At 31.4% G+C, this 72,089-nt stretch overlaps 5 protein-coding genes across 6 annotated transcripts; 3 read left to right on the top strand and 2 right to left on the bottom strand.

Annotated features, from left to right (window-relative positions):
• Positions 1–15,747: 15,747 nt before the first annotated feature.
• Positions 15,748–16,696, bottom strand: LOC11407277 (EPIDERMAL PATTERNING FACTOR-like protein 2). The gene is made up of 3 exons (XM_003608526.3): positions 16,374–16,696; positions 16,238–16,272; positions 15,748–16,157 (listed from the first exon to the last, which is right to left on the bottom strand). The coding sequence occupies exons 1-3, from the start codon at positions 16,456–16,458 to the stop codon at positions 15,912–15,914; spliced, it is 366 nt and encodes a 121-aa protein (XP_003608574.1). The 5' UTR covers positions 16,459–16,696; the 3' UTR covers positions 15,748–15,911.
• Positions 16,697–27,533: 10,837 nt separating this feature from the next.
• Positions 27,534–29,987, top strand: LOC11406870 (probable xyloglucan endotransglucosylase/hydrolase protein 6). Its single transcript, XM_024781621.2, has 4 exons — positions 27,534–27,839; positions 27,954–28,054; positions 28,144–28,340; positions 29,304–29,987. Exons 1-4 carry the CDS (start codon positions 27,647–27,649, stop codon positions 29,692–29,694), a joined length of 882 nt encoding a protein of 293 aa, XP_024637389.2. The 5' UTR covers positions 27,534–27,646; the 3' UTR covers positions 29,695–29,987.
• Positions 29,988–37,056: 7,069 nt separating this feature from the next.
• On the top strand, positions 37,057–39,941 carry LOC11415453 (probable xyloglucan endotransglucosylase/hydrolase protein 7). The gene is made up of 4 exons (XM_039832616.1): positions 37,057–37,312; positions 37,427–37,527; positions 37,617–37,813; positions 39,386–39,941. Exons 1-4 carry the CDS (start codon positions 37,126–37,128, stop codon positions 39,774–39,776), a joined length of 876 nt encoding a protein of 291 aa, XP_039688550.1. The 5' UTR covers positions 37,057–37,125; the 3' UTR covers positions 39,777–39,941.
• A 7,771-nt stretch (positions 39,942–47,712) lies between these two features.
• LOC25493543 (homeobox-leucine zipper protein HAT22) lies at positions 47,713–49,377 on the bottom strand. Its single transcript, XM_013602061.3, has 3 exons — positions 48,819–49,377; positions 48,644–48,723; positions 47,713–48,232 (listed from the first exon to the last, which is right to left on the bottom strand). Exons 1-3 carry the CDS (start codon positions 49,269–49,271, stop codon positions 47,950–47,952), a joined length of 816 nt encoding a protein of 271 aa, XP_013457515.1. The 5' UTR covers positions 49,272–49,377; the 3' UTR covers positions 47,713–47,949.
• Positions 49,378–63,785: 14,408 nt separating this feature from the next.
• Positions 63,786–70,818, top strand: LOC25493542 (lysosomal Pro-X carboxypeptidase). 2 transcript variants are annotated; one of them, XM_039833739.1, is made up of 11 exons: positions 63,786–64,253; positions 65,296–65,482; positions 66,751–66,884; positions 66,992–67,104; positions 67,217–67,340; positions 68,480–68,501; positions 68,568–68,695; positions 68,803–68,958; positions 69,060–69,139; positions 70,398–70,447; positions 70,529–70,818. In XM_039833739.1, exons 1-11 carry the CDS (start codon positions 63,870–63,872, stop codon positions 70,666–70,668), a joined length of 1,518 nt encoding a protein of 505 aa, XP_039689673.1. In that variant the 5' UTR covers positions 63,786–63,869; the 3' UTR covers positions 70,669–70,818. The 2 variants fall into 2 exon arrangements, with proteins under 2 accessions (XP_039689673.1, XP_013457514.1); XM_013602060.3 differs by having other exon boundaries at positions 68,480–68,695.
• The last annotated feature ends 1,271 nt before the right edge of the window (positions 70,819–72,089 follow it).

Here is a 72,089-nt window from a genome sequence, read left to right as displayed (position 1 = left end):
GTTTTATACTTTGCACACCAAGTGTTTGATAAAATGTCTCAATGACAATTTTATTGATTATTTAGTTAGTTTAGTTATGGAAATGATAGAAATGATGTTAATTATAGTTTGGTTAAGTGTATTTTGATTTTTTAGTTAGTTTAAGTTACGAGAATTATGATGGACACAAATGATTTAGTTGTATAGAAATGATTAAGTGTATGTTAATTATTGAATGATGTTTAGGTTATTATGAAAATGATGGACATAAATTTTATTGTAATGATGATTATATTAAATGATTTTAGGTTATCGAAATGATGTTCGTTGTTGTACTTTTAATGAGTTTAATTTTGTTTATGTTTAGTTTAGGTTTAATGTGTTTGATTAGGTTATTGAAATGATGTTAATTTTATTATTTTTTTTGTAGATATGGCCGATCAGGACCCCATTGATCCATCTAAGATGATTGGTGGTAGGCGTGCGATGGCTCAGGGCCACTGCAGGGAGAGGCAGAGCGGCCACATCCCAAAGAGGGGTAGAGGTCGGAGGGCAGATGGCTCAGGAAGCTCTCAGGCTACACAGCCTGAGGAGTCACAGGTTGTTGACCCGTCACAGCCTGTTGACCAGACTGGGGTTGAGTACCTGAACTATCAGGATCAGGTACAGTATGATGTGACGGATGGTGGATATGACCAGGATCATATACCACAGCAGCAGGATGCAGGAGACGAGGATGACATTGCAGCAGCTGCTGCACCGGAGGTGTTACCTACGGACCCTCCCTTTCCTGGTGGACCGGCTGACTTGTCCTTGCTCCACTCTTATGCCGGTCATGTGGCGTTGCCACTCTGGTATAATTCAAATAATGTAAGTGTATTTTTTTTAATTGTTTTTCTTTATGTTAAAATATTTTCTTTAATTTAAATGTGTGTTTGTTTAATTATTATATCCACTTTTATATGTGTTTTTTTTTAATTCTTTTTCTTTATGTTTAATTATTTTCTTTAAATGTGTGTTTGTTTTAATTATTATATCCACTTTTATATATGTTTTTTTTAATTCTTTTTCTTTATGTTTAATTATTTTCTTTAAATGTGTGTTTGTTTTAATTATTATATACACTTTTATATGTTTTTTTTTAATTCTATTTTTTATGTTTAATTGTTTTCTTTATATGTGTTTTTGTTTTAACCATATTTATTTTTCTATTATTTCAAGTTCGTAAGCTCCGTGTGCTTAAACCGATTAATCATGGGGCCAAGATTCTCACTCTCGGACGCCCTAACGGGAATGAGAATTGGTTTTGGGATCCGCTTAAGCAGAGCGGGCTACATGATTTGGTTTACTTGGGGTACTCTACCGTGCCTCATGCCCTGCTGATGACTTTATACGAGAGGTGGCATCCGGAGACCAGCACCTTTCACATGCCCATGGGGGAGATGTCTATGACATTGGATGATGTCGCATGTCTCACGCATCTTCCTATTGAGGGGCGGATGTTGGATCATGGGAAGAAGATGCCAAGGCATGAGGGAGCGACACTGCTGATGAGGTATCTGGGTGTGTCCCAGCATGAGGCTGAAAAGATCTGCAACCAGGAGTACGGTGGGTACATTAGCTACCCGAGGCTGAGGGACTTCTATACCACGTACCTTGGTAGGGCCAACTTTTTGGCGGGTACAGAGGATCCTGAAGAGCTTGAGGAGCTGGCGAGGGTTAGGACTTATTGCGTCCGATGTTACCTTCTCTACTTGGTCGGATGCTTGTTGTTTGGCGATAGAAGCAACAAGCGCATCGAGCTGATATATTTGACGACCATGGAGGACGGCTACGCAGGGATGCGTAATTATTCCTAGGGAGGTATGACCCTCGCCTACCTATACGGCGAGATGGCTGATGCATCTAGGCCTGGAGACAGAGCTCTTGGGGGGAGCGTGACACTGCTCACTGTAAGAAAACTTAAATTTTATATTTTTGTTAACTTTTATTTTTTTGTTATATTTTTCCGTGCGTAATAATTTATAAATGTTATTTGTTTGGTTTGTGCAAGCATGGTTTTTGGCGCATTTTTCAGGGTTTTACAGTGTTGATCCCAACACTGACTACGTGGAAAACTATCCAGTTGCAGCGAGGTGGAAGCTCCATAAGGGTCATGGGGTGGGGATCACGTATCGGTCACTGCTTGATCGTATACAGTTAGATGATGTATGCTGGAGGCCGTACGAGGAGCACAGAGAGATCCAGGACTTCGAGGAGGTTTTATGGTATTCTGGGTGGATTATGTGTAGTGTCCGTAGGGTGTACCGTCACTTGCCCGAGAGGGTTTTGAGGCAGTACGGATACGTCCAGACCATCCCTAGACATCCGACTGCTGTTAGGGACCTCCCACCGTCTTCCATTGTGCAGGTGTTCGTCGACTTCCGCACTCACACGATTAAGGCGGACGATCGGGGTGAGCAGGCAGGAGAGGATACATGGCGGGTGGCGAATGGCAATGTCATATGGTACACTAGGGTGTCTAACCCTCAGATCTTGCCACCTATTCCAGGAGATCTTCCGAGACCTGCAAATGAAGAGCAGATCATTGCAGACCAGTGGGAGCGGTATGAGGCGAGAAGCTCGCCTGACACCTATGACATGGTTAGTGGCGTTGTTGCCTACGCTGATGCGCAGTTAGGCCAGGAGGAGGTCATGAGCATGACCCCTCAGCAGTGGTTTGAGGCCATGACCCATATGAGGAGCAGATCGCGCCGATTTTGACCAGGAGGAGAGCCCATAGGCCGAGGAGGAGGCACCATCAGCAGGATCAGGACCAGTAGTACTATTTTCCTTTTTTAGGACTTATTTTTTAGTTTTAGTCTTTTGATGACATTGATTTGTATATTTGTATATTTCTACCTTGACGACATTATTTTTAATTTCATGGGCTTGTTTTACTTTGTTTAATGTACAAAAATGTTGGTTTAATTAAGTTGTGCATTTGCACCAATATTTTTTTGTTATTTGAACCGTTATGATGAATTTTAAACATTTGTGTAAAAATCTGGCTTTCAAAATATTTTAGAATGATGAAGATTTCCTCGGCATGAAAATTAAAGTTTGTTCTTGTAACTTCATGTATTGATAATAAGCAATTTTCAATGAGACGTGATCGTTACTTTTTTTTCTAGAGTGTAGTAGTAGTATTTTATTACTAATGACAAAGTTTTAGTTGTCTAGTCAAACCTGAACACTACTATATAATATAAGTGTGCCGTTGATTTGCTTGCAATTCGTGAAAGAAGATTTGGCGAAGATTGGAGAGAAATTGAGAATTTTTTGAAGTTTTGGATGTTCAGTTTTGCTCGGCAGTTAACTACCGAGGTTTTCTTCGGCAGTTAACTGCCGAAATTTTGAAAATCCGGCTGCAGTTAATTGCCGAGGATCTTATGCTCTACAAAATCTGGCAGAATCTCCTCTCATCCATTATTCATCTTATCTTCCAAATAATTTCTTCAAATTTCTCTCAAAATCTCTCTAAAAAACACAATCAAATCCAACCAACTTTATTCAACAAAATCACAAGTAAGTAATTATAATGCTATTAACTTACATTTTAGTTGTTATAAATGTTATTATTTTTTAGTTTTTGAGTACATTTATTATTTTTTAGTAGATTTACATGTTATAATTAATTTTTAGGGTATATGTTAGTTGATTAATGTTGTTAAAATATTTGCATGATGTTTATGTTATATGGTTAATTTTTTTTTTTTTAGTAAGAGTATATGATTTAAAATTTTAGGGTTATTTTTATGAATTTTAGACTCTATGTATAATGTGCACATCAAGTGCTCCATGAAATGTTTGAATGAGTTTTTCATTGATTGTTTTTAGTTTCTTATTGTGTAGATTTAAAAGAATGGCCGGGTGGATCGACGTTCATGCGCAATTCAACGGCGGAGAACCTCAGAGGTTGAAGGTTTGGTGCCTTGGTGTAACGTTAAGAGGTCTCAAGGATAAACTGACTGAATTCAACCAAAGAGTCAACCCCAGAGACACAAGGATGGTGGAACACGTTTGGTATAAACGTCCAACGCTCGACGAGGGGAGAGTATCATTCACTTGGGTGGAATTAACGAACGACGAAAACGTGACGACCATGTTTTGGGAGCACAACATGTTCCAGTGGATCGATATGCGGGTGAAGTTGCTTAGATCAACTGAAGATATCATCAAAAGTTTGATTCCGCCAGAAGATTGTCATTAGTTAGGGTAAGGTGCATTCCAACTACAACAATTGTCTTCCTTTGAATGGGGTAATTCAAACCTGTCAAACAACAGGACTCGAGCATTTCGCGAGCACCTCATGTTTCTCCTTTAAAAATATTAAATTCTTGTTATGCTGGTTTTGATGAAGGTATTAAGTGTCAAGGATTGAACCTCAATTCTGTGGCACTTGAATACCATAATCTAAACCAAGCCTCACAAAAATTTATTCTTTTCAAAGGGAAAACATGAAGTGCTTAGCGTAATGCTTGAGCCCTGTTGTTTTGCAGGTTTGAATTTATCCCATTCAAAGGTAACACAATTGTTGTGGTTGGAATGCACATTCCAACTGCAAAAATTGTCTTACCCTGGATGGGGAAATTCAAACTTGTTAATCGGCAGGACTCCAGTATTCGATAAGCCTCTTGAACACTGGTATTCAAGTGTCAAGGAATGCACCTCATTCTTTTGACACTTGAATACCAGCGTTCAAGATGCTGATCGAATACTGGAGTCCTGCTGCTTAGCAAGTTTGAATTTGCCCCATTCAGTGGTAAGATGATTGTTGCAGCTGGAAGGTAAATTTCGAAATCTAATGTGTAATGCAATGTAATGTCATAACATATATTTTGTTTTGAATGGAACAATAATTATCTTATTTTGTTTTCAAATTTATTTATTCCAAATGCAATTTTATTCTAAATACCATAATGTCAAACAAAATGTGCGCGACACAAAAATAAAACATAAAAAAATCCAAAACAATTAGGCATTAAAAGCCATTACATTCATTCTTCCTCGTCACACAAATCAATCGGCTTGTCCGCTACAGTCGCTGCGGTACCTTGTTTTGGTTGAGGACCGAAATAGCATGTCCTCCCGCTCCTCCTCAACCTCGACTGATTGTACACTGGCACCTTCGAACCCTTCTTTTTTTTTCGGAACCATCGCAAACAATTCCATGCCACGTCATAGGTGATTTTTCTTTTTTCTTCTCATCACCCTGAACGTTACCCTGATTCTGATTCTGAGACATATCTACATTAAAAAAAAAATGGCGATCAATTCAACCTATACTAAGCTAAACTATCCTAACAGTTCTAACCATTCTAACCTAAACTATCCTAAGATATCATAAAATCAACAAATCAATATAATCGAACCTATATAATCAAAATTTAACAAAAAATAACATACAATTCGACCACAAAGCAATAATGCAATAGAATTCAAAAAACTTACTTGTTTTTGTGATTGAAATTGGCTTGTAATGGCTTCAAATGACTCAAAATCGCACCTTGGATAATTCAAAACGCAACAATGGAGTTTTGGAAACTCCTATGCAGTTCTGTTCTTATAACATTTTCCTCGGCAATTGCTGCCGGTTTCCTAAAAACTTCGGCAGTTTACTACCGAAGAGCATTTTCGTATTTTACTCGTGTGGCACAACCATACTATATGTGGGAACAACAATTCTCAGTTTTCCAATAGGATGGAACTCCAGTAACATCTTACTCCAATAAAACCAATAACAAACTACAAGTGCAACAACACCACCTTGAGTAGATGTAAGAAAAGTCAGACACAAGTTACAATACAACGAACAATTTGAAGAATTCACCGACGCAAGCGAACAAGATGATAAAATTCTGCAGAGGTAATGAGCTCTTAGAACTGCAATCTCACCAACATCAACCGCCATCGTAGAAATCAAATCTCAAACCATATCAACAAGAATGAAAATTCTGTTACAAATCAAGCGATTCCGATCAAATTGAGAACGCATCACCTAAATCAGTCATGACAACTGAACCAGAAGCAAGATCAAAAGCGAAGGCGAAAAACATGACTGATAGTTGAATTTTCTCAGGAAAATTACAGCAGAATTGTGCTTCAAGGGATATAAAGCGCTTTTGAAATCATGTTTGTGATGATTCAAGGGATTCACAAGCAGATTGGAATGGTGCAGCTCCTCTAAAAGTCTCAGTACTGTTGTGAAGAATTAATGTTGAAAAATAAGATTTTGACAAAAGACAACTTAGTTACAAGAGGCATCTTGAACAAATTTCAATACTCATGTTCGTTTGGTCGTGGAAGAGAGGAACATGTTTCACACTTACACTTCAAATGTATGCTAGCAGTAGAGGTGTGACCAGAAATCCTAAGATGGTTAAATTTATATTTTGCTATGCATATCACAACGTAGACGAATTTCGTCTAGTTTACAAGTTTGATGGACCAGTGTTGTTTGGTTTGCTTGTGTATCGGTATTATAGAGAGATCGTGATGAGAAAATATGTAAAGAAAAATATTTGTCTGAACTTGGCTAGAATGTATAAAAGGGGTGTCATGAAAATGGTAAAATAGTAAAGTATATGGGTTCAATTATTCTCTCAATAAATGAATTTTAAGCTCATTGAAATTTCTTAGAGTAGGCACTTTCCGGTTGACATAAAAAGAGGGTGTGGTGAGCTAATATGAGGGAGGGAGAGAGTTCGGGAATAAGATAGAGAGGGAAAGATCGAAAAAAAATGAATAAAAAGAAAAATGAGAAATTGAATGTTAAATAACAAAAGAGAAGTGTAATCCACATCAAGTGTCACATACATGTCGGATATTACTCCTTTGACTTAATTGCACTTTTGGACCCTTATTTTTTTAAAAGTTGCGGTTATAGACCCCTAACTAATTTAAATACAAAACAGCCCCCTATGTTTTGATTCTTTGGCAGTTTTGGACCTCCAAGACAAAAAAAAATAAAAAAATTGACACGTGGCACCTCACTTAGGGTGCCACGTCAGCGTTGACCGAGTCAACAATGGACTAGGGGTTCAAAACTGCCAAAGAATCAAAACATAGGGGACTGTTTTGTATTTAAATTAGTTAGGGGTCCATAACCGCAACTTTTGAAAAAATAGGAATCCAAAAGTGCAGTTAAGTCTACTCCTTTACAACACAATTTAATAGAAGGACTAAATTTATCGAGATCATTAAATTTCATAGACTATTTTGTCTATTCACAAATTTCAAAGAAAAATAAACAACCGCTACAATTACAAGTGTTGAAATGACTATTTACACTTATAAAATCATATGGCTAGCTTTACCATGCGAAAATGAGAAGTCTCACATACAACGAGAACAAAAAAAAAAAAACTAAAGTGTTTATAAGCAGTGAAAAATTTAAATTTATTGATCAAAACTTTTGAACTATGTACTTGTTTGGTTTGGCAGTGGGAAAGCCAAACCCACGTTTCAAAGAGCAATTTTCATAGAAATGGAGAAGCTCGCTTTCCTAACTTTCACGACAACGTGATTTTTTGCCGCAGTTTTGAGAAATACAACGTCATTCCAAAACAGACACTACGAATCCCTACGATTAAGCACACAAACTAATTAACTACTATGCTACACTCCAATTAGGCCATTGTCATTGTCATATTCCAACATTTATCACTCACTCACTCAGGCGGTCAGGCTCATCAGCATCAGATTGGAACTAGAGTATGCTTCATGATTGTGAGTACTTCATAGGGATAGGGCAACTTAAAAAATGTAAACCTTTACAGCACAAAAATCTCCAAGTAAAAGGCAATGAGAAAAGGGAATCAGAATCCCTTTTTTGTTAGTGTGTGTGGTCCTTCACACTCAGCTTTTCAGTTGAATCTGTCAAGCGTTTTTCACCAACATTCTCTCTGAGTTAATAGATAGTAACATGATAATGGGGGGCTACCACTCCTATTTGTTTTTCTCTCAGTCTCACGTGACCACTTCTGCAAGACCACACCACACCCACCTTGTGTACTATGTACTCTCATATTCTTCTTCCCCTTGGTTTGATCTAAGCTTTGTGACCATACATCATGGTTACTCAAATATGATGATATATGATACAAAAAATATGTTGTTTCTATCTGCATTTTCACTTTCTTTGTCGATTCTTGTGGACCTTACTCCTAATTAATAAGGTTGATATATAAAAAATTAGCAAATATAGATTTACATTCAATGGCTTTATAATCGATATTCAAGTTATTATATGTTGTAATCAATTGAGTCTCTATTTCAAAAAACAAAAAATAAGTCTCTAAATCAAATTCCGTAAAATAAAAAATAAAATAAAAAAGTGTTCAATCAAATCAGACCTATTTATAGTTACAGAAATATAGCATTGACCTGTGTTGGTGTTCCATGTTTTTTCTGACTTATTATTTTGTTACGTTATCTCAGTGAAAAATTTAGGGTTAATTAAGTTTTTGGTCCCTATAAATATCTGCAGTTTTGTTTTTAGTCCCTATAAAAATAAATCACATTTTTTAGTTCCTACAAAATTTTCTGTTAGTGTTTTTAGTCCCTGTTAAACTAAAATTTGTTTAATTATGCTTAAACTTCTAAATTTTTAAAAGATTTTTTACATGCATGTTCATAACATCGTAAGACACTCTTTTATAATTTTTTTTAGTTTTTTAACATGTAATGAATTAAATATGAATTTTTCTAAAAGCCAAATTTTCAAAATTATATTAATGAAAATTTGGACCTAATGATAAAATTTTAAGTTACTTTTTTGCGGAGGAACTTTGTATAATATTCTAAGTAAGTGTGTGAAAAATATGCGACAAATTTAAAATTTTAAGCATAATTAAACAAATTTTAATTTAACAGGGACTAAAAACACTAACGGAAAATTTTGTAGGGATTAAAAAGTATGATTTATTTTTATAGGGACTAAAAACAAAACTGCAGATATTTATAGGGACCAAAAATTTAATAAGGTATTGTGATTCTACTCAACTTCATGACAAGAGTTGTGTTATTTGAACATTCAGTGACAACTTTTGTGACAATCAAAATTTTTTAAAGAAAATGAGATAGTGACACAAAAACCAAAGCAATAGAGAGAGAAAGTAAAAAGATAATGTGAGTATGAGAGAGAAAATTGTCACAAAAATTATAAAAAATGATTGTTCAAATATCATTTCTCTCGTGACAAATAGATTTTCCAAGGTCAATAATACTGTTGTAGCTCGTATTCGTGCAAAAAACAAAAGATTCCTGCACAAAGCAATAATCTTATATCAATATCAATGATAATTAATATTATTTTCATCAAACCATTTTGATTGAATTTTTGCAAACAAATGTCCCTGCTTATAAACTTCTCAATAGTTAATAATAAAAAATAAGCTTGTCAAAAAATTTAACTTCAAAAAAGTTCTAGCTTAAGCGTATTCAAGTTTATAAAATATAATTTCATCCAAAAACTCCCTAAAAAATAAAAAACTAAAGCTTAGCTTAATAAACCAAAATGAGATATATTAACTAAACTACTCGAGGCACAAGTTGTGTCAAGGATATAAAATACAACTATAAATCACAATGCAAAAACTTAATACCAACACAAAATTTACTATAAAAAACAAAGCATATCACCCAAGTCAATAACCTCACCTCAAGCACATAATGAGATGTGTCCACCTTTTATTAAGTACCTTGAATCCTTGGACATTAATTTTGAGTAACCTCCATGCAATAGTTTAATAGAATCTAAAGCATTATAAAAAATAAAAGAGATATATGAGACATGATCCGTTGACACCAGGTGTCAATGAATTCGTTAATACCAAATCTCAACCGTTTATATTTTTAATCCAAAGGTCCATAATTAATCTACATTTCCATTTCTTGAGATCCTTTTTTTGAGCTGCATACTTGTAAAACTCAAATTGAAAGCATGGCCTCCTGATATTCATCGTTTTCTTCTGGACAGCTTGTAGATTAATTATCCCCACACTGATACAATTCTTGTATGTATCTCCTTCCCCTCTTGCATAATTTCTTGTATGGATTGTAGTGAATTAAAACAATTTATTCAAAATTTATGATAAAGATCTCAATTGAAGATGAAGATAGTGATATAAGAATAATTTGGATTGGATGAGTTTGCTGGAATTTTATATGTTTAACCATAAATCCACGATTGAATAGTTTTGCTGCCGATTCTCCTTACAGAAGAAATTTTGTTGTGATTGTTGATTGAGATCGGTGAGGAGTAGAATACACATCCCTTCGTTCTTGGCAGAATTAAAATGAGTGGGAATCAAGTGAGAAAAGATCAGGTGAGTAAATTTAACAAACAATTATGAACCTTTGGATTAAAAATATAGATGGTTGAGATTTGGTGTAAACGGATTCGTTGACACCTGGTGTCAATGGATCCTGTCTCAAAATAAAAATAAACTTTTGTTTTTCCAAATAACTTATACAGTAGACACCCAAATCGCATGCAATACAACATCTCACATCGCACTTTACAATTCAAGCGTTAACCAAACCACGAAATAATTGAGTATGGTCCAACTCCAACGTACTATTTTTTTTTGTTTTTGGTCGGATTTAAACCCCGAACATTACATATATAATACATTGTTCGTACCAACTGTATTAAGCTCACGGGATCATCCAACATACTATTTGACATTGCACTAATATTAATACTCGGTCAATCTATGATCAAATTCCAAACATTATAATAATACTCACAAATTTTTTTTTTAGAATTTTCAAGTAAACCGCATCTAATAGCACAATGTAAAGTTTAGTTGTGTTTGTCCATCACTAGCTTAATAATTGATAACTCTCTGTAGCGGGATCAAAGTATTATAGATTATTGTATCCACGGGGACTTTGATAACTGCTTAACAATTCATAAATTTTTGTATTATAAGATTAAGGTTGGGTTGAAAACTTGTTTGTGAAGATCAATTGCAAAGATTAATGAATATATTAAGTTTGTATTGATCATAAGTCGTTAGCTATTCCTCTAATGTATCCTCTTAATTGATTATATATTTTAATTTTTCAATTATATTTTCACTTGTCGTTCATTATATATTTTTGTGTTCGACAAACGTCGAGAGATCCATTGTATCTCTTAATTTTCGTTGTATGATTTAACTCTGTTTGGTGGAATAATTTGATTAATATTAAAAATGGGGCCGGTGTGGGAATTGGTCGGTGGTTTGATGCTAATGTTGGGCGAGAGGTAGGAGATGGTACACAAACTTTATTTTGGTGGGATCTTTGGATTGATGGCATGGTTTTGAAAAATAGCTTTAGTCGCCTTTTTGATCTTGCTACTAATAAAATGGCAACGGTGGTTGAAATGTATTCACTTGGGTGGGAGGAGGAGGGTGAAGCTTGGAAGTGGCGGCGTCGGTTGTTAGCTTGGGAGGAGGGGAAGGTGCGGGAGTGTTGTGATTCATCCAACAAATATAACGTCACAAGTGCTTATAATTACTTGTTGTCTTCAACAAATAACAATTTGGCAGCTGATCACATAACTGAAATTTGGAATAAGGAAGTGCCTTTAAAATGCTTGGCGTCTGCTTCTTAATAGATTACCAACAACAGACAATTTAGTTAAAAGACAAATTATACAACCAAATGCTCAAGTTTGTGTGGGCGGATGTGGCATTTTAGAAGACGCAGAGCACTTATTCTTCTCTTGTGATTTTTTTGATAAACTGTGGTATGATATTTCTCACTGGCTTAGGTTCCATATAGTGTTTCCTAAACATGTGTCAGATCATTTGTATCAATTTGGCACCTTAGGCGGGTTTTCCAAAAGCAACCGCTCAGCTTTTAATCTCATATGGCTTTCTTGTGTGTGGGTGATTTGGATAGAAAGAAACACTCGGGTCTTTCATCAAAAAGAGGCCTCGTTCATTCAATTACTAGATAAAATTAAACTTCAATCATACTGGTGGCTGAAAGCGAACTGTCATACCTTTGCTTTTTCCTACCATTTGTGGTGGTTGAACCATTTACCTTGTCTGGGTATTTATCTGTAATGGGGTGATTTTGTCATTTGATCTTTTATTTTTATTTTTATTTTTTGTTACCCTTTGTTCTGTGGTTGTAATTTGATACTCTTTCAGCTGGGGTTTTTGCACTTCTTATACTAAAATTTCCAGACTTCAGTATTATATTCTATTTTAGCTTCTTAAATTTTTTTTGATACAATGACATTAAGATTCAACATTGTATGAGACTGCAAAGATATACCAATGTATAGCAACTAGCATATGCGTATAAATTTATTCTAGATTCTTTAGATAAAAAACTTATATTTTACATTTTCTCAATCAAATAATTAGTTACAGAGTTTAACATCAGAAAAACATTACGTGCAAGAATAAATCATCGATATAGTCAAATAAAGATTATACTCCATCCGTTTCAAATTGAATGTCGTTTTAGTCAAAAAAATTGTTTCAAAATGAATGTCACTTTCAGTTTCCAATGCAATAATAATTTTTTCTTTTCAATTGTACCCTTCAATTAATACTATGTTACACTACTTCCAAAGTATTGTATTTTCTTTAATAAAAAACAAACCAATAGTTGATTAGGATAATTTGGTAAAATTGATATGACATTTGACTACTTTATTTCATTCATTAATTTGTGTGCAATTGGCTAAAGCGACATTCATTTTAAAACGGAGGGAGTATATAATAAGCGAGAATAAGAGTTTACATAAGTATCCTAGATAAGTAGGTGTGTGTTCACATGGGAAAGGTTAATCTTTTCCCACAATGGGAAAGTTAGATTCAATGATTAGATTAAGTGAAGAACATATTTTTAATATGGTCTCTCAACACTAGATTTTTCTTCACACTATCTTCCAACAATTTAAAAATTCTGAAAATTAATTTTAAAAAAAATTCAGATAATTTTTTTTAAAATTCTGTAATTCATTTATTGAATGTCAGAATTTTTTTTTTTTGATTTTTTTTTATTTCAATAAAAATAAAATTTTGAAAACTAAGATAAGTTTTTATTTTTCTAAAAAGAATATATTTTTTAATTTTATAATAAAATAAGATATTCTGAAAAAATAAAATAAAAATCCTAAAAAAAATATTTTGAAATTAAAGTTTTTTATTTTTCTAAGAAAATAAAATTCTGGAAAATAAGGTTTTTGAAATAAAATTCTGGAATTTCTTTTTCCATTTTTTTTTAAAAAAATAAAAATTCTAACATTCAATAAATGAATTACAGAATTTAAAAAAAAATTATCTGAATTTTTTTACGATTTTTTTAATTTCTGAAAATTAATTTTCAGAATTTTTAAATTGTTGGAAGATAGTGTGAAGAAAAATCTAGTGTTAAGAGAACATGTTAAGAATATGTTCTTCACTTAATCTAATAATTTAATCCAACTTTCTCATGATGAGAAAGGATTAAACTTTCCCATATGAAATATCACCTGATAAGTAAACCTAATCTCAATATAGAAAGAGAAATAAGTTACACATACTCATTGTAACTAACAGAGGAGTAGAAGTTGGATAGAGTCAAACACTTTAATTTATAAACAAGACCCAATACACACCAATTGAAATTTACATTCTCTTTATGTTCTTGCAATCTCTCTTCCTCACACTGACTCTTAAATAAAAATATAACAAAAAATGAGACAACGGGCCTTTATTTATAGAGTTCGTAAAAGTAGATTTTCACTAAGTCAAAATCATGCTCGCTTAGCGAATGGTCATTCCTTCACTTGGAAGGAAATGATAGTTCATTCATTTTGGTCACAAATGCCACCATATTTGCTAAGAGAAGTGAAACTCACTTAGCAATTTGTCTTGTCCCTAAAACTTCCAACTTTCTGACTTGGCTAGCTTCCATATTTTGCTTAGCGAATTGTCTTTTAAATTTGGTTTATTTAGAGACAATTTCACTTATTTACATCTCAAATTGTAGCATATACATCTCCACTAAATTCTCACATCATCTTCTCACCTTTTCTTTTTATATTTCATCTTTCCTGTAATGCATATATATGAACTGAAATATCATCTAAGTATTTTGAGTGTATTTGTATAGTATCCTATAAATATTGGATAATTTTTTTTTTAAATTAAAAAAATAATTATAATATTTCGTAAATACCTAATCACAAATATTCGCAAACAATCAGTATTTGATACGTATGTAATACTTATACATCACCATTTTTTGAGTATATGATGCTTAGTCCGTTTCTGTTTATACCAGTCCAAACGGACTAGACAAGACCGAATTGATGTAACTTGTAAAGTATGCTTTTGGATAAATAAAATATGAAAATATTTCGTATATGAGTTGCATTAATGTAAACTACTTCTGTTGAGTCATGTCTAAAATAATGAATATGTGATGTGATTCGGTATTTGGTATGATGTAAGAACTAGGAAGATGGGACGATGTTGTTTCCCATCCAATTTCTTTTCCAATCTTTTATTTTCATTTGAAAACTAACCAAAAAATATTCACATAATAAAAAGTGGCCCGTTCTCTTCCATCATTTCAATTCAACCCCAAAATGTGAAATAAAAACCTTTGGTTATTTTAACCTTACACTCAAAAATAGGACTTGATCTCATTCTTTCTTACGATTGATGCACAAATCAACGGCATGCAAGATGGCAAGTATGTTACATCATGTGACATGTTATTGTCTTGTCATTTTTTTTTTATTAGTAGAAATCACCAACTTTTTTTCGAAATCACCAACTTGGGTTAAGTTCCAATACCCATCATTTAAATTAACGCTCACACAAGTTCAGTAGCACTTTATTGGAAAAAACTGCAAGCAATTTTCAATGTGATTCAAAAAAATCAGCCAAAAATATCCACCTGTCTCACATCATCTGCTTCATCTAAGTAACTAGTGATTTTTTGGTGCCCGTAATGTAAACCAAGTCTCAGATAGCGATTGACATGTTATGCATCTCCCTATAGTGTCAAATTGAAATCAAATGGTGTCATTGCTGAAGGACATATTTATATAATGGAAATGCTAGATAGTACAGTAACAATTAGTGTATGTTTAGATTGATACTTACTATTGAGTATGACAAAATCATGGTGTAGCTTACCGGCCATTTTTTTTTATTGACGGGAGGGCCGAAACCTTAAAAGAGAGAAATTACATCTTAATCAAACGCAAAAAAGAAATCCCTTCTTAATCAGCAGTTAACAAATGACTAATTTGAGTCGGATAAGAGTCATAAAACATCGTTCCATGACCCATTCTAATTTCATGTTACTACTATTAATTTAATTTCATACTACTATTATGATATTCCAATTCAAGGGTATGAAGTAGTGCAATATCAATATGTACTCTGGTCAGAACAAGTAGTAATGAGTCTCTTTCACATTTTGGAGGGAAGTATAAAAGAAGAAAATACAGGACAATCAAAAGTTAGCGTGTCCATTGTTTTTTAGCTGTTGCTTCCTCTCATTGCATATTGCAGGCCATAAAGTACTGACTACAAACTATTTTTATCAATCATGAATAATTTAATAGGTGAAATCACTTTCATCTTATAATAATAATAATAATAATAATAATAATAATAATAATAATATATTGCATAAAATTAGAAGCTATATGAAGGATAACATGTAGGGACAATGAATTGATTAGTAGTACTTCATAATACAATTAATAAGGCTTAACTCACACATTGAGGAGATTAAAAGGTAAAACAAAAATGGCTATCCCCCACACAAAAATTAAGGTGTATAATCAATTAATCATATACAAAATTGACAAATTGCTATACTTGATTATATATATATATATAGAAGAACTAAAGTGCTATAAAATAAAATAATTATTTTCAGGGGTTGAAAATGAGGTTCCCACATTTGCATTTCCAACTCATGGGCTTGTAATTGGAATTATAATTTCCTCTAGAATAAGCAATTGAAGAGAACTTTGAAGAGTTTATCTTTACATTCTGCACTTGAGGATTTGTAGGCACCTGAATAGCCTCACAGTGTCCACATGACCTACACCTTCTATCACATTTTGGAGGTCTTGACCCTATTTGTGCCCTCAATATCATCTTCTCCTCACTTACTGTCTGCAATAATCATCATCATTCATGTTAAAATTAGTACTTTTAATTCTTAACAAAAATTTAACATGGAAGAGATAATTTACCTGTTGAAAACCACTTTGTTTGTGAATCTTTCTACCTGTTAGAACATAGACATAATATAACATTATGAGTTCAATTTGAATTCTTCTTGGTTAATAACACTTAGCAGTAATAAAAAAAAAAAAAATAGTGATTTACCTTCAGTAACTAACCCTTGCAGGATCCAGCTTGAAATTACCAAAAAGAAAAGAGAAATGCAAATGACATGATGATCAAACCCCATTTTTTGGAGGAGAAAATTTGTAATAGTGGTGAGAAACTGAATCAAAAGAATATGAAATTTTTTTGTTCCAATTATAAGGATTAAAAAATGAAGGGTTAAAGGAAGAGAGTAGATATATAAAGACAAAGTGGATTTAGTAACTGAAGGAGTAATAAACAAAATCTGAATGAATGACAAGAGTATAAGAACTCTAGAAGAAGCAATATAGTAAATATTATTATTGAGTTGAGATGAGATATGTGAATGTTGAAGTGATGGAACATATAAAAGACAAATGAGAAAAATATGGAGCACTGAAAAGGAAAACACTTGTACTTCGGGAACTGAGCCCTAAGTAAATATTTTTTTATTTAATATTAAATATTAATAATTGCTTGAAAGAAAAAGAAGAATAATAAGAACCCTGAGAAGGACCAAGTAGATAAAATGAAAGACAAAGAGAACCAGAAACAGCAAAACGACACAAATGAAAGGGACAAGTTCACCACTAACGGACATGCATGTATTTTCACTTCTTCATTTCTTGTATTTTTTTGGGTCAAGTTTATTTCTTGTATTATATTTTTTTTGAAAGAACTTCTTGCATTTATATACACACGTTATTATATTTTTTACTAGTATGTATACACACACACATTATTACACAGACATTAAAATATTATTTTGGGTTTTATGTTATATAGCTGGAATTGGAATGGGTTGTACCCATTTTCTGTTTCTTGTATAAAGATTTTATTTGAGTGATCCTTCCACCTTATCACGGCACCTTCTTCTCTCTTTTTGTTTGATGTAATTTGTCTAAAGAATTTATTTTCATCGAATTTTCGTCTAACTGATTATTTTATTGCGTTAATGTTATAAATTACAAACATTAATTTTTAAAATTTCTGTTTATAATTATCGATATAAATATTAGATATTTTTCACTTTCATGTAGCTATTGCTACCGACTAAGGATCAATTTTGAGTAAATGGTAACATTTTTTAGTACTCGAAAATAAAATATAAAAAGTTTAATTATTGTGTTATTTCTCTGGATTGTTTGCCCACGTTTTGATTGCCATGTGATGTGATCACAATTTCAGAAAAGAAAAAAAAAAAACAAAAACTACAAGTATATTATTCAAAAGATCTCCACCTATCTTTAATATGTTTTAAAACTCACCTTGTTGTCCTTCAATGCCTACAAAATCATTTTCTGTCGTAGATATTCGGTTAATATAATTCCTCATGAAATATTCATCAATGCTTGATATATAGTTTTATTTATAGGTGAGGATAATGAAAAATAACAATTGTCAACCTCCCCCTCAAAAAAAAAAAAAAAAAAAATTGTCAACCTTTAGATTACAATGAATGGTTAAGATTAAAAGATTTTCTCAAACAACATGTTTGTATCTCTTATTATACCCACCGCCTGAAGCAAATTGTTCTCGTAAGTTGAATTCAACTTAAGTTTATTTGTTAAATTTAAATTTCCTCATTTGATTATTAATAATTTAACCACAAAAATCCTTTTAATGATGTGAAGTCCCTATTTACTAAACTAGCCTCGCAAGGCACATTATATCAAATTGTTGTTATATTATGATAACATAAACTCAAATATAAGTGATAATAAATGTTTCTCGCGCGCCCTAATTTCTTTTATGAAATTACCCTTGTTTATTTAAACTGTTTTCGGCTTGTGTAATCTGAACAGTGTAAAAATTGAATGCAAGTCAGTAGCAAATACAATTAGACTAATCTTGCTCATACTTGACTAGACCTACAGTAAAACCTTTCAAAATATACAATCTAAAACTTGTTAAACTTTTTCTGGACATATAATACGAAAGGTTAGTTTTGGGCCTACTTATGTGTTATGGAAACCTAGCTTTTAAAAGGTAGGAAATGTTTTGGAATTTAGAATCTGAAACCTCCCTATGTATAAAGTTGATTGTTGCTTTTCTAATATCCAATATATCTTGGAAATACAAGTAAATGACTAAAAAACTCAGCGGTAGTTAACTGTTGTCGGGTTTTCTAGTTATAAGTCAGCAATAGTTAACTACCGCTGGAGGTATGTTAGTATTTTACTTGTGTTTTTAGGAAGTTTATGATTTTAAAAAAGCAATTGTCTATAAAGTTTGACCAAAACCTGACAAAAGCGCATTACCTTTATCACCAAACACTTTCTACACCTCTAAAAACACACCATTTTAGGCGAAATGCAATTTGGAGTAGCAGTCTGGTCATCAAGGTGCGTCAACAACATCATTTTCTTATGAATAAAGGTAATGTTGCTACAAAACCTTCCTCGTTCGATTTCTAAGCGCTTTCCTTTCAATCATGTCGCCACATATGTGCTGGCTTTGTTCGGATTTTGAAGTCCAAAATTTTAACAATGTAATTCGAATTATATATTCTGAACCATGCCAGTGTAGAAAACTATCCAATTTCCATGAACATGATTTTACACTGTTTCAATTATGGATGCTTCCATTGGTGCCCTCCTTACTTTGGCACCTAACATTGAACCTCGTGTTATGTTGCCGACTGTTTCACCTGAAGTTTTGGATGATTCCGGCAATGCCAAAGTGTAGGATCCCCCATCGAAAGTTAATATTCCTTTTCGACGATGTGGAAGTGTTGGATGCTCCTCAACTTGTTGTACATCCCCGGTTGATGCTCCTCTAGTTGTTGCACCTGTAATTGTTTCGATTGATCATTAGAAACAATTTACGACTAAAAGAAAAAGTTTCCAACACGGAGCAATTTCTTGGAGTGGGCTTAAGTAGAAGCAAGGAAGCTGGAATTTTCAACCGTTATCGGGCCTTTTCCTTCTTCTTTCATTTGTGGGCTTAAGCCTTTTTATTTCCTTTCCATTTTGAATATTGTTGTTCACACTTCAATGTTTGCTAAGAAACACCAGTATTTTACGAAAATAACCCCATCCGCAGTTAATTACCGACGGACCCCATCATGTTGCATAATTTATGTGCATCGATAGTTAATTGCTGATGGGGTTATTTTCGTAAAAGACTGGTGTTTCTTAGCAAACATTGAAGTGTGAACAGCAATATTCTTCCTTTGTTGGGTTTATTACTTCCTTTGCTTTAAGAAATTCCAAGTTAAAATAAACTGGTTGCTGCTTTCTCGTAGTAGTAAAATCTCAATAAAATTGAAAAGGGAGAGGCAAGGGGATTGATTTCTTCTTCTTCACCGTATCTCGGTTGTGAGAAAGAAAAGTGGAAAAATTAGACTGTGTTTGGATGAGGGAATGTTTTGATGGAATTCAAATACTTTGAGGTGAATTTCATTGTTTGGATAATAATTTACAGAATTTTCAAAATGATGGAAATTTATGAAGTATTTTATTCAAGTTAAATTTAGAAAATTTCAAATGACACCTAAAAGTTAAGTATTTCATTGTATTTTTTAAAGAATTATGTAGTTTTATTATAAGTATAATTATTCATTATATTTTTTAATTTTACATTGAGAAATTTCAGTTATCCTCTAAAATTACATTCCCTAAAAAATTATCTTATCCAAACATACTTATAATGTTTAATTCAGGCAGACCTCAAAAGTCCAAAGAAAAACATGTCTTCATGATGTTATAAAAGTGGCCAAAAATATTAACCACTTTATAGCAAAAATTAGGGCACAAAACTAAAATAGCTCTTCAATCTTTCTCAAAGATTGAAAAAAAACATTGATGAGAAAACGATATCCCAATTCCAGCCATATAAGCTGGTTGGTTTGGTGTTGCTTTCAATTGAAGTGAACAAAACAAACAAACATGAATTTGGTATAGTTGATAAAGAATGAGAGGATCATATTATTTTATTATTAATTCACCCTCTTTTATTCCTTTGGAAGACATAGATTTATGTTGAGACTTTAGATAGAAAAACAAAATGGATACTGTGTGACACATATTTATACAGTTTGGAATCCCTTTTGTGTCAATGTCAGAAAAGTGAGCCATATTTGTTTAAATTTTATATTGTATTCTTTTTATTATTTTCTTATCCGATTAACACAATTTTTTCTTCTCTTGTTTCATCTTCAAAAAAGGAATTTAACCAAAAAAAGTGTCTTCATTGGGTTGTATCTATAAATCTTTTCCTATCGGTAAAAAAATACATGCCTATTAGGTGATCTTACGTATTATCTTTTTCCAATTCCATTGCTAATGTGTCATTGGTGAGCTTTTGTATAAAATTTGGATCATCTGAAATGAATGAAGTGAGAAAGTTAAAAGGCTATTATTTTAACAAACACATAACTTATTATGATATCTATAATAATAATATCTATTTTAATCTATTATGAGAAAGTTGAAAGGCTATTAGTTTAGCTTTCAATAGTACGGTGGTCGGAACTCAGCGCGACGGAGGAGGGTTGAGGAAGAAGGTTGTGAAGGAGAGATGTGGTAGAGGAAAGGGAGAAACAATCAATTGCAGAGGGAGTATTAGTAGTGTGAGGATTATATGAATTCAATGGTGAAAAATATGGCTTTATGTTGGACCAATCTATTTCGTGGTGCAAACTAAAATCACTCATTTGTTAGTAAGTAAAAGTCAATTTTGAACTATTTTTCTACAACTTGGTTGTCTCTCCTAATAAAATTTATGTTGGCTCGTGGGTTCTATGCACTCCAAAATTATCAATAAACAGACAAGAGTGTTAACATCGTTTTAGAAGAAAATCATGGACATGATATTTCTTTATTGAATATTGAAGATTTTTCTTGAGCTAGAAGATAATGAAGTTTGGAATCCACACAACAAAGGCAAATAAACCACATACACGGGAAAATTGAAGGGAAAAGATTCAAAATGGATAAACCAAGTCGGTCCAAGATTCAACTTTTCATTTGCATTTTTCAATGTTATCGTATCTCTTCATCTCTCCATTTTTTTAACAAAATATTCCAACAAACAAAGTTTATGTTTATAAAAAAGGAATTTTAAGTGCTAGTGAATTTATCTTAGTTGATAAGGCCATTTTAAAATATTGCATAGATCGAAGTTCGAACCTCAAATATTCATTTATTCACTTTAAAAAAAATGAATTTTTGACCCCTAAACTATTAACTAAAAAAAATGAATTTTAATGATAAATTTTTGTGTTATGGCTAGGGATGTTCAAATCCAGATCAGACCAAAATAAAACTGCAAATCGGTCCAAAAATATTGAAAAATCGCAAAAAATCAAATATTTTTGGAAGCGTTAGGATGTTGTTGTAAAAATTGCTAGGATCGGATCAAATTTTATATCACTTTCTCAAAATCAAACTAAACCGAACTGCAAAAGTAAATATTATTTATACTTATTTATTCTTTTATTTGTATTATATATTGCATTATTTTATTTTTTTTGAAAGGATATGTTGCATTATTATGTTGCTTGTTGGTTTTCAATCTTATATATTGCACTAATTTAATTTATACTATTATTACTTCATATATTTAAAAAATAATCAATAATTTTCTTACTGTAATTTTAATTCTTAATATATTTTGCATCAAACTTATTATTTACCTTATCCGTGTAAAGTGTATAACCAAAAGAAACCTACCGATAGTAACCATAAAAAATGAGTAGTGATATATGTACAATTTGAGACAACTTTGATGACAACTTTCATTTTCTCTCTCCTCATTGGTCTAAAACAATAGAGAGAGAGATAATAAGAAAATAATGTGAGCATGAGAGAGAAAGTTGTCAAAAAATTGTAATAAAATGATTGTACAAATATCATTTCTCATAAAAAGTTACGTCTAAAGTGTCTAGCTGTTGGATAAAATCATGTCCTCTATTGCTTATGTTGTAAAATTTTAGTGTGTGTTAGAATTGATTTTGATAAAATTAATTTTGGTTAAAAGTGAATTAAATTTAAAGTGATTTATGTTTGTATACCTTCAAAACAGACGTGATTTTTATGAAAACTAGAGTTTGGATATTTTGTATTAGAATAGACCAAAATGGATTTTGACATGTGTCTGAAAAGAAGAGCTAACATGTATGTGAAAGATAATAATGAAATTAAAGGGCAAAAAAGAGAATTTGATGGAAGCCAAACCCACAGTGAGAGAATTGATTTCAAGAAGCTATGAAATGGAGCTTCATCCAAAATTGATTCTCAAAAGCAAAATGTATGCTTGCTGCAAAAAGGTGAAGAGAACCAAACACAATAAAATTGATTTTGAAGAAATAAACTCACGTTTTGCTATCTCACCGGACAATCAAACATTGACTTAACCATATATGTTAAAACCTAGAAAATTGTTGTATACACATGTTGTTTGGCTGAGAAACACATGTAAAAGACGAAAATACCCTTCAATAGTTAACTGCTGAGGAAAAATAAAACCGGCTGTAGTTAACTGCCGAGGAAAACAAAAAAGGAAATAATTGACTCAATTTTAATAGGGAAAATGATATGGTATCATTTATCTGAGGACCATGAATTTTGATATTTAATGGCACTTAAGACAAAATTGAGTGTATCAATTGTGTGTATCAATATATTTTATTTCGAATTCCGTCAACGCTGGTATATCAGTTTTTTTAAGTTAATCAAAGCAAGCTAAAAGATATATTTTTGAAACAAGCAAGCTAAAAAATGTTAAAATAACTAAAAATAACTTTGCATACTAGTCGAAATATCATTTTCTCTTAAAATATTTTCATACTTACATTGTAATTATACATTTTAATATAATATTATCATACAAATTAACGTCAATTTTAGTAAATAGTACTAGTTTTCCAAGAGAGATATCCTTGTCCTACCCACATTTTTCCTCAAATTTTTTGGTTACAAGCAAGTAAAGCTACACCAATCAACAAGAATACAGTGAAAAAGATGAAAACACGAAATAAAATAAAATCATATGTAACAGTGTTAACAATTGATACACACAATTTTGTCTTACGTGCCATTAAATATCAAAATTCATGGTCATCAGATAAATGATACCATATCATTTTCGCCATTAAAATTGAGTCAATTATTTCCTTATTTGTTTTTTTCGGTAGTTAACTGCAGCCGGTTTTATTTTTCCTCGACAGTTAACTGTCGATGGATACTTTGATATTTTACATGTATATCTCAGCCAAACAACATCTGTCATCAGCAATTTTCTAAAACCTATGTTAGGTTTCCTTGATTAATCAAATATATATTATTAATTTTATATTTTAATAACGCTTAACCAAACAACGATATCTATAACAAAACTATGTGATAACACAAACATTTACCTAGTATTAAAATATACAAATACTTGATAAAGTAGTTAGAGTATTTTGAAAAATAGATTATATAAAACTAAGATTTTGAAAAGGATAATTAAACAAAAACAATTTTTCTCATAAAATTGCTATAAAAAGGTACCAGGGAGAATATGCATTATTAGTGGTGGTGTGCAATTGCAAGAGCAACACTGTACTTAAGAGAACCTAAATTTTGTCGGCACAACACTTCCCTATCGTCCATATAAATAAATAAATAAAATATGCATCTTATCTTTTTGAATTATTTGTTTTATGTTTATTCAATCTAGTCACACCATGCAGATATCTTGAGAGCCAACTATATATTTCTTTTGAAAGATGAGAACTGAGAACCAACTTAAAAAAAGGGCATCATAATGCATTTTGAAATTTGATTGAATGAATGTACATTATCAATGAATATAAATTAAATCTAAAAAAAAAATCGAGTTAAATATTTTTTTAATTGCCACAAAATAAATTTCTATTTCTATTTTTTTTTACTTTATTTATATTGTTGAATACCCAAGCTAAAACTTCAAAGCCACTGCACTACAAAATTCTTAGAATGAGTATGCTTATTTGGTGAAAAATAAACAATACAAGAAGTAACTAAATGAGATTATACTTTTATCTTTTAATTAAATAGTTTGTTCATGGACACTTTTTTTCTTTCTCTTGAGGTATAAAGTTTTAGTTTTTATTTCCACTCGAAACTGCGAGCTATCAATGGGTTATTTCATTAGAGATCATTTTAGACTATGTCGTTAAAATTTATTCTGACTAGTCTTTTCCCTTGGTTCTGATCAGGGAGAGGCGATGCGATGAACTTGTTGGCGTTGAAGTGGTGTGGTAGCATGTCTTTCGAACGTCATTTTTGGAGATGTATACAAAATGCTAAAATACACGACAAAATTTGTCGTCATATTTACACAACAAGTTTGTAATTACCACTTCCTATTTTTTTCCTAATTTTGATTTGACACAAATGACAAATTTTGCCTCCTCTGTATATTTCTTATGAGAAAACACTTCATTCAAGGTCCAAATCAACTTCTGTACATGTTATACCCACCATTCCTTTGGTAGCATTGTTTTTTAATATATACTATTGCTTTTGTATATATAGTTCATTGGAACGTCGGTTCTATATGTTATTGCTTTGATAACATTGTTTTTTAATATATACTATAAACAAATTGTATGTTCGTGTGGCTCTCGTGTGCTGACTTTGTCGTGCTGTATAGCAGTGCTATCTTTGTATTTCACACTTTTTTAACAATGAAATAATATGATTATGTTTAAAAAGTGAATATGATGGCATTCCATGAACCTTTTTAATCCAAATGGTAAATAATTTACTCTCCCACTGAAATACATACATGAAAATTCCAGTAAGAAACTTAATTAGCATTACTGGGAGTCAAATCAAATTATTCAATAATCAATAGTAGTTATTTTTGTTACTACTTTCTTGATTCTGACTTGGACCAATTAGTAGGTCCCACTGTTGGATGTAGTTGCTAATTCAACCCCGTTCGTGATCAATCAACCTCCCTCAGCTGTCCACAGTACATGGCTCATCAAATAATTATGAATTAATGGTCTCCCCTTAAACTACAGGACCCTCAATTTAGGTAAAGGAAAACTAAAGATAACAGCAAAGATCGTTCGTAGCATTGTTAGGCCTCTCAGCTGAAATGTACGTACGATTGTCGTAAATCAATGTACCCACTAATATAATTACACAGTACATTTACACTTCCAAATATTATTCAGAATTTGAAGTTTACATGTGAAAGTATCAAAATGTAACACCAAAAAAGAAAAGAAAACTGGGAAAAATTAATTTAAGAAATGATCAGTGGAATAAGTAATCCAAAGTGTCAAAGGGTTTCAACATGAAAGTGAAACAAATTACAATGAAAATTAAAATTAAACAATTTAAGCAACAATATATTCAACCAAGAACAAATTTTAGAACTTATGTGTAATGCAAATCTAAAGAAAGTATGCACAAGGAACCAATACATCTAAATTGTTTACTGAATTCGGGCAAAATTTACTTACGCCGGATGGAAAATAGCTCTTCAATCTATAATCAACGAGTTTTACAATAGATACAAGAAATTAACTTCAAAATTTCTCTAAGAACAAACCATAATTTCTACCATTTTCCTTTCTTTTTAAAAAACAAGTTAGTTACAAAAGTGAACTTGAAATTATCTCCAATTGGCCATTGTTTTCCAAGAGCAATCCCTCACTTGATAACCCCTAAAAAAAACAAAGAGAAAGGTTTTGATCCTCCCTCCAATAAAATATCACTACTCAAGATGTTTAGAATATGTTTCTTAACTCTAGAATCTCACATAAAAGACACAAACTCTTGAGCTAAGAGTCGTCCCTTTTGGTCCTCACTATAGATTAAAAAAACATACAAAAAAAAATACCTAATGTTTTATACACCAGACTTACGAAATCACACCAGGCTCTCTATAGTGGGCATACGACGCAAAATGGAAGTCTGGGGAAATGTCTACTTCTGTGACTGGCTGGCGCCTAGCACAAAGCGGCAGAATACCGAAAACTTGGTTTATATGACACAGTTCAAAATTCTCTATCTTCCTTTCAAATAAGTGGTGATGACAATTTACGCATCAACCAATATGCTGCTCTCTCCATCTTGAAACTACTTTTCAGGAGACAAGTCAAGTCCAACCCCCACTTGAACCTTGATCTAGGTACTAATCTCCATTTGCATCCAACTACTATTGATAACTCCCGCAAGTTTTTAGGTCTGGTTATTCTTCTCTAGTCATTTGTGACTATACTTGCATCAAACTATAGTTTGTAACCCCATAAGATTTATCTTTAAATCTTCAACCCCCCTAATATCATTCGACTCCTTAATATTTCACTTGAAACCAATTACATTAGAATTTTTAGGCAGCTCCACAAGCTGTACCATTACGTCATCAACCTCCAAAATAAATCTTTCAACCCTATTCAAGATCAACTTTCATTGTTTAGGTAGCTTCACATGTTTCAAAATTAAACTTTTTAGCAACAATTAACTCCCATTACAAAATTTGCAACGATTAACTAAGTTGCAACAATTAAACATAAACAAAAGGTCATCCAAGTATAGCCTAACTTCAAAAATAAATAAGCATAAAGATTCAACTCCAAATCAAATAGAGGTAGAAAGACTATGGAAGAGAGACGGTCGAGTTGGAGGAGAGGCGGTCTTCAAGATACAAATTAGTTTTTTTTTTTTTTTTAAATGAATTGAAAAAGATTACATAAAGTTAATTGGAAAAAGTAGAAGAAGAAAGTTTGTTGAGTTGAATGAGCAGTTGAGTGAAAAGCGCCTCAAACACAACCAAACCAAACACGTTTTTTTTGGGTTGTCGATTTGAGTTGGTTCGGTTTATGATTTTTATTGTGCCGATTCGATTTTGAACATCTCTAAATGAATTTTATTCGACTCAACTTTTCGTTGGTCATAGTGTTTAGCAATATGTGTCACATTCCTCACATTAAATACTTTTCATATTTACTCAAATTATTTTATATAAATAAATATAATTATATATAGGAAGCACACGCCCAGAAAATGATTGGGCAAACAGAGGATGATAAAAATAAAAGGGGCCAAGCAGAGGACAAGACAAACTGTTTAGGTAGGTCCAAATGACGGCAAACCCTTAGCTGTATAGAAAGCAATGTTATATGTTTTAACATCTTCCATTTTAATTGGACAATGAACTGATTTATTATTCTCTTCTTTTTCCTTTCCCTTAATTTTCTTTCCAAAACTTCATGTATATATATAGACCCTACTCTCATTTCCATTCCACAATCAAATATTTTCTTCATCAAACACATTCATATAATACACAATATTATACAATCCATGGCCATATTTTCCCCTTTTAAACACAATAGTGTCTTTTTTATATTGTTGATGTGGATTCTCTTATCATGTGTTTTTGTTTGGGGAAGACCAGCAACTTTTAATCAAGATTTTCATGTCACGTGGTCAGAACCCCATATCAAGCAAATTGATCAAGGCAGAACTATCCAACTTACCCTAGACCAAGGCTCTGGTAAGTAACTTATGTTATTATATACTATAAATAACAAATACTATACTAATATAATTTGGATAAGTCATGTTACCTATTTATCTATCAAAAATACTTAATTTAATTTTTGCACAGGTTGCGGGTTTGCATCAAAGGTGAAGTATTTGTTTGGTCGTGTAAGCATGAAGATCAAACTTGTCCCTGGAGATTCTGCTGGTACTGTTACTGCATTTTATGTAAGTTCATATTAATTTCCCTACTCTTTGTTAAAAATATAATTAAGCGAGTCAAAAACTGAAATCATTGAATATATTTTTTGTGGTAGATGAACTCTGACACTGACAGTGTACGTGATGAGTTGGATTTTGAGTTCTTGGGAAACCGTACTGGACAACCTTACACAGTTCAAACAAACATTTATGCTCATGGAAAGGGTGATAGAGAACAAAGAGTTAATCTTTGGTTTGATCCTTCTGCTGATTTCCACACTTACTCCATTCTTTGGAATCATCACCATATTGTGTAAGTAAATAAAGACAAGCAAGAACAAAAAGTGTGATAAAATGAACCAAAAAAAAAGTTAAGCATAATGGTTTAAATCACAAAGTTGCACTCCTATATTTTATTTTGCAGCGTTGTTATTTAAACATTGATTGTAAACAACTTTAGCAATAACCTTTTTAAGTAATTGATGTTGTTCAAAATTCAAATAGATGGATGATTTGGTTCGATAGAAATAGTTATGGATATAACATATGTCAAAACCTATTAATCATAACTTCATTGACTACAATTTGAGTGTGATTAACCACAACTTTCAAGTGTTCAAACCTACATGCAGTTAAATACTTGAAAATTATGGTAACCATCTCCAAATTTGAGGTTAGATTATGGTAACTATGTCCAAATTTGAGGTTAGTAGAGTTATATTGATAGTTAATAAATTTAGACATCTAATGTATTTACTAAACATATACTGAAGGTAGTTAGCCACTATTTGAACCGAGTTAGTTGTCAAAGTTGTTTGAATTTAATTGTTAAAAAAACATTTCTCTTGATAATGCAAAACCATAAAAAAAAAAAAAAAATAGCGATGACAGAAATTTATACATTAGAAATATGTAAAATCCGAATATCTTTAATTTAAAAAAAAAAAAAAATCTAATTTTGGTGACTTACTATATTTTTAATACAAGACATGACAACAATTACCTTTTTTTGATGGAGACTACAATTACTTACATAGATTGTGATATATGTCCATGTGGTTCTTAAATATACAAAAAACTCGCATTTATTGTCTTTCACATGGGGATGGTACAATGTGTGTATGAAGAAAAGGGTATCTATGAAACATTATCCATTATTTATAGTCACAATATTGTCACAGAATCATAAAAAATATAAAAAATAAAAAACTTTGATTTTGTGGCCAAAATTGCATTCTAAGACGTGAGACTAACGTAAGACCTTACACACATGCAGCTTCTATGTTGATGAAGTTCCTATTAGAGTATACAAGAACAATGAAGCAAAAGGGATACCATACCCAAAAATGCAAGCCATGGGAGTATTTTCAACATTATGGGAAGCTGATAATTGGGCAACAAGAGGTGGATTAGAGAAAATTAATTGGAGTAAAGCACCTTTCTATGCTTATTACAAGGATTTTGATATTGAAGGATGTGCAATTCCAGGACCAACTACATGTTCCACTAACCCAAAAAATTGGTGGGAAGGAGTTGAATATCAAGCTCTTAGTGCCATTGAAGCTAGAAGATATAGGTGGGTTCGTATGAACCATGTGATCTATGATTATTGTCAAGATAAATCAAGGTACCCAATGACCCCACATGAGTGTCTTTCAGGCATTTAAATGTCCAAAACCAAACTATACATATATTTATAAACATTAATTCAATTCGTCGGCAAAATTAGTGGTTCATAACGTTTGTGCCACATACTTTTATGTGCATATGATATTCATTTATAATGTGTGTATATAGTACTATATGTCCCAATTATTAAGCCAAAAATTAGAAGGGGTATAGGTAAGTTGTATAAGTCAAAGCCTCTTCTAGCTCTGTTGGCATTGTATGTGATTTTACGAAAGCCATTATTGTGATCAATTGATGAATAATAAACAATTTATTTGTGTTTTTAGGTAAATAAATAATTTACTGTAATATAGCAAGTATCAATATATATGGAATAAAGTTTTCCTATGTTTTTCACCCAACTAATAGTCATTTTGATCCATGAATGTGTAATGAATTGTCACAATAGTTCATCAATGTATAAAATTTTTAAAATAGTCCTTGATTGTACACTTTGTTAATCAAAATAGTCTCTGACGTTAAAATAATCTCTCAATACTCACAATAACTTTTTTCATATAGACAGTGTTCCACAGATCGAATGTTAACTCGTAAACTCACATGTGATTACATTTTTAAACTCGGTTTTTGATGAAATCAGAACGTTTGACTAGTTTGATCTAGTTAACACATGTTAAACTTGACCGAGTTTACGTTTAAAAAAGCACTTTTTTTTTTTTTTTTGTTATTTTGGGCCATTTTTTGGAGTCCATTTTCTTCCAAAATCCATTTTTTTTCAAGCTCAAGGTACTGAAATTAATGTTGAATTGAGTTCAAGTCATGTATTTGGTTCTAATATTGAAAACTCTTTATTATCTGGAGAAGAAAACACCGATGATAATGATGTTGTGGAACTTTAGAAGGATTGATCTTTTGAAGAAATTAACTAGTTCATTTTTTGAATAGATTTATTAATAACTTTAGAAACTTCTGAAACTTGGTTTTTCGGATGGTTCTTTGGATGGTTTAAAGTCTAATGAAACTTATGATTTTGCAAGTTAATTTTGTATTTTGATTCTAAGTTGAACATAACTATTTATTATAGTGGTTATGTATGCTTTGTTTTATAATTAAGTTATATTTTGCACTATTGACCTATTTGCAATATTATATTAGCTTACATATGTCATGTATATAATCAAGGCTTTAATATGTGTTTCGTCCCTGCAGTTAGGGCTTATTTAAAAATTGGCCTCTGTAATCGTTAATCCTGGAAAATTACCCTTTCAAAGTTTAATCCTTTAAAATTCCGTCCCTACACCTACTTAATTACTACCACATCATCAAATTAGCAAAATGACATGGGAATGGACAAAAATACCCTCATCATCCCTTGTCTTCTTCTTTTCTCACAAAAACACAAAACCAGTTCTCTCCACCACCACCACCAACCTCCTTTTAACCTACTTCCTCTTCCAATCCAGATTAAAAAAAAAAGTGTTTGTAGCCTCTACAACCGTAGTTGCTTCCTTCCCCATTCATTTCCCCAAAACCCCTTCTAATTCACTATTCAACAAGAACCAATTCCCCAACCACACATCATAAGCCTCCGAATGTCTCACAACAAAAGCTCCACCGTTTTCAATAGCATAATCCACCCTCCCAAGCCCATCAACAGCATGGTAACCTAGCCTCGACCGCCGCATCGTCGTCATCGCCCCGTCGTCTTGTTCCGACTCCGAGGTAAAGATTCCGACGAGGTTACAAATTCTGATCAATCTATTGTTTCGAAATTATCCATTGGTGATGCTCCTCGATCTAATTGACAGCATCTCTGTTGATCACTAACGCTGTTGTTGTTTTTCCGACGAGTGGGAACCGTCGTCGCTGACGGAGTAGATGCCGACACCGATGATGAAAGCTCACATGATTCTCGATATGAATTATTTATCGTTCTGAACAAATTTTCTAAAATCCAGAATATCATTATCTTATGTTTGAAACAAAGTCTCCTTCCGATGAGCATCAGACTTCCGGTGAGCGTCATACGTCGAAACTGAGCATGGAAAATCACTCTGCAATGATGGAGTTACTCGTCGGGGCGAGTTGCTCTATGACAGCACATCCTGCCTTATTTATATGACACAATTCAAAATTATCTATCCTGCCTTCAAATAAGTGGTGATTACAATTTACTCATCAACCACTATGCTGCTCTCTCCATCTTGGAACTTCTCTTCAGGAAACAGGTCAAGTCCAAGCCCCACTTGAACCTTGATCTAGGTACTAATCTCCATTTGCATCCAACTATCATTGATAACTCCCGCAAGTTTTTAGGTCTGATTATTCTTCTCTAGTCATCTATGACTATACTTGCATCCCACTACACTTTGTAACCCCATAAGATTTTCCTTTAATTCTTCAACCCTTTGAATGTCATTTGACTCCTTAAAATTTCACTTGCAACCAATTAGACTAAAAATTTTAGGTAGCTCCACAAGTTGTGCCATTACGTTTTCAACCCCCAAAATGAACCTTTCAACCCTATTGAAGATCAACTTTCATCCTTCTATCCCTGACTTGGTAGCTTCACAAGTTACAAAATTCAACTTTTTAGCAACAACTAACTCCCATTACAAAATTTGCAACAATTAAACATAAACAAAAGGTTATCCAAGTATAGCCTAACTCCAAAAAAAAAAAAAAAATGCATCAAAATTGAACTCCAAAGCAAATAGAGGGAGAGAGACCATGGAGGAGAGACAACCGAGTTGGAGGAGAGATGGTCTTCATGTTACAAATTAGTTTTTTTTTTTTTTTTAAATGAATCGAAAAAGATTACATATTTGTATATAGGGATAATATGTCTTTACCCCCCTGTAATTTGGGCGAGTTCCGGTTTTCCCCCCTGTAAAAAAAAAAATTTAGATTCCAACCTTATAATATAAATATTCTCCACAAAACACCCCTGTAATATGAAGATTCTCCACAAAACACCCTTGACCTCATTTAGACGCTGATGTGGCACGCCACTGTGTAATTATTTTTATTTTTATTTTTTTAAATTTGACATGTGTGTAATGGTTTAATAAATTATTTTTAAAAAGATAAAAAAAAAAACTGAAAATTAATTTTCAAAAATTTAAAATCAAGAAAAAAAAACAATTTTTTTAAAAAACGAAAAAAAAGATTGGATTTTTTTTCAAAAAAAAAAATATTAATTTTTTTACCAAAACATTCAAAAATTAGCTTATATTATTTTTTTCGAATATTTTTAAAATTTTAATTTAATTTGGATTTTTTTTTTAATTTTTTGAAAGTTTCAAAATATAGTAAGTGTATGAATTTTTTATATATAATATTTTTGGAAATATATATAAAGAAAACAACCCCTTTCAGCTTTTGGGTTGGCTGTTTCTTTTCAAAAATGCCCACAATTTTCAATACAAATAACACATATAACAAATAGATAAGAATAAATTTAAATATTAAAAAAATTTCCAGATTTTTTTTATCCTCAATTTTTAAATATTAAAAAATATTCTCAAATCTGTAACACATCGTAATAAAAATCTAAATTTTCCTAAATTTTTAAATAAATTTGTATCCAGATTTTTTTTTTTGTTGAGAAAATTTTAAAAACTTATTTTTCGAAAAAAAATCTGTTTTAAACTTCAAAAAATATATATTCCAAATTTTCGAAAATAATTTTGAATTTTTTTTTTGAAATATATATTTCAACATTTTCAAAAATAATTTTAAAAAATTTTGAAATATATTTTTTTTGTAAATTATAAATTTTGGAATTTTCGAAAAATAAATATTTCAGAAAATATTTTTCGTAATAAAGAAAATCCTGATTTTTTTTTAATTTTTATATATTTTTTTAAATAAAAAAAAAAAAATTATACAGTCAGCACGTCAGCATGCCACTCAGCCCGCCACGTCAGCAATTATGCACAGTCACATGGGTCAGGGGCTAAAATCAAAGAATCTTATTTTACAGGGTTGGAATCTAAACTTTTTTTTTTACAGGGGGGAAAACCGGAACTCGCCCAAATTACAGGAGGTAAAGACATATTAACCCTTGTATATATAATGTTAATTGGAAAAAGAAGAAGGTTTGTTGAGCTTAATGAGGAGTTGAGTGAAAAGTGCCCCGAACACAACCAAACCAAACACGGGTTTTTTGTGGTTATCGATTTTAGTTGGTTCGGTTTATGATTTTTATTGGACTGATTTGGTTTTGAACATCTCTAAACGAATTTGATTCCACTCAAATTTTCGTTGGTCATGGTATTTAGGTAGGTCCTAAGGTCGGCAAGCACTTAGCTGTATAGAAAGCAATATATGTTATATGTTTTAACATCTTCCATTTCAATGAGACAATGAACTGATTGATTATTCTCTTCGTTTTCCTTTCCAAATTCTCATGTATAAATATAGGACACTATGCTCATTTACATTGCACAATCAAATATTTTCTTCCTATATATTACATTACGTAATACACAACCATGACCATATTTTACCCTTTTAAAAACAATGGTATCTTTTTTATGTTGTTATTGTGGATTGTCGTATCATCTGTTTGGGGAAGACCAGCAACTTTTAATCAAGACTTTCATGTCACGTGGTCAGAACCCCATATCAAGCAAATTGATCAAGGCAGAACTATCCAACTTACCCTAGACCAAGGCTCTTGTAAGCAACATATATACATGTCCTAATGTCCAAAACTTTATGATACAATAAAAAAAAATCATTGTCCTTATATTTTCTAACTTAAACGATCAATTTGTAACAAAAAAATTTAAATGACTACATTGTTATAAACATCGAACTTAAAGAACCATAGATGATATTTGACCCAAATATTATTACAATTAGTTACTTTTAGAATGTCTTTTAGATTATAATATAAAAAATATAGCTAATACAAACTAACATATTGAAAAGGATAAATAAACAAAAATAAATTTTCTCAACAAAATATGCAATCATAAAACCGAGAGAGGATGTATGTACTTAATTAAGAGAAACCAAAGTTCTTGTCGGCACAAGTGAAGTCCAGCAAATTCCTATTAGTTCCATATTTCCCAATCAGCCATATAAATAAGCATGCATTTAATAAACGTAGACGAAACTATGGTCACCATCTCTATTTTCTCCTTGCCTTAGTTTAGGTAACTTATAATGAAAAAAAATTGGAAAATAAAAAACGAGTAAACAAAAAAAAACGGAAGATAGAAGTAAAAAAATGAAGGGAGAAAACGAGAAGTGAAAATAAAAAGTTGAATAATGATTCCAAGAACCTTTTTAATCCAAACGGTAAGGTTGATTCGAATGATTTTCTCTCCCACTGAAATACACGAAAATCACAGTTGGAAACTTAATTAGCATTATTGGGGTCAAACCAAATTATTCAATGATTTCTGCTCATTACCCAAATGATTTCGCTCATTTCCAAAGTAAAAGTCTAAAATACTCTTACGTATGTTAACATGCGCTAGTGTAATAGTATGTACTTATGTTAGGTCACGCTACGTGACTTAACATGCGCTAGTATATTTTGTACCTAAGTTAAGTCACGCTAGAACAAAAAGTCATTCATCTCTTCTTCATCTTTGCCGTTGTCTTCTTCACCTTTTTTTTTTTTTTTAAAGAATGACTTTTTCGGTTCCTGGTGGACTTGAATTGGACTTCAATCCACGTTTTTCCCTTCCTTCAATTTAAGAACATCACGATTTTTTTCCCAAAAGAAAGTGGCTTTATAGCAAAGTCATTGATTCAGAATAAATAACTATGGAGGTTTCACGATTGATACATAATTCCTTGACGAGATCACCATGACTTTTGTTGCTTATTGCATATGGATTAGGTTTTCCTCAAAACTCTTGTGCTGCTTTTGTTTCAACGTGACTGTGAGATTTTGTTTGTTTTTTAGCGTGACTTAAGTCACGCTGCGTGAGTTAACTTACGCAGCAATTTTTTGGTGATTTACTTTGGGAATGATCAAAACTGTTTGGGTAAAGATTCTTATTCAATAATCAATAGCAGCAGTTTTTGATTCTGGCTTGGACCAATGAGTAGGTTCCACGTTGGATGTAGTTGCTGATTCAACCCGTTCGTGATCAATCAACCTCCCTCAGCTGTCCACAGTACATGGCTCATCAAATAATTATGGATTAATGGCCTCACCTTAAAGGCTTAAGCTACGTGGACCTCAAATTAGATAAAGGAAAATTAAAGATAACAGCAAAGCTCATAATTAGCAACATTGTTAGGCCTCTCAGCTGAAATGTACGTATGAATAAGTTCATCTCAAACCAATTTTTCTACTAATAGTAGTACATTGTGTATAATTTCAATTTCCACATATCATTCAAAATTTGAAGTTTGGCTGTGAAAGTTTCAAAATGTCAAAGCAAAAATGAAAAGAAAACTGAGATGAACTAATTTAAGAAGGCAAATGCTAACTTGAGTACATGTTAAGAAATTCATTATAATAATATACGTATCAAAAGTCGTGTAGTCAATTTCTTAAAAATTAAAATATTATGTTTTCCAATACAAAGTAGCTCTTTTTGGGATACTTAACATGTGTCTTTAAGATACAAGTTAATCTGACCTATTTAAAAAATAATTAATCCAAAGATAAAAGTTGGGACGCTGAAACAATATTATGTCTATATGAGGTTTAAGATTTTTTTTTAGTCAAGTAGTTTAATGACTAGACTCACACTAATCTGAAGTTCAAATTTCGGTCTCTCCATATCAATCCTTTCAACTACCAATTAAAATGTGTTTTCGCGAGAGATTCAAGATATTTAATGCTAACAAACTCTTCCCTTACCATATTAATCAACTTTTGTTTTATTAAATTATGAATAGTTCTCGATTGATAGCGACGTTATAATATGTAGGGGTTGAAATTCGAACTCGAAATTCTTCAAACCATAAAATTATGGTCACTAAACTACTTGGTCAAAAGAAATTGAGAATGATGAAATTATTTATTAATTAAAATGACATTACTGACTATTTTATAATTGTTTCTAAAAGAATTTTAACTTTGTTTCTTGAAATTAAAGGTTAAACGCTAACAAATTAATCATTGATAGTTCATCTAAAAAATACTTATCCCATCAACACATTAAATGTTGTTCATTTTTGCTCAAATTATTATTTTTTATTTATAAATACATATGAAGCACACGCCAAGAAAATGATTGGGCAAACAAAGGATTAAAGGGGCCAAGCAGAGGACAAACTGCTTAGGTAGGTCCTAATGACTTCAAGCCCTTAGCTGTATAGAAAGCAATGTTATATGTTTTAACATCTTCCATTTCAATGAGACAATGAACTGATTGATTATTCTTTTCTTTTTCCTTTCCAAATTCTCATGTATAAATATTGGACACTACTCTCGTTTACATTGCACAATCAAATATTTTCTTCCTATATATTACATTACGTAATACACATCCATGGCCATATTTTACCCCTTTAAAAACAATGGTGTCTTTTTTATGTTGTTATTGTGGATTGTCGTATCATCTGTTTGGGGAAGACCAGCAACTTTTAATCAAGATTTTCATGTCACGTGGTCAGAACCCCATATCAAGCAAATTGATCAAGGCAGAACTATCCAACTTACCCTAGACCAAGGCTCTGGTAAGTAACTTATGTTATTATATACTATAAATAACAAATACTATACTAATATAATTTGGATAAGTCATGTTACCTATTTATCTATCAAAAATACTTAATTTAATTTTTGCACAGGTTGCGGGTTTGCATCAAAGGTGAAGTATTTGTTTGGTCGTGTAAGCATGAAGATCAAACTTGTCCCTGGAGATTCTGCTGGTACTGTTACTGCATTTTATGTAAGTTCATATTAATTTCCCTACTCTTTGTTAAAAATATAATTAAGCGAGTCAAAAACTGAAATCATTGAATATATTTTTTGTGGTAGATGAACTCTGACACTGACAGTGTACGTGATGAGTTGGATTTTGAGTTCTTGGGAAACCGTACTGGACAACCTTACACAGTTCAAACAAACATTTATGCTCATGGAAAGGGTGATAGAGAACAAAGAGTTAATCTTTGGTTTGATCCTTCTGCTGATTTCCACACTTACTCCATTCTTTGGAATCATCACCATATTGTGTAAGTACTAAGTAAATAAATATAAGCATAATGATGTGATTCTGTTAATAAAAATAACGGAAATGTTAACCAATGCCCACCGTTGATAATTAAAAATAAGGGAAATGTTAACCCGTGCTTCGGGGGCATAGGTTAAGAAAGCAAATATAATAATTTTTGCATTGAAATTTGTGTAATCAATTCTTTAAAAGTCAAAAAAGTATCATTTTTAATTCAACTTTATTTTTTGGATTTCTTAACTCGTGTCTTTGGGATACCAGTTAACATGATCCCAAAAATAAATATAATTGCATAATGTAAATCACAAAGTTGTAGTGAGATATTTAATGTTTGAGTTGTGTTATTTGATACTCTAATTGTGTTATTTGTACAATCAAATTTAGCAACTTTTTTTAGAAAACGTTTGAGACAATTTTTTACTTCAAATAGATGGTTTGTTATCTTCACTATATATGGTTCAAATTATGTATTTTTTTTTTAGCAAATCATGTAGTTGTAAACTTAAATTATGAAAATGTTAACATGTATCCTAATTATATCGTAATGACATAAGATAAGAAGTAAATCTAAAAGTATAATATTGAAAATTGTGTATTTATTATTTTTTAAATGTAATATTTTTTTTCTTCACTTTTAGGTCCTTAACTTGTACCTCGAAGGTACAAGTTTGCATAACTCTGTTATGGTTAACCACGTTTAAATTCATGGTAAATGAAGTTAAATTGATCATTAATGAATCTCAACTCTCAATATATGTGATTACATAATATGGAGTGTCGGGGTTTGAATTAGAGAGTTTCTATGGTACACCCTTAAATTAAAGTGTACCGGTACACCTATTTCATAAATCAATAAGTTATCGATCATTTTTCTGTAATAAAGAGATATTTATCAACTTTTATATTTTAGAAAATATTATTTTATAAGAAAAAACGTCATTTCGTCCTTTATAAGAATCATACTAATATTTTAACATTTTATCTAAAAAAAATAATCAATATTCACTATTATGGGTATTAAAAAATTTTAAAAAAAATTGAATTTTGATTTGTCGACACTTTTGAGAAATAAAATATAATTATTCTAATTGTAACCAATAAAAAATATATTTTTTCTAAAAAAAAATAACTCATTAAACTATTCATTTAATATATGGGTGTACCAGTACACTCAATTTTATTGAATGTACCATAGAAATTGCCTTTGAATTATGTACACATGGCGCATCCACCTTAAATTTATAGCTACTAAACTACAGGTAAAAGTAAAAGAAATGTATAGTAGAAACATGTAACATCCAATCCAACCATCTTTAATTTCTTAACTAAATTTAGCAAATATTTTGACCTAATTAGTTATAGTCACGCTTTTGTCGCAAAATCATAACGTAAAGATGCAAGCCATGGGAGTATTTTCAACATTATGGGAAGTTTTCAAATGGTCATGAGTGTAATTTTGATTAATGATAGCTTCCACCTTTCGTTTTAAAAAAAATAAATCATAAAAATAACTTTGATGTTGTGCCTAAAATTGCATTCTATGACTTATTTAAAACCTTGAATACACATGCAGGTTCTACGTTGATGAAGTTCCCATTAGAGTATACAAGAACAATGAAGCAAAAGGGATACCATACCCAAAAATGCAAGCCATGGGAGTATTTTCAACATTATGGGAAGCTGATAATTGGGCAACAAGAGGTGGATTAGAGAAAATTAATTGGAGTAAAGCACCTTTCTATGCTTATTACAAGGATTTTGATATTGAAGGATGTGCAATTCCAGGACCAACTACATGTTCCACTAACCCAAAAAATTGGTGGGAAGGGGTTGAATATCAAGCTCTTAGTGCCATTGAAGCTAGAAGGTATAGGTGGGTTCGTATGAACCATGTGATCTATGATTATTGTCAAGATAAATCAAGGTACCCAATGACCCCACATGAGTGTCTTTCAGGCATTTAAATGTCCAAAACCAAACTATACATATATTTTATAAACATTAATTCAACTCGTCGGCAAAATCAGTGGTTCATAACGTTTGTGCCACATACTTTTAAGTACATGTCAATGTTATATCCATTTACCCTACTTTGTTAGTGTTATAATAAAGTTACTTATATATTTATATATGTACAATCTTGTGACAATTTTGATGACAACTTTCATGTTCTCTCTTTTTATTGGTCCAAAACAATAGATAGAAAGAAAAAAAAAAAGAATATAATGTGAGTATGAAAGAGAAAGTTGTCAAAAAATTATTATAAAATGATTGTACAAATATCATTTTTCTATAAAAAATGTGTGTATATATATATATAGCAATATTTAAACAACATATTAGAAGGGGTGTAGGTAAGCTGTATAAGCGAAAGTCCCTTAGATCTGGCTATTTGTGAGCATTGTTTTTTGTTATAAAAAAACTTGTATGCATTATTGTGATCGATCGATGAGTGATGAATAATAAATAATTTATTGAATTGATGGTATATAGCAGTGTCAATTTATGTGGAATAAAGTTCTCCTTTGTTTCTGGCTAAGCAAAGAGACAAAAAAAAAAGTGGTTTGGTCTATTTCAGGGGTGCTCTTGGCCTGTTTGACTTGTTGCCAGCTATTTCGTTTCTTTTCAAACAAAAAGTTTAGCTAATTATTGAACTATTCTTTTGCTTTCAAGAATAAAATAAAAATAAAGTAGTATTATTTTGATTTTGTACTCACACAAAAAAAAATTCTGATTGAACTCAATAATACTTTTGATTTTGTACACACAAAAATTAATTAAGTGTGTGTAATTGATTTTTTATTTCATATAAAATATAAGTGTATTCTCAAAAATATCTTACAATAAGAACTTGTTCTATGTTAACAAAATGATCATTAAACAATAAAACTAAATTATTTTCAATAAATAAGGTTTTCTAAAACAATTATTTTCAATAGAATTAATTAAAACGAGTTAATAACAAACATATGTTATACTCTTTTTTTTTATTTAAAAAACTTGGTATCTGATCTAAGGACCAACTAATTCGAGGGGATCAATTCCACCGTCCACTAGTGGGGCAGCGTTCTAAACCAGAGCAAATATCAGTATGGACTTGCCACCGAAATTGGCACCAAAGGAATCAAATATGAGACCTTGAGAGGAGCACACTCCAAAATCCCAAACCAAACACTAGGTCAATTCCAAATGGGTTAACATATGTTATATTATTAATTAATTATTAAGTAAAAATAATAATTTTGGTTCCCCTAAAAAAATTGTGTCCTAATAATAATTTTGCTCTCAAAGAAAAATAAAATATTCTTTCAGATTGGTCTCATAATATCCATATATGGTTCATTCGGCTGAACTAGAGATACACAATCCAAAGGTGACAAAAGGTTTGTTAAGGTTGACACACTGTAGCAGCTGCCCCTTCACCTCATTTGAGGAGGTGGTGTAGCTTCAAACACTCCGACAATCAAGTAATAATGTATAACGACAACACCTCAACAGAGATCTTCCCTTCCCTCAGGTCCTCCATGTCGTGTAACGGTTCACCAACTACTAACACATTCCACCGTCCTTTGGATTCAAACATTGATGGAATTCGTTCGTAACGACCTCTCTATCAGTGGTGGAGGCAAAAAAAAAAATTGCATGAGCCATAGAAATAAACTATAATATATAAACACAAATTTTGTTTGTAATTAGCATTAAACATAAATTTGGTCATAAAAGAAATAAACTACATACCTTAAAAAACAATGTAACCTAAAAAAGTGAGAGATTGCTCTTTATACATTTAACCTAAAACACTTTAAACGGTAGTGAATTGCCGTTTTAACACTTTTTAAATAGGTCAAACCGATTTAGAAAGTGATTCAACTGTTTAAAAAATGTCTGAATGGCAATTAGCACCTTTCAGTCGTTTTTAAGGGTGTCTAAAGAGCAATTGCCCTAATTGTATCTCTACCATAGAGTTCATATGGGCCGAATCGTTTTCAACTAACCAACGAGTATGTTGGCTAAAAGAGGAATGACTTTTTGCACCACATTTATTCTATTACATTTTAGTCTTTTTTTTTTCTTTCGATATTTCCCTTGTTCAAATAATACAATTATAAGTTTCAAGACAAAAACTAAGAGCAAAATCATATCAAATACTCAATGCCAACACAAAACCATCTACCAGTATAACTGGTGCAAAACACTCAATTCAATGCCAAGCATATGGATATGTATAACATTATAGTACTTAACTCATCAAATTTGAATCCATTAATATTTGATTTAAATTTTAAACCACCCTCGGCCATATTATCAAATAAACATATTCTTTCGACCCAAAAAAAATCAATTTAACATATTCTAAAAACATTAAGTCATTAACTATGACATATTATGAAAAGTGGGGGCCTTGTCCTTTTCGTATGTTGAAATGTTGGACAAACCTTATGGGATATCATCAATTTTTCTGAGAGTATTGGAATTTTTTTTCCGTTGGATGGGTGAGGAGGTTATGTGCTGAAGGAAAAATTAAAATTAATCAAAAGATGCCTGAAAACTTGGCATCAAAATCACACTCAAAAATTAAAAGGAAAAATCAATACGGTAAAAGATCACATTTCTTCTCCTGATATTAAGGGGGAGGCGTGAATTCTGGAGGAGGAAGAGTTGGAGGAGATTCATTCTCTATCAAGTAATTTGTTTTCTTTGTCCCATCCGAATTCTAGTATGCAATGGAAAAAATCAAGGTTGAATTGGTTGAAAAAGGGAAATACAAATTCTGATTTTTTTTTCTTTGGAAAATGTTTGCCAAGCCCGGTCAAACGCTACTATTACTTTTAATGTGAACAGTTCTATGGTGAAGCGTGTTGATAATATTCATGGAGCAGTGTTCAATCACTTTGAATCCCACTTCCAATCAAGTAATATCCAGCACCCTAGTGTAGGAAATTTAAATTTTAAAATATTGAGTTGGATGAATAGAGGGGGTTTGATCAAACCTTCTTGTAGCGAATGAGGTTTTTGATGATGTGTGTCACCTTAAAAAAAGACTTATTAATATTTAATGTGGACTATGTAAAAGCTTATGATTTTATGGACTAGAAGTATTTGGAAACTGTTATGGAAAAGCCTATGATGTGTGTCTTATCCTCTGACCTCTAGTCCATTGTATTTCCTTCTTCAAGGAGGAGGGTGGGTGGTTATGTTATAGTCGGGGAGTAAGGTCAGTTTCGTGGCAAAAATTTAATTTGATTTGTGACGATGTAGGATTGGGAAATGGGAGCTAGTTGGTTGATAATTTAGGTTAGGTGGTGGCTCATGACTCCTCTATGTTTTTTTTGACGTGACCCTTGGATGGTCGGATGCTCGTTTAATGTAAGATTTAGAAGGTTGTACGAGTTAGTTGCGATCAAATTGGTGAGATGGCAGGTATGTTCTCTTTGGGTTGGGGTGTGGGTGTGGGTGGTGAGGCGTGGAAGTTGAGGAGGAGACTATTGGCGTGGGAGGAAGAACAGGTGGAGGGGGTGTAGTGAACTACTAACTTCTATTTTTTTATAGGATGGTATGGAGGATAGGTTGGTTTGGCAATTATATTCAGCCAAATCTTATACCGTTAGATGCGCTTATCAATTCTCGACTTCAGAGAACGACGACAATCTTCCTGTTGATTCTCACAAATTATGGATCAAATCGGTTATTCTTAAAGTTAACCTCTTCACTTGGAGTTTATTTCTTAATCAAATCCCTACTAAAGTTAATTTGTTTAAGGGAGGTGTGTAGCAAGTTAATGATTAAACTTGTACAAAGGGATGTGGAATGAATGAAGATGTTGATCATCTTTTTACCATATGCGATTTTTTTTGTAGAATTTGGTAATTGGTTACACAATGGTTAGGCTTTGATATTGCTAATCTGGGTACCATTTCATATCATCATATTGATTATTTCTAATATATAGACGGCTTCTCTAAGCAGACTTGATTGAGTTTGAACATTATTTGGCTATGTAGTGCTTGAGTTATTTGGAAATAAAGAAGCAGACACATTTTTTAGCATATGGAGGAAATCTTTTAACCTCATATGAAAAAATTAAACTCTAAACGTATTGGTGGTTGAAAATGAGATACATTACTTTCGTTTTTTATTATCAGTATTGGAGGATTAATCATCTCCGTTGTTTAGCTTATGTTTCTTAGTTGTTTTGCTTTGATTTATATATTCTACATTGGCTTTTTCAAACAAAAAAAATAATAAAAAAACACTCCATTCTTTGCATCCATCATTAATAATAATAATAATAATAATAATAATGTTGCAGCCATCAATTTAGCAAAAAGTGGTAGTTGATGTATGGCTGAATTTGTGGAAACGTCTATGATATAATAAATGGACGATAATTATAAGTTAGGTAATCCATTTGTTCATGTTTCTGTTGGTTCTTGTCTTCCTACACTGAATTCGGTCCCATCTGTGTTTCTGTTATACACCTACGTCTTTGTTAATTTCTGTCAGCTGTGGCTGTTAATTTAGTTTTATGCTTCCTTCATTTGTTGGTTTCTGAATTTTGTCTTTTATTTCCATTGCTTTCTCATCTTGTAACGTTCAACTGATTTGTTTGCCTTGATTGCATCTAGTGCCCAAATCATGTGATGACATAGTAACATATAACAATTAACAGTACTAGTATTAATAAACCTCTTCAAAAACAATTGATTAATACAATTATAGTCCGACAAAGTATCCAACATAAGACATATGTCTTTTGCCTATCCTTAGACTAAGCAAGGACTATTACTTGTGCGCACACGTATCATATAGTCATATAATACCAAAATCAACACAAAACTATCCAATGACAAGAGAATTTTTTATCCTTTACCTAAATATGACCTGAATTTTCATCAAATGATAGAAAAAAAATATTATGATCCATATTTTGCTTTCAATTTCCTTACAACTTTCTAGGTTGGGGAAAACTTGCTCCTTAAGTTAAGAAAAAAAATATTATGATCCATATCATGCTATATAGTTTAGCAAACATATAAATATTAGTCAGGGTCATATCTGAGGCAGGGCGAAGAGGGCGACCGCCCTAAGTCTCAAAAAATAAGTACGAAATTTGGGTCTCAAATTTTTTTTAGGGGTCTATTAGACCGTAAAAAATTGCTTTACTTTTTGTATCAAGTTTCGTTTTTATATATATTTATTAGTTAGGGTCCAAATTGTAAGTTCACTCTAGGCAACCAAAATCTCAGAAACGGTTCTGATACTAATTTTGATTGTCACGCATTCACATGTCAGTAATTCCCAAGGACAAGGAGATTTGATCAAACTATTTAGCTCTATTAATTATACTGTTCCATCAAATTTAAATAGAAAAAGAATACATATGTTTTATAAACTATAATTTGTAAAAATTGTCTTGGTCGGATTGACGATTGATGAAACAAACACATGCATTGACTTATGACTAATTCTATTATGAATATTTGGTTTACAAGTTACAACTAACAAGCAAAAATACCTAATTAGTGGGGGTGTTTCTTTATTTGTTACTTAGCTTTCACACACAATTCGTGGAGTTGGAGTATAAAGGAGGGTGTTTTAGTGATTATGATTGCGATGGACGTTAAAAATGGTGTACGAAAGTGATGAGAATGACTCATAATATAACTAGTAGTAGTTTCCAGGAAGTTGTCTCCTTAGAAAGTCCCTCTCATGATATTTATTGGTCCACCCCATTATGATTGATGAGTGGAATTAATTCAATGCTAATTATCTATCTAGTAGTATAAATATATATACTACTATAATTTAATTTGTTGTTATATTATGATGTTACGGTCCCATCTCATTTTTCAATCATGGAAGCGTGGCTAAAACGTATGTGTATAGTAGAGAAAACATCAGACACGAGATCTTTGCCATTCGTTTTGAGCAGTTGTGAAACACAAATTATATGTGGGGTGGAAAATGATGGTTTTTTTTTTTGGATTAGATAATATAAATTGACTGAATATATTTTTCAATTATTAGGAAACTGATTTCGTCAAACCACCACCAACCCGTGTTTTCCGTAAATAAATAAAATTCTATATAGTTTTTTATAACAAAAAATTTAGAATGAGAAAATGATACGCATAAAAAGATGTATTATCCAAGTCGTGGTGAGCATAACTCAATTGACAGATGCAATATATTGCTGCTATATGTAGAGGTTGGAGTTCAAACCGTAAACACTCTTCTTTTTAATATTTGAGTTACACTTCGGAGATGTTAAGTTAATTCTATAGTGATATATGATTGAAATTGAATTCATATGTTCTAAGATTTTGTCAAAAAACTAGTAATGTTTATTTGTTTGAATTTCTATAATTATGTATAGGAATTTCCATAACAACCAACCATATATAACTCAATCAAATAACTGTGTGTGCCGTACATGTTTGGGGCAATTAATTCAAGCAAAAAGGGATGGGAAAAAGAAAGATAGAAGAGATGATGACCTTGAAGGAAAATCCCATGTTAAGATTTTGAGAGAGACCCATAGCCATTGGGTCTTCACGTGGAGGTGTGACCTACCAGTCACCTTAAAAGTAAAGCATATCACGAGACAACCATGTACGTATATACGCACAAAATCTACTTATAAAAGAAAAAGGCTCTTGCTATGTTCTTTCCTAAAAGAATTTTTAAGGCCACGTATTTAAAACTTTAAATAATAAAGTCGTATATTAAAAACTTGAAATAAAAATTTGAAATTGAATAAAGTAATTATTAAACTTTTAAGAATTTGAAAATATGATTTTTAAGATAGGATATGTAGTTTTTTAGTGTGTATTCTTAAAGCAGATGTTACCCACATTATTAATATAAAGTATTTTATATTTTTAATAAATTACAATCAATTATTTGTGTAAACATTTTAAAAATCACTATAATTAAAATCAAATATTTTAATAATTAACGATAATGTATGTGAATTACATCAAATAAGTAATTTTTTTCAGCAAATAAAATAAGTAACTTGTGAAAAAAGAAATGTGAATTACCTTGTCGTTTGTTTGCTAATATTCCATTGATCCTTTCTTTTCACACAAGCTTAGTCATTATTTTCTCTAACTACTCTCTCTCTAATTCAGTTACTCCTTTAGCAACTAATTTATAGACAGAAACACGTGAGCTAACCTCCTTCTCCACGCCTTGAACCTTTCTCTAACTTAATAATTGCCTCCAATTATATATGTTTGACTATATATACTTTTTAATATTCATAAACTATGCATCCATTTAAGGATGCTACAATATATTAGTCAACCGACGAATGAAAATAATAATGTTTTTCAAATTAAAATAATAATTTAATTTTGAAAGAATTAAGCTTAGTTTTTAGAGATATCATTTTATATGTAGTAGACAAACGCGCTTAGATCAAATCCATGTTTGCTTTTGCTTGCTAAAAAGGCATGCACCTTCTACCGTTTCACAAATATATCTATTTTTCTTTAAGTGACATACATATTTAAGATTAGGAGAGATAATGGAGTATAGTTCACTTGATAGAGATATTGTGTTATTTATGAATGGAGTTTGAACTCAAATTTTTCACTTATTTAATATTTATAATCACTAAACTACTCGATAAAGAATAAAAGTAATGGAAGATTTCATGGACAAAAATGTACATAATTTAATAGCGAAATGAACTAGTCTTGTTCAATTTAACAATATGTTTGGAGTAACCTAACCATGCATACATAAAAGCCTTAAATTTTCTTAAATAGGTTTTGAAAGAGAGTTTTGTTGCTTATTCAATTCCACGTGACTTAAGAATTGCAAAATCCGATCTATAAAAAAATATACTCACAACAAAAATGAACAATTGATAAAAAAAAAAATAGTTATACCTTCATAGATCCATGTTTACTATATAGTAATTTACAAACATAGAATATAGGAAAATAAAAGAACAAAAAGTAATATTGATCCTTAACCAGTTTCTACACAGTATTAATCAATTACACCCTTAACCCTTTCATATATAGTTGACATACGTTTCCCTTCAACCAAAAAAATACAAAGGTTGTGAGGGAAAGCACTCTTGTTGTTTTCTTCTTTTATCATATATTTTTTCTTAGTAACAAATCAACATGCTGCTGAAGAATTTGTGAAGGGGTTGTAAAAGTGAGGCTTAGAGAAATTGGTCTTATTTGAAGAACCACCATTAACACCACCACCACCACCTAGTCTCTCACATGAAGGGCACATAGTAAGGGTAGCTGCTGGCATAGGCATATACAAGGGTTTTACTAGTTTCAGTGCCTTCAATTCTTGCACCTCCTTTTGTAGCCTCCTATTCTCTTCTGTTAATGTTTCACAACATTTCTTTAGGAACTCACAATCCACTTCTGTTTGCTTCAGCTTTGTTCTGTTACACCCAAATATAATCTTAATATAACATATTCTTAATATATATTTATCAAACCCATAAATATTTTTACTACAAATATATATATTATTATATGTGTACGTAAAATAAATACATGAATAATGATTAAAAATAATTATTTCAATTCAACTTATTCTGGGCCATCCATTTACAATAGTATGTATAGGTGATATATATGATATTTATCTGGTACCCTGAAGATAATATTTCATTGGCTGTAGTACTTAAATTGCAGTATGCAATCGCAATTGCGAATATAACGGGTTTTGAGGTTTCTGCAACGACATCACAATTGTGGTCGCTCGCGGTTTAATTTAAAACCATAGTCGAGTTTAATTTAATTTAATTTAATAAATTAAATATATTATGCATATATGTATGTATAGGTACCTGGCTCTACGGTTCTGGAACCAGACCTCGACTTGTCGAGGTGTTAGATTTAACTCTCTGGCTAAAGCTTGCTTCTGTTTCTGTAAATCCATGACAAAAATTTGATAAATAAATGGGAAAAAAATGAAAATAATAATAAGATGTAACTATAGAAAGAGATTTTGATTATGATTACAGGATTGAGAGTGCTGTGTTCTTTGAAGCTTTCTTCAAGCATAGCAGATTGATCTTTGGTGAGCCTAAGCTTCTTCCTAGCTGCAGTGGCACCGTCTTCATCTTCATCGCTGATTCTCGAAGAAACTCTCTCCATCTCCGTTGTTTCCATTTCTAATTCACTGCTAACATCTCTTTCTCTCTTCACCCTCCCACTTGAAAAAGAGGAAACAACGCTGTGATGAGGTGAATTTGTTTGTGTAGAAAAATCAAGAGGTTCTTCATAGTAACTCTTAGTGGATAAACCCAACGTTAAAGATGGTTCAGCTTCATAGTTGTTATGATTACTTGAGGAATAAGGCTTTGTAACGTTGTTGTTGGATGGTGGTGTGTCTTGTTTGGTAAGAGTAAGAGCTAAGCCTAGAATAAGTTGAAGGCCTGAGTTGTTACTAGCATCTTGATTATTAAGACCCATCAAGATAACTCAAGAGAGAGAGATTGATAATAATAAGGTGTTTTTGTTTTGTGAAAGGAAGGGAAGAGAGAAGAGAATGGAGGTAAGGGAAGAGTGGGATGATTAGATGATGGTGTGTTTATATAAAGTTTTGAGAGAGTAAATTGTGGGAAAGAAAATGAATGAGACTTTTTGTGGGGTCATTTGGGTGGGTGGGTGGGTGTGGATATGATTACTAGGACTATTATTATTAATCAAAAGGTTGGAATGAGTAGTGAAACTAATTAGGGTATTTAAATTTTTTACAAAGGAATAATTGTATAAAAGTGAGTATATAAAAAAGGTAGATAGATGGTCCGATCAAAGATCAACGGTCCATGTATATTTTAAAATTTACATTAAATCTATATTGTCCGGTCATAATAATACGATTTAAATATGACTCGCTGAATAAACAATTTAAATCCACAAACCAAATCTAAAAAATAAATGCAACATCATTTGTCCCTTGCATAAGACACAATGAAAACAATTCCTACCTTAATAACTCTCTTAATTTAGAGGTTTATGTGGGTAGGTAGCCTATGAAGCATAGGCCATAGGTGTATTTGAAATTATGTCAAAGGGTATTTGAAATTAGTATGAGATGGTCTTCTTAGTTCTCAAGGATAGGTTGACAATTGAGCCTACTCTTACTTCCATTATAGTAATAAGAGACAAACTTTGATAATCTTTTTCTCTTGGTCGGATGCTATAGAATGTTACACTAACACTTTCACATTGTGAAGTAGTGCATAACACCAAGAGAGTGGGTGATTCGATTTACATACGTACTAAATCTAATAGTAAGTTAATTATTTTGTTAAAAAAAAACAGTAACTTAATTATTAATCAAAACAGTTAAATTCTTTTCCTATATATGCTTCCTTGCGTAATGCCTTGGTGTAGTGGCTTCCCATTACATATTGTCCCAATTATTGGTCTCTTTTTGTCATGCTTTACTCCTTTTTCTAGCTTGTGAGATGTTGTCACTATAATTTATTGAAATAGCAAACACATACATGAATATATTTTTCGTTAGTCATTTTAATCTTAAGTATATTTTTAGTTAGTTAATTTAATCATCTAATGTATTTTTTGTTAGTCAAATTAACCCATAAAATTACTAATAAAAAAGGTATTGCTTACTAGTGTCTTCAGGGCAATGGTTAATGAAACTATAAATAGAAAATTTATTTTGAAAATATAAGTTTTGATTTTTGATTAAGTGATAATTATACTGGTTTTTATAAAAAATAAAAAATAAATAAAAAAACTTGTTTTATTTGCTTATCCAACGCTCTGAAGGCATTGTTTAGTACTCTCCACATAAAAACATTTGAAAATGTGTTTGCAATCTCAATACACACTGATATTATAGTTACAGTGTGTTACACATTCAAGTATCAAAATTACCCTTTTTCTTTATTCCCTTCATACTTAAAATTAATCATCATAACAAATTTTCTCTAGTTTCATTTCCTTTTGATTTCCCACTAAATTAAGCAAAAACACACACATGTATAATGGTGCATATTAATTATGACCCATTTATACCCACTCATCAAAAGATTGCTTCATAAGTAATTTCCGAAAATTAATACTACAAAGCAAGAAAATAAAATATCATGATTGTAAATTGGTATAGTACTACATGTGTGTGTGAGTGTGTTTTCTATAATAACAAGAGACCCACATGAACTGTCTCCCACTCCATACTTGGCTTAACTAGTTAGAGATGGGTATCATGTCACCATGTTTACCAATCTTGCATACTTTTTAATGATGGAAGAATGTGAGAGATGGTTGGACGGTTTTCTCTTGCTTATTATGAATATGGAGATTAGAAAGGGATGTGCACTATTATTTAATTTTCCAATTGGAAAAGAAAATACATTAAAAGTAGTATAGGTACAAAACGCAATTGGTGTTTCAAAGAGTTATAATGGCGCCAGAATATTATTCATCATCAAGAATCCGGATTTTAGCTTAAATAGAAAGTTGATGTAGAGTGTTCCGGACCTACTTTCCTGTATTACTAGTATTAGTACAATAAGCACTTCCAATAATGCATTGTCGGCGATGGGGAACAGAAGTTAGGTCACCCATAATTGATGATCTCAACATATACAAATTAAAATAAATAAACACAAAGGAAAATAACATAACACCATATCCTCTCTTATATTTGTTCATAAATAAACACAATTGTGTTCAAACGATAAACTCGATCAGAGGAGGAATTGTTTAGGATAACCTGAGTTCAATTTCTGTATGGGATGATATTTTTTCAAATTTTACTTACCTCTTAGTCGAATTCCAGATCATCAGGGCCTTTTCCACTGAAAATAAGATACACCAAATAAATTTTGTTGATAAATTGCTTGTTTTTATTGATTATTATTGATTCATGGTATTAAACAAATTTAATTTATTCACCTAATTTTTTGTCATGAACATGCGCGTTAGTGCACGCTTGCTTGGTTAGCAAGCATTAATTAATTAATTTTTTTATAAGCAGTTAGCAATTAGCATGCATGTCTTGACTACATTATTTGGTTTGAATTAATTAGTAATTTCATAAGAACACGCCCATCGACCAAGATAGGGAGTTGCAACTTCTTTTGGCTTAATAATTTTGTTTAATTTTTGGCTTGTAAAAATATATTGTTGGCATTGGATATATGATGTCAAATTTCACAGGCAATCTTTAAGCTTGTCAAGGTTGAATTAGGGTTTGAATATCATTGCTTAAATGGAATTTTTTGTTGGAATTTATAAATTGAAAGGGATAATTAGTAAGGTTATATTGAGCATGGGTTGAATTATTGGTGCACCTTAATTTCAATTAATCGATCACAAGGTCAAAAAAGAAGAGAGCTAAAGCAAAACCTTTAATAATCATCTCGTGTTTTTTCCCTTTTTGTACTAGGTGTGAAACACAATTTATATGTTTGTGCGTTCAATTATTAAATTTGATCTCGTTTAATCTTCTTTCTTACTCTGATCTCTGTCCTAAAACATGACTCTTTTGGTCATTCTTTTTTGAAAATAATCACATGCAACTAGTTCTTTTGAATCGAAAAATAGGGACCAAAAACTAACCTTTTTTTTAGGGCATGGACCAAAAATAAATAGGGATTAGCTGCAACCGTTTCAATAAAAATATATGTGGACTAAAAGTGGACAAAGTTTTTTGAGAGACCAAAAACAACAATTAATCGACTTATTTCTAAGACTAAAAACTTTTTTTTTAAAAGAAAGACTAAAAACATATTGAATTGTTCATTATACGAAAAAGATATTTTTGTTGTCCAAAGTTAGTTAGATATATGAACCAAAGTTCAACCTTAATGTCTTCTTCGTCACTTTAATTTGTTCTCTTTTTATTTAGTAGGATTTTTTTGTTGATCTTTTTTGCTCCCTTTTATTATGAATCAATTTTCCCCCCTTAGTAAATCTATTCAAAAACTACGCATTCAAAAGGAAAAGGAAGAGATGAGATGAGTTTGGTTTTATGATGTAAAATAAAGTTGTTCGTACTTTTGGTTAAACCTACTAAAAGAATTAAAATTAGCAGTACAAGTATTTTTATGAAGAAAGCAATATAAGTATTGAAACAAAAAAGTATAATCTCTCTCTCTCTCTCTCATCAATATAATATAATTTATCTATAATTTGGTCGCAAAATTATATCTCTAATTTTAATTGGTAATTTTACATTTTACTTTTTTAAGCAGTACGTGATATTATCCTTCACTTAAAGAGAGTCTATTTAATTTCACCAATTCTACATATAAATTATCATCAAACAACCTAAACATTTTAGTGAATGATTGAACTTGGAATAATGATGAATTTGATAATATCTGGATGTCATAGAGTTAAAATTTTAAAATGTAATTTTTATCAAATTTACTGTGGGCTTAAAACTTGCTCTCAATCTAAAAATACACTTAATTTAAAATTTGATTTGTACTAATAGAAAAAGCTATATATTATAACTTGTAAAGGTTATACTAACATTAACATGTGTCAAATGTATTGTTTAACAAACTCATAAAAAAATTATTTTGCAAATACAATTTAAACACTTGTTAGGGTGATAAATATATCATTCTATAATTGATAAAATATTATCAACGTCATTAATTGCTATTTTTTTAATAATTAGAGTAAGAAGATCATATGGCATGTACCACTACCAATATAGTTTAGAATATCCATGAATTTTGTCATTAAGTGTCTGAATACCAAAAAGATAAGCAGATAGGCAACCGAAGCTTTGTTTTGTTTTCGAACTCCAAACCCACTCAAAGTGGATGGAATTTGACTTTGATACATTAGTAAAGGAGTTTAAATTAAGGCTAAAAAGTGTTTTATATACAGAAACGAATATGATTTGATGTAGATTAAAATAATTAAGTATGTATATGTGTCTATATTATTATCCCAATTGATTGGCTTTATTAATCAAAATATTTTGGCTTTAATCAAACCACCTATCCATTTGATTAATTCCACATCATATCCACACAATGGAATGCATGAAAACCAAAAAACAGTGGTGGCGGTGGTTATAACGTCATCTCATCTAACCATATTTTCCCCATATTATATCATATGATATAATTTTCATATACATTTTCATAAAATAAAGAGCTTTGTGTACCCAAAATGGAAAAGAGCTTTACTTTACTAATAAATATTTTAAAATTATTTCTCGGAAAATTTGAATTTAAATCTTTAAAGTTAGTTCAAATTCATACTATTAAAGTAACGTCCCATCCTTAAAAAAAAACAGTAACATCCCATGAATCTTGTATATTCATGATAAAATCTATAAAAAAAATATATAAAGGAAAATAGATATTTTAAGTTGGATTTTTCTTTATTTTTACCCTTTTTAAACTATTTTATTAGTTTTATAATATTATTTAAATTATCAATTAAAAAATAAGTTAAATCATTAAAATAAAAATAATCTACAACAATGAAAAGAGCAATCAACAACAATAAGAACAATGTCAAACATTATAAAAATCTTATATTGATTTTATATCAAAAAATATTGTATTTTAATGTAACACTTTTTCTTCAAATTTTAACATTCATTTAATTATAATTTTACTATTTAATCGTTGGTTGTTAATAAAAACGAAAATACAAAACGTCGACGTTAACAGTATATATAATAATTATTAGATAAATTAATAGTAAATATTAAATAATAATAATAATTATTATTATTATTATTATTATTATTATTATTTATTATTATAAAAAAGTAGATGCAATGGATAAGAAGTAGACACGTGGGATATCATATGACGGCAGGTATATGAGCACCAACACACATATATGTATCAATCATTGATACTCCTTTATAAAAAAATAATATAAAAAAATCTTAGGTACTCCTATTTTTCAAAAAAAAATAAGTGAAGAAGAGAAAAAATTGATTTTAAGTGCTCTTGTCAAGGATTGGTGCATTCATCATTATCATCAATGTAAAGTGAAAAGTATTAAATTGAGAATGATAAAAGTAGTATTTATTAGAGTTATAATTAAAAAAATGTCTTGTTAACTTGTGCATTTTAAACCTTAAAATCTTAAAAATTTATCTTTTCAACGCAATATTTATTATTTAATTCTATTTTAAGATCTTTATCTTATGCCCTAAGGGTATAAATTAACATTTTCCTTAAAAAAAAATTAATATTGTATTGAAAAGTGAAATGGATGTACCATAATATTTTTTATATTTTTTACAAAATATTGTATTGAAAAGTGAAATTGGACAATATTTTTTATGAACCGGAGGGAGTATTGATGATGCATGGAGGATTGTCTATATTTTTTGTACAAATCTTGTGACAACTATTTTTTTCCTCTTTTTATTGAACAAAAACAATGAAGAGAGAAAGAAGATGAGAGAATAAAAACACATGTGAGTATGAGAGAGGGTTGTTTCAAAAATTGTCAAAAAATTGATGTACAAATATCATTCCTCTATCTTTTTAGAGGAGGATTAGCTATATTATATGCGATGTTGATAGCTATATATCATAAAAATATTAAGTACTCTTCTTTTCTCTCTTTTTGTTTCCTTCAAATTATGTACTCTTAAAATATGTGTTTTTAAAGAAAAATATTTATATCACTTCATTAATAATAATTTGTTCAATACAATAGGGAACATTAGTATAGATAGTGATTTGTCAAAAAAAGTAAATAGTATAGATAGCGAGACTAGATAATAATGTGGCAACCATCGTCAGGTTGTGAGTTGTCTCATTTACTTGTCGTCGATTGAACTCGACCTTAAAGTTAGATAAAGTTTATGGTAAAAATACATCTACAACCATAAGACGTTTCATTTCAATCAACACTAAAAATCAACATTTTGATTAAAATTGATAAATTTTATGCTAGATAATCTACACAGACAATTGTGTGTATATATTTCAAAATATTATCTTACTTAATCATAGAAATATAAACTGACAATCTAGAAGTTCTAACTCAACTGATAAATGTCAAAATTGTAAGGTCGGACGTCGTAACCTAGAACCTCATAGTTGTTTGTGAATTTACCACTTCTTCTAAGACAAAAAAAAAATATATATATATATATATATATATATATATATATATATATATATAAACTGCCATAAGAATTTTTCATACACCACCAAAAAAAAGTATGCTTCACTTGAAACAAAACACTCTAAAAATTTCTACTTGTTGAAAAACAAGACGAAATAAAATGGTGCGATTTTTATAAAGCCTTTTCTAGAATTTATCATCAATCAACATAACATCCCATAACACACCTTATATCAATGATATGTGCTAATTCTCTAGTAATAAATCACCATTTTCATAGTAGTGTGAAGATGTTATGAGGACACACTTCTCAATTTTTAGAAAATGTCATCATCTCCCATAATGAAGGAGACATTATTAGCATTTGACACATACCATTAATTCTTTGGTTTTCTTCACATAAGAATACGTCATTTAAGTTTTCTAACTAGTGCATGTTCTAACGGAAAACGAAAACTCTTGGATTATAATCATAGTCTTCCTCTTATGTTACACAATACTAGACAATATTTAGCATATTCCAATTATATGCTTCTAATTGTAGTCAAGACTTTTCCTTGAAAAAAAAGATACCTAAAGATTTTCCTTAAGTTATAGTACCACAATGATCACATTGACAACATTATAGATGAGTTACACACACATTGAATGATTTGACATTTACCTAAGTTTTCTCCTAAATTAACTTTACAGTTCCACATATACTCATCCGTACGTATCATCATATGATCACACACAAATACATATACGTATTACAAATATATTTTAGTGTATAAAGCATGCAGATGAATGGCTAGCTCTTTTTGTACGCAACTATGAATATGATGCCATAAAGTGGATATAGAAAAAGTCTAGGTAAAAAGTAAAAAGCAAAGTTTCCCTTAATTAATTATCAAATAATTGCAAACCTAGTTGAAGAATTTTAATCAAGTCATGAGATAAAAGAGTTGCAAGGTTAGCAATTAGAATAAGAATCATTCAAGGGAAAGAAGAAAAAAAAGGACAATAAAAGCCTAGTCAGATTTATTATACTCATGTACTCTTATTTTTGTTTGATATTTCAATTTCAATATGTGAATGAGTGATTGAAGGAAAGACATACAACAAAACGCACCGACTATGAAGAAATAAAGAGTTTTGTTAATGAATGTCCTTGAATCCTCTTTATACATCCCAAATTTAGCGTCATTCTTTTAAAAAATTAATTATTATAATTTTTAATGTATTGAATACACAATTTTTTATTAAAAATTTATCGTTTCAAACACTTAAAGAATATTTCGGAGGCATTCGTTAACATTTCTCCTAAGAAAAAAAGGCTTTTAGCTTGCCCCACATGAAGTCTCTTTTCACATATACCAATCATGCTTGCGTTTAAAAGTAATGAAATCAAGTGAACCATGTCACTCCCCACTGTTGGTGACTTCCCACGCAGCAATATATGTGTGTCATCAAGAGCTATGAATTAAGGAATGATAGTGTAAGTGGGTCCTACACATTGGAGTGGAGAATGAGATGATCCTCAAATGAACATAAACCCAAAAAGAATATTGACTTGTTTAATTAATTAATGATATTCTAGATATGGTGGTAAGGGGCAGAGAAACAATTAGAAAAGGCTATGCCTCTTGTGTTGTGGCACAAAGTTGAGGCAAGAGGGGCCCATTAAATGCAAAATATGTATATGATAGGAAGCACTAATAACGTAGATGGAATGGGAGATATATATACTCTTTTTTGACACAAATACATTGTGGATTTGATGTCAGTGGAGGTGTGCTAGCAGCCTAGCTAGCACAATTAGTGGATGAGTGTGAGCATGTCACCATATTGATCAAAGAAGACATATTATGGACTTGAAAAGAAGAAAAAAACACTTGGTTCCGTAAGCCCCTGATATGTGCTCAAAGAGAAGAAAAGAATATACTGCTCAATCAGCTTCATAAAAAGCAAAGTCGGTTGAATATATGGACTCACATTTTAGAGGAGATTGTTCTACGTCAAGTGTAAATTAAAAGTTTTACATTGGATAAAGAAATGAAATGAATGTCGATCAACATATAAGTGATATAATTTATATATTTAATATATATGTCTTAAGATTTTATGTAAAGATTTTGAGTTAAAATTTATGTCTAGTTAATCTTAGTCTAATGTAATAATCAACTAAACTCTTTTCGACCCAACAATTCCAACATGATACTCATGAGAAAAGACAACTTCGCTAGCTATTTTTTGGATAGTCACTCTATACGTCTAGGGACCACTTCTAGAACAAGCAATTGCAAGAGGAATTAAATCTAACCCAAAAAAGTTTGTCTTCAAGAGATTAAATTTATTAGTCAAATATTATTAGGAAAAATTGGATCATCAACATAAAATAGAGATAGAAGAATTGAATTTAATCGCAATTTTGTCATTTCTATTAACTAGTGATTACATTTATTAAATTTTTTGTCTCTAAATTTTATCATTAGTTCAACTTTTTCTAAAGTAAAGAGGAGGGAAAGTAAAAGAGGAATACAATGAAAGGAAAATATGGAGCGTCTAAATTTAATTAAATGTTACATACAGTCTTCACATTTTATTATTATAAAATTCATTTTTTACTAAAAGTGATTATTATTGACCTTTTACACATTTTTTAAATGTTCACATTAGATTGACCCAACAAAGTACGCTAACTTCTTGCATAAACATAATCTACACTCTTAATCATGATCTATAAAGTATGGACTCCGACACGGACACCTGGTACGATACTGACACAGACATGTTGATGTCGCTAATGTAAAAATATAAAACACCGACACCGCTACATATATGTTAATTTATTTAGGCCAAATATCTCCTCAGGTTCTTTAAGTTTCATGTTTGTTTCAGATAGATCCTTTAAGTTTCTAAGATTTCGGATAGGTCCTTTAAGTTTTGAGTTTGTTTCGGATAGGTCATTTAAGTTTTGAGTTTGTTTCGGATAGGTCCTTTAAGTTTCTAAGGATTCATATAGGTCCTTTAAGTTTCGAGTTTATTTCAGATATATTATTTCTATCAACCTCCGTTAAGCAAAAGTTTATTTGTTTGTTAAGCCAAAGTTGATATGGTTGGGAAAAAATTGATGTCAAGTGTCAGAGAGAACCACCTCACCCACTTAATGGACATATCAGTTTTGGCTTAACGGACAAAACAACTTTGGCTTAACGGAGGTTGACAAAAAAGACCTATCTGAAACAAACTCGAAACTTAAAGTACCTATCTGAAACAAACATGAAACTTAAAGGACCCAGGGAGGTATTTGGTCATTTATTTAAAGAAAGTCTAAAATGAAAATTAAAATACATATATAAACATTTAACTTGGACAATTTATTTCATTAGAAAAAGTTCTACAACAAGATATCATAGTATTTGACCTTTATTTATTCATCTACTATCAAAAAAACTAAAAATAACTTAATCAATTGTAATGTCTACAACCCCTAATTGATTAACATTTCTCAAAACATATGTAAATCTTGTATCTATGGTGTGTGGAAGCAAGAGAGAAAAAATGTTTTAGATATTTGTTTGAGTTGTCCGACATGACTCGTATGAGTGTTATATAGGTGTCGGACACCGATCGTAGGAGTGTCGAAGTAAAGAAAAACACAATTATTTAGAACACCGGTTCGACACGTATCGTACGAGTGTTATAGGAATGTCGGACACCAACATATATTGGATACGGTAACATGCCTAGTTCTAGAGGTGCATGTGCTTTATAGATCATGACACAATCCTCCCATGATGTTAAGCTCTCCACAGTTTCCATCAAAAATTCTCTCTGAATCTAACAGTCTCTAAGGTTACAGCATTAAACAGCCCTAGAGAATCCAATTTCAAAACTATTTAGTAGGCCATTAGCATTGGTAGGCGTCGTTAGGATGACTCAACAAACAATATGCATGTACAATGCAACATTATTAATATCCAAATTATTTAATTGGATATAAAAAATGTAAAAGTTTTAAAAATTGAATTGGCTGACGTATATATAGAGAATGTTGGCGATGTGAAAAGAATATTATTAGCTCTTATCAGTTTGAAAGCTAGTAGAACTATCAGAAGTGATTCAATTACTTTTGCAAAAAAGAAAAGGAATTACGTGCCGACTACACCCTTTTGCACTAATTAAATGCCATGCATACATGGAATATCAAAGCATATGATTGTTCTCTCTTAATTAACTTAGAAATACTCTTCATATTTGACACTATAGTTTGAGAATCATTAGAAAACCAAAGGGTTCTTAAGGCTTAAAGGGTTATACTTTCTCCAATCTCAAATATAAATTTTTTTTTTTTTTTTTTTTTTTTTTTTTTTTTCAGATTCATTGTATAAATGATGTATTTCGATTTATTTTATAGATCAGATACATTATTTATTGAATGAATTTTATAAAAAAATATTTTCTTACATTCGAGATTGAAGGATGTAGGACCATAATTATTGAGATGACTCAAAAGAGTTGGAATGAAGGGCTTGTGTGCCCCTAATGGTGTGCAAATTGTATCTGTATCAATGAATATATGAATAAATCCAATCCAACATAATCCTACTATCGTGGATTCATTATAGACTACCTGTGGTTGTGGAACCCATGAATTTATATATCAAATGGCATAAACATCGATTTTTAATTATGTCTTCTTGATATTGACTCCGAAGCTAATGCAAAGTTGACCATGATTATTCTCATGTCTTATTCTGAATAGAGAATATGTTACATGTTTGTATTTCAATAGAAGGATATGCTTAAATATGTTTTTCATTTGTATGCTCATGTGTGATTTCTTCTTCAATAAAAAAAGAAGTATATACTGATTTAATTAAGTGTGTGTATTTATATTCCAAGCATAAGCGGATTTTTAGAACACACTTCAATAGAAGTCCATTACATTGTTTTCTCTAGTCCTTTTTTAGTAAAAGCTTCCTCTAGTTTTTGTGTAGGAATAGAAATTGAACTCGATACGCAATACTGAAAAACACATGACCACCGGCCATTTGTGCTAGACTCCAATTGTCTCTAACCTTCTAAAATTTGTTGCAGAATGAAAATCTTTGTGGAAAAGTGTTAAGTAATTGTTTTCGATCATGTTAGAATTAATGAAATTTTTTGGGGCAAATTAAATTTGTGCGGTCAGAATAAGACAATGGATTTTGGAATGGTATCGAAGACCATACCACATGGACTCTTCTATACATTCACTATTCAACATGTACAACTCAGTTTGATCATTCAGGTCACGTGAGCTCCACCTGCTCAGCTTAGCTTGATCGTTCAGATCACATAAGCTCCACCTGCTTAGTCCAATTTGATCGTTCCGATCATGTGAGCTCCACTTTCAACCTCACTAGCTCTCTCTCCGGTTGTTGTCTAAGCAACATTGTGGTCCTCCTCTTGAAGTTATCGCATAACGTGCCACACATCTTGCACGAACAAGTGACTTGAGTTGTGTACCCTTGACTCCACGCGCTTTGTATGGAGGAGCAGTGCAAAGAAACATGATCAGCTGCACACGCCTGGTACAGATGAGCCATATGAATCTCAAAGGGTTAATGGGTCTGAACATCCAAAAGAGAGGCCCATTAGGTCAAGAAAGTGAGGCCTATAAAAGGATACACTTAGAAAACAATAGGGGGGGGAGGGATTTATCTTAAACAGTGTATTTTTCATCTAAGTTTTTTTTGCAGAGTGCTCTTGAAATTCCACTTCGGACATTTCACCGAACATCTCACCTGTTGTAACTATTTTGTGTTTACATACGTGAACATATTTTAATTTGGTTGGTGACTAGAATAAGTAACACAATGAGAGTGTAAGAACATCTCCAATGCTCAATGACGGATCCAAGAATTTTGAAACGTGAGGGCAACACACACACGCACGCACGCGCGCGCACACATATATATTATTTCATTTTTGAAATCATAAATATACATCATAATTGTCCCCAACGATTCTCCATATTCTGAAAATATTGAATGATTTTTTCATTTTCAATACCAACAAAAATCTCTCTCTCTCTATATATATAAGCAACTAAACAATTGTTTAACCATCCATCTCCAATGCGATTTCGCATTCAATTCTTGACAAAGTTGTGATGTCGTGTCAAGGTGTGTGTATGTGTGGACCAAGAGAAAAGTGTTGTGTGGTTTGTATGGGCTATTTGATCAACATTTCAACTATTACTAAGTGTGTGTTTGGTTGTGCGGTGGACAAAATTGATTTTGATAGAACTGATTCTATAGAATTGATTTTGATTAAAATTGAGTTGAGTGAAAAATGATTTATGTTTGGATACTTAGAAGTGATTTACATGAAAAATGTTGTTTGGCTATTTTGTGTCAAAATTGATTTTGGTTGTGTAAATGACCAAAATGGATTTTTTTTATAAGTATGCATTTAAAATATATTCCATTTAATTTTTTCTACAAATTTCATTTCCATTTTTAGTTAATCACGTAATTTAATATTTCATTATTAAATTTAATACAATTTACAACAAATAAATTGACTTTTTTTAGTAAATAAATTGTTATAATTGTGTTGAAAAAAAGTATGATTTTTTTTTTTTAAAAAAAAAAATGATATATTTCCTATTTTGTTTTTCAATTTTGACATGTATTGCAGTTCAGAAAAATAAGTTAATAAAATTAAAGAAAAAAAAAAGTAATTAACTCAATACGATGAGCTTAATTAGAAGCCGTGTCTTAATTTTGTTTCATTCTGAACCTAAAGATAAGAGCAACAATGGTTACCACATCATTTTAACAACCCATTCAGTTTTTATTTTTTTCCTTCAATGGACTACTCTTGAGAACTCATAACGAGTCCCGTCCCAAAGTTTAACAACAATTTTTTTTTTTTTTTAAGAAGTTAAACTAACCCACCTAAATTAACATTAGAAAGAATCGAACTTTAGACCTCAAAGAGGAGCACACTCCCAGATTCCAAATCAATACCACCATGCCAACTCAAGTGGGTTAGTTTAACAACATATTAATACTTTATTTTAAAATATTGTACTATTCAAGTCCAAAGTAATGAAGAATTTCATTAAGTAACTTTAACTCAAGATTAGTTTGCCACTTAAATTGTGTTCAATGATGAAACCGTCGAAGAACATACTTATTGGTGTCAATGACTTGGAAGAAACCTCAATTAGAGGTGCTTTAAGACCGGGATAAACTGAGTTTTATTTTACAAAAACGTAAAGAACAAGTTTTAATTATTTTTATTTAATTTGTTCACACTAAAATTATGAATGATATGTTTAAGGAAAAAATGATTTTTATATAAATAATATTAAAACTGTTCTTTAGAGAGTTTTAAGGAAAATATAAGTTATGGTTGAAAAAGAATTTAAAATTGAAAAGTATGCGTGTTAAATTAGTTTTTCATTAATAGGTTGAAAAAATATAAACAGAACAGACTATGTTTTTTTTTCTCTCTTCTATTAAAAATGTTATTTTTTCTCAAAAACTAATTTTCGTTTTCAACACAAAAACCATTTAAAAATAAAAATGATTTTCTTATAAAATGTTAAACACAAACATAACTAGACATCAAACCATTTAAAAAAAAAAAAAATCAACAAACGTGCCCTTATACAATAAACAAATCACCAAAGATGGCTGTTCAATTGTCACCTCAAAATTGTTCATTTGGCTGAAATCAAGATTTAAGATTCGATCAAAAATTACACACACGATCAGAAGCAAAATTAAGGTGTGTAGTAAACACTTTCATCAGTAAAATATGATACTGGACTCGAATTGAAATATTAAGGCCCAAACAAATCCAAATTCCACAGCTGATAAACTGTACTGAACTAATTAACTAACTTAATCATGAGAAATGAGTCAAATTATAAACTGTACCGAACTCAAATATCTGAAACACAACACTGCTTGAGTTCAGTTGTCAAAAATGGCAACAAAAATCTTCACCACAACACTCATTTCCCTTATCATCATAATCTCTTCTTCACATCAACTTTTAGCATTGAATCACACTCCAAAATTCTTTCGTAAATTTCCATTTCCATCTTCAGCCAAATCCTCTCAGTCACAGCCACAATTAGATATCCACTATGAAACCAAATTCTTCCAACAACGACTCAACCACTTCAGCTTTTTCAAAACCCCTATGTTCCCTCAACGCTACCTTATCAACACAGAAAACTGGGTTGTTGGATCGGGTCCCATTTTCCTCTACTGTGGTAATGAAGGTGACATTGTTTGGTTTGCTCAAAACACTGGTTTTATTTGGGAAATCGCTCCTAAGTTCGGAGCTATGGTTGTTTTTCCTGAAGTAAGCGCTATTCTCTCTCTGTAACTCTGTACAAAATGCATTCTAGGGTTTTTAAGTTTAACTTTGTATCAGATTATTCTTTTTAATTTCAAATTGGTCATTTTTTTTTGGTGGTCCGGATTCGAACCAGAGCTTACATATATTATGCATTGTCCATACCAACCGAGCTAAGCTCAAGAGGATTTCAAATTGGTCATTTATTAAACAACAATAAGAACATGTATGTAAGTAAATCCCACTTGGGTTGGCATGATGGTATTGGCTTGGGACTTGGGAGTGTGCATCTCCTCAAGGTCTAAGGTTTGATTCTGCTTGGTGCCAATTTAGGTGGGCTAATTTAACTTCTTCAAAAACAAAAAAAATGTATGTAAGTAATCATGTTTGGTGTCATAAACACTTTTTGGACCTTCCACCTCAATGTTAAAAGGTCATTAAGCACTTTATAACAAAGTTGGATGAAGAAAGAGATCAATTTGTTGCAAAATAAAAATAAAGGACTAACTCGTTCACTTTTACGACCTAAAGGACCAATTTAAAACTAAAAGGACTAATCAGATACAAACGTCAAACTTAAAGAAACCTAGGATGCATTTGGTATGTTATTTACTATTGAGCACATTTTCGCTTGTAGATTGACATACTCTCGATGATTCCTATTGATACATCGGGAGTTTGAAGGGAGGTGTTAGATAATATGCTATTGCACTTAGGTTGTTGGCCCTTTTATATTTATAAGTTAGTAGTCTAGTCCTTTTAGCTTTTGATATACATTCTCTTTGTAAACCTTATTTTCACATGTTATGCTATTCACATTATTGAAACCCTAGCCTCTTTTTCACTTCCCATATTTTGTTATTGCTATTATTAACACAACCAACTAGTCTAACTTATCTAACTAGTGTAGCTAATCATTTTAACCGACTATTACATCTAATAGAGTGTTCTATTACATGGCGAAAAATTTTAACCGACTATTACATCTAATAGAGTGTTCTATTACATGGCGGAAACTATGTTAACTGGTTTGGTTTTTGTATTGCAGCATCGATATTATGGTGAGTCTGTGCCTTTTGGAAGTAAAGAAGAAGCGTATAAGAATGCTTCCACGTTAGGGTATCTTAATGCTCAGCAAGCTCTCTTTGATTTTGCTGTTCTTGTTACTGACTTGAAGCGAAACTATTCTGCCAATGCTTGTCCTGTTGTCTTGTTTGGAGGATCCTATGGTGGAAGTAAGACACTCTTTTCCTTGTTTCTATTAATTCGAGTAATCAGTTAGTTTGATGCCTAGATGTGTGAGACGTTGTCACTGGTCTTTGAATGCGTCGAAATTAAAACAATATTTTAACTTTGTTTTCTGTTAGTAATTGTGTAGAACAAATTGATTAGTGGAAGACAGAGACAAGTTTGAGGACAAAAGTAATTAATGAAATACACATACAAGACAAGGCTAATCTGGCTAACGAAAGATAAATTTAAGTAGTATGTTTTTGTAATTTTGATATACTCAGGGATTATATTGTGATGGCGACTAAGTACTAACATATTTAAGATCAAAATGATTGTTTACTTAGTCAGTGCTTAGACTGGATACTAAGCTTTCAAAAGAAAATTGATTGTCTACTCTATTAAGTTGTTCTCTCTTCAAAATATTATGAATCTATGATCAAAATGTTGCAACAATACAACTTTAAGGGAGCCCTTAATATGCACCCTTTAAAAAAACGTCCAACCATGGACCTTTAAGGTTAACGGCTACAACAGGTAATGTAATCGAGTGATAAAAATTAAAAATGTTGGCCCCTTTGCCCGGTGCAGGAGAATACCCCCTTGCACTGCAATCTTTATCACCGTCCTCAACTTCCCTTTTGCTAGGATAGAGAATTTCAAGCTTTAATATACACTGGTACATCCCTTGGCTGGTACAAAAGATATATGTGTAGACTACTTTTGTTAACTACTTATCTTGTAGCATTGTTTGTGCAATGCATTCATTACTCTGCTCTTTTTATTTTTTTTTCCAACTTAAAACCTTGACGCGCACTGAAATGAGTTTGTATGTTTTACTTGATATGGTGGAAACCGTCACAATAGCATGTTTGGTTTCAAGAATGAAAGGTCCTAAATCACTTTTGTACATAAGGGGACTCTTGGGCTGCACGGGAAAGAAGGAACAGGAAAGAAGCAAGCTAAAATTAGGGGACTCTTGTTAAGAAAAAGGGAAGAAATAAAAACAGGCTATAGCCGGTTAAATTAGAGAGGTCCATCTTTGAACCCTTTTAAAAGGGTCCATATTAGAGGGACCCCAACTTTAAATAATAAAAAAAAAATTGCATATCCAAACATGCTTTAATGGTTTTGAATTGATATTGTGAAATGTTCATAAGAACATGAAATTGTTCATTAGGGTAGAAGCTCATAAAGTGTTCAGTCTTTTAATTTGATGAAAATTTGCTTACTGTTATGAATTTATGCTGATGTTGTTTTGTTGGTTTATCAGTGTTAGCAGCATGGATGAGACTTAAGTATCCTCATATTGCTATTGGGGCACTAGCATCTTCAGCTCCAATTCTTCAGTTTGAAGACATTGTGCCACCAGAAACTTTCTATGACATTGTTTCCAATGGTTTTAAGGTAAGTTCATCTGTGAGATTGTTGATGTTAGTTTTTCTGGTATTTATAGATGCTATGTTATAAATATAATTAGTATACTGACAATTTTACTCTCTTTGCATCAATAGCGTGAAAGTTCATCTTGCTTTAACTATATAAAGCAGTCATGGGATGTCATAGAATCGAAGGGTCAAACAAGTGATGGCCTTGAACTTCTAACCAAGACATTCAGATTTTGTCAGTAAGACATTTTTTCTAAGAAACAAGTGTTTATGCCTGCATTACATGATTGTACTAATATCAGTATTTTTATTATTCCTACTCTGTTGATTTAGTTTAACTGCTTGTTGAAGGAAATTAAAAAGCACTGAAGATCTACGGGACTGGTTGGAGTCTGCATATAGTTATTTGGCAATGGTTAACTACCCATACCCTTCTGAGTTCTTGATGCCTTTGCCTGGACACCCTATCAAGGAGGTTAGTTTGATTTCATAACATACTATGATCTTGTTTTCCTAACTCAGCTGCACTGTTAACTATTCTATCATCACAATTTCCTTGACTGTTTTTTATGATGCTGCTGGGAAATTGACTTCAATGGTGGATGTTTCTAGCAGTGTTGTTAAATAGTGGCTATAGAAGTGTTATAGTTCTATAGCGTAGCGGAATTTGCACAAATTGCTATTGTTATGTAAATGCTATTTAATAGAAAATAGTAGCTATAGCGGCGTTGCAGCACTGTTGTGTGGCAAAATGTAATCAAACCACTATTTTCAGCAATTCGCGGTTTACAATACTGGTTTCTAGGAATATGTTTGGTCTCTTATCTGACTTGAAGGAATTAAATTGTGTTGTGGACCTTCGCGTAGTCACAGGTCTAGACGTGGTAGAATCTTTCTTTAAACCTTTTGTAAAAGCAAGAAACAAATTTGTCCTTGACAAAGCTTCCAAGACAAACAGATTTTCCTAAAAATGATTTCTTGCATGTTTTTTCCAATACTAATCTACAATTTTAGAGGCTACAGATCAATGAAGAGTTCCTAATCAACCTACTAAGGATATTTTCTTTTGATCTTATCAAGATAATGAAATTAAAATACTAAATCAATTGATAAGGATTCTGTTATGCAGAATTTTATCTAGATAAAGAAATAAAAATCAAAAGAACTACTGATAATGATTCTGTAATGCAGAATCACATCAAGATAAAGAAACTTTAAATTCAAAATTTAAAAGAGATAAATTACTCCTTATAAACCCAAGAATGCTAGGGTGAGATGGTTCGGGTCTCTTAGGTCCTGCATTCGAATCCAATCCTGGGAATAGAACAACGTTAAACTTAAAACTCTCGAGGTAGGGTTATGCGCTCATTGGGGTACTACCTGACTTAAGGGATTAACCTCGTGTGCGCGAAAGGTATCCAGTTTACACTAAAAAAAAAAGTAATTAAGCAAATCCTAATTGATGGAAATTAAAAATGATGAAATAATCCTAACCATTATTCGAAATTTGTTTTCTTCTTTCTTTGTTGCTATTGACATGTCAGATTGTTTCCTATTCGAAGTCCAGAAAGGAATCTGGCTATCTTTGCTAATCTTATATATATACTTTAACAGGTTTGCAGAAGGATAGATAAAGGCCCTGCTGGGACTAGTATTCTGGAGCGCATATTCGAGGGGGTGAATGTCAACTACAATTATAAAGGCCCTGCTGGGACTAGTATTCTGGAGCGCATATACGAGGGGGTGAATGTCTACTACAATTATACTGGAGAAGCTAAATGTTTTGAACTGGATGATGATCCTCATGGTCTGAGTGGTTGGAACTTCCAGGTTTACAATACTTAAATTTTGTTTTTCCTTCGTTGTTGCTGGATAAGTATTTATGCCAAATAGCATTAATCTTTGATTCATTCCATCTTTTCTTGTTCATGGTGTAGGCATGCACTGAAATGGTTATGCCGATGTCTAGCAGCCGAAAGTCCAGCATGTTTCCACCATATGAGTATAATTACTCTTCTTTCCAAGAGGATTGCCTCAAGAATTTCGGAGTGAAGCCAAGGCCAAAACAGATTACTACAGTATTTGGAGGGCATGTAAGAGAACATTTACAACTGAATCTTATTTCCATTTCCATTGTTGTGATATTATGCTCTTTTCACCTGTTATTTATGTGACTGGAAATATTGTTTTGAAGAATATCCATCTCGCGTTGAGGAAATTTGGAAGCAACATAATTTTCTCAAATGGCCTACTGGATCCATGGAGTGGTGGCAGGTGATATATTATTTATACTGCCAATATCTTTGTTGAGTAAATAGTCAATTTCCCCCTTGAAATTGTAAGTTTTGTCAATTACCCCCGAAATTAACAAAACTTCAATTACCCCCTTGAAATTGCATAACGTTAATCAATATACCCCTCCGTCAAATTTTTCTGTTAACTGTTTACGGTTAGGATCAAATATCCCCCCTGAAATTTTGCACTTATGTGCAAAATGCCCCCTAAACTTAAAAATTTAGATTTTTTTTCTTACCAAAAATCATACATTTAGTTCTTCAAGTAGTATATTGTACCTATTGTCATAAAAATTCTATTCACAAGAAAATGAATGAATATATGCCAAAGAAATCATGGTTTTGTCATGTGCAGCCTTTTCATTCATATTTCATATTTATCAACAAGAAGCAAGATAAATTTTTTACAAAGAAGGTAAAACTAAAAACCAAACATTAAAAAGATATCAAGTTGTTGAAATAAATCAAGACAAGAATGCCATAGCAGCAGAAAATTGATTTCTATCACATAACAATGTGATCTACCGGCTTCATGCAGAAGGTCTATGACATAATCTATTTAACATGCTGCAGCTAATAGATATGACATTTCCTGCATTATAAAAATTATATCATTAATTAAGTTGCAAATTCACAAACCTAAGTCTTGTTTCTTCTTCCTTCTGAAGATATTAACCTATGAATTTTCTTTATGGACACACAATTATCAAAGACTTGTGTACTTTATGACTGCATACTCTAACATAATTACCAACTTGTGTAAAAAAAGTCTTCTATATATGTATATATTTAAAACACATGAGAGTAACATACCTTCCATAAAGATTTATATGACCAATAACTGCATAAACATACATTCCATACAGATCTATATGATCAATAATTATTAATTTGTTTGCCTTTAATATCTTTTGAGTCAATGATGAAAAAAAATATAAATTTTCAAGTTTAGGGAGCATTTTGCACATAAGTGCAAAATTTCAGGGGGGGTATTTGATCATAACCGTAAGCAGTTAACAGAAAAATTTGACGGAGGGGGTAAATTGATTAACGTTATGCAATTTCAGGGGATAATTGAAGTTTTGTTAATTTCATGAGGTAATTGACGAAACCTACAATTTCAGGGGGGAAGTTAGACTATTTAATCTATCTTTGTTATTATGTTTCATGTTTTTCCAACAAGCGATAATGTTTTACAGTGGTGTCAAATTCTGATATTCAAATTGTTTTCATTGTAGTGTTTTGCAGAATATTTCAGAAAGTATTGTTTCTCTGGTCACTGAAGAAGGTAAAACCATTTGATTATTCATAATTTGGCCTGTCTGATGCATGGATTCTATATTGATCTTTTTTCTTCTCATATTCTCAGGTGCACACCATATAGATTTACGTGCTTCAACAGAAAATGATCCTGATTGGTTGGTAGAGCAAAGGGCCACTGAGGTCAAGCTAATACAAGGATGGATCAGTGACTATTACCAGAACTATAAAGTTGTGTTTGATATGTAATATAAACTTATTTAGTCTGAACAATTATTATGAAGTTAAAATCTTACTCTGTTTCTCTTATTAACTGTTCTAAGGTGTATCCCACCCTCCCTAGTCTGAACAATACTTGCAGGGAACGTAGCAAATGCTGATGTTTTGTGTGTGTATATATAGCTGACTGGCATTTTAATTTAATTAATATTTTTTTTTTAACTTTGACAAAGAATCCTTAGAGTACAATTTTGAGATTAATTATCAGATTTTGAAAATTGGTAAATAATGAGAATTAACCAACAAGCTATGTTAGAGACTTGAATGAGATGGTTTCCAGCTTAATTTGAAGTTATGAGTTCAAATCCATCGTTGAGAATGTAACAGTGTTCAATCTCATGAGGAAAAGTTTTGTCATCTCACTTATCAACGTGTATTCCCCTTTCCATGATCCAACAAAAGCACAACGCATAGTAAAAGTAAATTCTCATTACCATTGTAAATCTCTCCAAACTCTATCCAAGCAAAATATATATTTTTCACTTATTTTATATCTTCTTTTTGAGCATCCTAATTGAGCTTTAAAGTGGGTGTTATTTAGAAATTAAAGAGAGTAATTGATTTAACAATTTCAACCAAAAAGTACACACAAAATACCTATTTTCTATTAGAATTTTGCTCTCCCCTGCACTTTTTGCTCGCGCTCTGCAACCATGACGAAAATACCTCTACGTTAATTAACTAACGCAAGTATAAAAAAATCGGACTTAGTTTTTACACATGAATGCCTTAAGTCACGCCGCGTGAGTTAAGTCACGCCGCGTGAGTTAACTCACGCAGATGTTACACCCCACGTGAGTTAACTCAAGCTAGTTCATATCTGCAAAAATCATATCAGTAATTAAAAATCATATCTGCTATTGCTTTTTGCTTTTGTCAGCAATTGAAAAATCAATACCCCTGCTTTTGTTAGCTTTTGTTGAATTAATGGGCTTCACGTGTATGAATTGATGGCTTGTTTCTATAATTTTTATCAATTTATTTTGGCTCTATCTTTGTATGAATTTAATGCTCAAACGAAAGAAGAAATACGCGAGTTAATTGATGGCCAAATGACTTAATCTTCATAGTTAACAAACACATGATGCTAAAAAACGAAAGCAGAAAAGGAGAGAAGAAACAAAAAAGAAATTGAACTAGCGTGAGTTAACTAACGCGGTATTAGTTAACACACACGAGGGTATTTTTGGCAAGGCTGCAGAGCGCGAGTGTTTTGTACTGAGGAAGAGCTGAAATCTTTCTATTATCCTTAAAAGTTGTAAGTAATACTACTTTAACACCATCCAATAAAGAATTTCTCAGAGAACATATTAATCAACAATGTTTTTAACCTTTTCGAATATATTGTATTATAAAGAGAACTACTCAACTTATAAACATTTTATCCTAAC

This window comes from Medicago truncatula, chromosome 4 (assembly GCF_003473485.1).
Source record: "Medicago truncatula cultivar Jemalong A17 chromosome 4, MtrunA17r5.0-ANR, whole genome shotgun sequence".
Classification (NCBI taxonomy): domain Eukaryota; kingdom Viridiplantae; phylum Streptophyta; class Magnoliopsida; order Fabales; family Fabaceae; genus Medicago; species Medicago truncatula.
This window is presented reverse-complemented; position numbering and strand designations above follow the sequence as displayed.

Bases quoted from the DNA above. Each gene is read 5' to 3' on its own strand.
- LOC11407277 (XM_003608526.3), bottom strand. From the start codon at position 16,458: ATGGGGTTTGATCATCATGTCATTTGCATTTCTCTTTTCTTTTTGGTA. The intron at 16,273-16,373 runs GTAAATCACTAT...ATGTTCTAACAG, and splicing joins GCAAGGGTTAGTTACTGAAG to GTAGAAAGATTCACAAACAA. The intron at 16,158-16,237 runs GTAAATTATCTC...TGATTATTGCAG, and splicing joins AACAAAGTGGTTTTCAACAG to ACAGTAAGTGAGGAGAAGAT.
- LOC11406870 (XM_024781621.2), top strand. From the start codon at position 27,647: ATGGCCATATTTTCCCCTTTTAAACACAATAGTGTCTTTTTTATATTG. The intron at 27,840-27,953 runs GTAAGTAACTTA...ATTTTTGCACAG, and splicing joins TACCCTAGACCAAGGCTCTG to GTTGCGGGTTTGCATCAAAG. The intron at 28,055-28,143 runs GTAAGTTCATAT...TTTTTGTGGTAG, and splicing joins GTACTGTTACTGCATTTTAT to ATGAACTCTGACACTGACAG.
- LOC11415453 (XM_039832616.1), top strand. From the start codon at position 37,126: ATGGCCATATTTTACCCCTTTAAAAACAATGGTGTCTTTTTTATGTTG. The intron at 37,528-37,616 runs GTAAGTTCATAT...TTTTTGTGGTAG, and splicing joins GTACTGTTACTGCATTTTAT to ATGAACTCTGACACTGACAG. The intron at 37,814-39,385 runs GTAAGTACTAAG...ATACACATGCAG, and splicing joins TGGAATCATCACCATATTGT to GTTCTACGTTGATGAAGTTC.
- LOC25493543 (XM_013602061.3), bottom strand. From the start codon at position 49,271: ATGGGTCTTAATAATCAAGATGCTAGTAACAACTCAGGCCTTCAACTT. The intron at 48,724-48,818 runs GTAATCATAATC...ATGGATTTACAG, and splicing joins AACACAGCACTCTCAATCCT to AAACAGAAGCAAGCTTTAGC. The intron at 48,233-48,643 runs GTACCTATACAT...TGGGTGTAACAG, and splicing joins TTCCAGAACCGTAGAGCCAG to AACAAAGCTGAAGCAAACAG.
- LOC25493542 (XM_013602060.3), top strand. From the start codon at position 63,870: ATGGCAACAAAAATCTTCACCACAACACTCATTTCCCTTATCATCATA. The intron at 66,885-66,991 runs GTAAGTTCATCT...TTGCATCAATAG, and splicing joins TTGTTTCCAATGGTTTTAAG to CGTGAAAGTTCATCTTGCTT. The intron at 69,140-70,397 runs GTGATATATTAT...TTTTCATTGTAG, and splicing joins GATCCATGGAGTGGTGGCAG to TGTTTTGCAGAATATTTCAG.